General features: G+C 39.8%; 3 protein-coding genes and 2 pseudogenes across 3 annotated transcripts; 1 reads left to right on the top strand and 4 right to left on the bottom strand.

Moving 5' to 3' along the window:
- Window positions 1-6,153: 6,153 nt before the first annotated feature.
- On the top strand, window positions 6,154-6,610 carry LOC712555 (large ribosomal subunit protein eL32 pseudogene; annotated as a pseudogene).
- Window positions 6,611-28,789: 22,179 nt separating this feature from the next.
- LOC100426591 (olfactory receptor 56A5-like) lies at window positions 28,790-29,730 on the bottom strand. Its single transcript, XM_015115005.2, is given in 2 exon segments — window positions 28,790-29,067; window positions 29,070-29,730. Coding segments are annotated over 2 exon segments (939 nt in total).
- A 12,155-nt stretch (window positions 29,731-41,885) lies between these two features.
- LOC100426495 (olfactory receptor 52L1-like) lies at window positions 41,886-42,867 on the bottom strand. Its single transcript, XM_015115004.1, is given in 2 exon segments — window positions 41,886-41,979; window positions 41,981-42,867. Coding segments are annotated over 2 exon segments (981 nt in total).
- A 7,091-nt stretch (window positions 42,868-49,958) lies between these two features.
- Window positions 49,959-56,956, bottom strand: LOC713392 (keratin, type I cytoskeletal 18 pseudogene; annotated as a pseudogene).
- Window positions 56,957-57,127: 171 nt separating this feature from the next.
- Window positions 57,128-58,159, bottom strand: LOC100426386 (olfactory receptor 56A4). Its single transcript, XM_015115003.3, is given in 2 exon segments — window positions 57,128-57,273; window positions 57,275-58,159. Coding segments are annotated over 2 exon segments (942 nt in total). The 5' UTR covers window positions 58,145-58,159; the 3' UTR covers window positions 57,128-57,201.
- Between the last annotated feature and the right edge of the window lie 13,930 nt (window positions 58,160-72,089).

The raw sequence follows: 72,089 nt of genomic DNA, 5'->3' as shown, positions 1-72,089 counted from the left end.
CCAAGGTAATTTATAGATTCAATGCCATCCCCATTAAGCTACCAATGACTTTCTTCACAGAATTGGAAAAAACTACTTTGAAGTTCATATGGAACCAAAAAAGAGCCTGCATTGCCAAGAAAGCCCTAAGCCAAAAGAACAAAGCTGGAGGCATCATGCTACCTGACTTCAAACTATACTACAAGGCTACAGTAACCAAAACAGCATGGTACTGATACCAAAACAGAGATATAGACCAATGGAACAGAACAGAGTCTTCAGAAATAATACCACACATCTACAGTCATCTGATCTTTGACAAACCTGACAAAAACAAGAAATGGGGAAAGGATTCCCTATTTAATAAATGGTGCTGGGAAAATTGGCTAGCCATAAGTAGAAAGCTGAAACTGGATCCTTTCCTTACTCTTTATGTGAAAATTAATTCAAGATGGATTAAATGTTAGACCTAATACCATAAAACTCCTAGAAGAAAACCTAGGTAATACCATTCAGGACCTAGGCATGGGCAAGGACTTCATGTCTAAAACACCAAAAGCAATGGCAACAAAAGCCAAAATTGACAAACGGTATCTAATTAAACTAAAGAGCTTCTGCACAGCAAAAGAAACTACCATCAGATTGGGAGAAAATTTTTGCAATCTACTCATCTGACAAAGGGCTAATATCCGGAACCTACAAAAAACTCAATCAAATTTACAAGTAAAAAACAAACAACCGCATCAAAAAGTGGGCAAAGAATATGAAGACACACTTCTCAAAAGAAGACATCATACAGCCAACAGACACATGAAAAAATGCTCATCATCCCTCGTCATCAGAGAAATGCATATCAAAACCACAATGAGATACCATCTCACACCAGTTAGAATGGCAATCATTAAAAAGTCAGGAAACAACAGGTGCTGGAGAGGATATGGAGAAATAGGAACACTTTTACACTGTTGGTGGGACTGTAAACTACTTCAACCATTTTGGAAGACAGTGTGGGGATTCCTCAAGGATCTAGAACTAGAAATACCATTTGACCCAGCCATCCCATTACTGGGGATAGACCCAAAGGATTATAAATCATTCTGCTATAAAGACACATGCACACATATGTTTATTGCGGCACTATTCACAATAGCAAAGACTTGGAATCAACCCAAATGTCCATCAGTGACAGATTGGATTAAGAAAATGTGGCACATATACACCATGGAATACTATGCAGCCAGAAAAAAGGATGAATTTGTGTACTTTGTAGGGACATGGATGTAGCTGGAAACCATCATTCTCAGCAAACTATCACAAGAACAGAAAACCAAACACTGTATGTTCTCACTCATAGGTGGGAATTGAACAATGAGATCACCTGGACACAGGAAGGGGAACATCACACACTAGGGCCTATTGTGGGGAGGGGACAGGGCGTAGGGATAGCATTAGGAGATATACCTAATGTAAATGACGAGTTAATGGGTACAGCACACCAACATGGCACATGTATACATATGTAACAAATCCGCACGTTGTGCACATGTACCCTATATCTTAAAGTATAATAATGAAAAATAAAATAAAATAAAATAAAAATACTGGCAAACTGAATCCAGCAGCAATCAAAAACCTTCTCCACCACGATCAATTCAGCTTCATTTCTGGGATGCAAGGCTGGTTCAACATACGCAAATTAATAAACACAATCCATCACATAAACAGAACCAATGACAAAAACCACATGAGTATGTCAATAGATGCAGAAAAGGCCTTCAATAAAATTCAACAACCCTTCATGCTAAAAACAGTCAATAAACTAGGTGTTGATGGAATGCATCTCAAAATAATAAGAACTATTTCTGACAAACCCACAGCCAATATCATACTGAATGGGCAAAATCTGGAAGCATTCCCTTTTAAAACTTTCAAAAGATAAGGATGCTCTCTCTCACCACTTTTATTCAACATAGTATTGGATGTTCCGGCCAGGGCAATCAGGCAAGAGAAAGAAATAAAGGGAATTCATATACGAAGAGAGGAAGTCAAATTTTCTCTGTTTGCAGGTGACATGATTGTGTATTTACAAAACCCCATCATCTCAGCCCAAAATCTCCTTAAGCTGATAAGCAACTTCAGCAAATCTCAGGATACAAAATTAATGTGCAAAAATCACAAGCATTCCTATATACCAAGAATAGACAAACAGAGAGCCAAATCATGAGTGAAGTCTCAATCACAACTGCAACAAAGAGAATAAAATGCCTAAGAATACAACTTATAAGGGATGTAAAGGACCTCTTCAAGGACAACTACAAACCACTGCTCAAGGAAATAAGAGAGGACACAAACAAATGGAAAAATATTCCATACTCATGGATAGGAAGAATCAACATTGTGAAAATGGCCATACTGCCCTAAGTAATTTATAGATTCAATGCTATCCCCATCAAGCTACCATTGACTTTCTTCACAGAATTAGAAAAATCTACTTTAAATTTCATATGGAGCCAAGAAAAGAGCCTGTATAGACAAGACAGTTCTAAGCAAAAAGAGTGAAGCTGGAGGAATCATGCTAACTGACTTTAAACTATACTACAAGGCTACAGTAATTAAAACAGCATGATACTGATACCAAAACAGATATATAGACCAATAGAACAGTACAGAGGCCTCAGAAATAACACTACACATCTACAACCATCTGATCTTTGACAAACCTGACAAAAACAAGCAATGGGGAAAGGATGCCATATTGAATAAATGGTATTGGGAAAACTGGCTAGCCATAACCAGAAAACTGAAACTGAACTCCTCCCTATGCCTTATGCAAAAATTAACTCAAGGTGAATTAAAGACTTAAACGTAAGACCTAAAACCATAAAAACCCTGGAAGAAAACCTAGGCAACACCACTCAGCACATAGGCATGAGTAAAGACTTCATGACTAAAACACCAAAAGCAATGGCAACAAAAGCAAAAATTGACAAATGGGATCTAATTAAACTAAAGAGCTTCTGCACAGCAAAATAAACTAGCATCAGAGTGAACAGGCAATCTACAGAATGGGAGAAAATTTTTGCATCTGACAAAGGGCTAATATCAAGAATCTACAAAGAACTTAAACAAATTTACAAGAAAAAAAAGCAAACAGTCCCACCAAAAAGTGGGCAAAGAATATGAACAGACACTTCTCAAAAGATGACATGTATGCAGTCAGCAGACACATGAAAAAGTGCTCATCATCACTGATCATCAGAGAAATGCAAATCAAAACCACAATGAGATACCATCTCACACCAGTTACTGTGGTGATCATCAAAAAGTCAAGAAACAACAGATGCTGGAGAGGATGTGGAGAAATAGGAATGCTTTTACACTGTTGGTGGGAGTGTAAATTAGTTTAAGCATTGTGGAAGACAGTGTGGAGATTCCTCAAGGATCTAGAACTAGAAATACCCTTTCACCCAGCGATCCCATTACTGAGTATATACTCAAGGATTAGAAATCATACTACTATAAAGACACACGTACACATATGTTTATTGCAGCACTATTCACAATAGCAAAGACTTGGAACCAACCCAAATGTCCATCAATGATAGACTGGACTAGAAAATGAGACACATATACACCATGGAATACTATGAAGCCATAAAAAGGATGAGTTCATGTCCTTTGTAGGGACATGGATGAAGCTGGAAACCATCATTCTCAGTAAACTATCACAAGGATAGAAATCCAAACACCGCATGTTCTCACTCATAAGTGGGAACTGAACAATGAGAACACTTGGACAAAGGGTGGGGAACATCACACACTGGGGCCAGTTGGAGGGTGGGGGGCTAGGGGAGGGATAGCATTAGGAGAAATACCTAACATAAATGATGAGTTGATGGGTGCAGCAAACCAACATGGCACATGTATACCTATGTAACAAACCTGCACGTTGTGCACATGTACCCTAGAACTTAAGGTATAATAATTAAAAAAAATGAATCCTACAATGTACAGAATAGCACTCTACTCCCAGCTGCAGCAACAAAGAAGTGTCTAGTCCAAATGTTTACAGTGCTCTGGCTGAGAAACCTAAGTCTAAATGAATGGAAGAAATAGATGAATTTTTTTTTCAAAAAAAAGCAAGTCTGTCCTATATGCTGTTCAGAAGAAATTCACTTTAAATATAACACAGAATATATATAAATATAACACAGAATAAAAACTATAAGAATGGAAAAAAGTATACAAAGCAAACTAAATCATAAGAAACCTCGAGTGCTTGTACTAGTATCAGACAGTTTTCCATTTCTGGCATGGTTAAGTAACATCCAGACAGACCTGATACTCCTGAAGATAACATCTATAAATATTAAGGGGGGCGGAAAACTAAAGGCATTAAAGCATGAAAAAAAAATGAGTATATAATGTGGTAAAGTTGAAAATTTGATAAAAGAAATGAGAATCACTTCTATAAACTGTATAAAATTAATCAGGGAAGACGGGAGATAGATAAACAAAAATAAACCAAGCTTGCAGCACTTTCAGCATTGATTATTAAGTCAGATTGCTCTCTGACCTGCTGCCTCATAGTTGTTTGTTGTCTGCAGTTTCCTCATCCAGATGACTTCATTCTCCTTGCCCTGAACGTAAACAACTCTGATTTTCCATCCCGTCACCCTCCATCCCCTTAAAAATTCTTCCCCAGAACCCCTCAGGGAGATGGATTTCAGCGTCTTCTCCCATATCCTTGCTTGACACTCTATGATCAATAAATCCTATCTCTGCTGCATTCCTGCTATCTGAGTGTAATGGTTCTGTTACTAAACAGTGGACATACAAACCTGTTGGTCTTATAACAAAATGGTGTAGGTTAATTTTATCATGGTTATTGATTTTTGGACTTACAGATTTGGCCCTCAAATAAGATATGAATATGGGAATTGATTACGGATTATAAGTGAAGCAATGGAAGTAGAAGGGATGGCCCAGGAAAAGAACAGAGTAAGAAGAGAAGGAAACCTACCAAAAACCCCTGAGGAGCCCCTACATTATCCTTAACTTCTGGTGTAGGGAGAGTAGCATGGAGAGAAAACAACAGAAGTAGTGGTCAGGGGAAGAGAGGCAGAAACAAAAGAGTCACAGAACAAATCAGTTCAAAATGCACTATGATGTATTAAGAGGGCACGTTCAACTGCATTAAAGGCCACTTATGGAGTTTGAAAAATCCTTGTCAATATAAATAATGTTTAAAATGCATTTTAATATTTATAAGCCTATTATAAAATGTATATAGGCTTATCATTAAAAAGTTAGAATAACAGTTAGAGAAAAGTCCTTATATATGTATATATTGTCCAATCAGTTTACATAAAGATTCTTTGCAGTCTCAAGGTGCCATTTCTTCCAGTTCAATACAGGTAGCATTTGTTCATTCTTTTATATTGTCAAATGTGCCATTCCTAGTTAATTCTATATTTTCCACCTCAAGAAAATTGAAGCAATGCTGCTATTACTCACAATACTATGACCCTTTGGAACATGTTTTGAGGAAATTATACAGATCTTGCCTCCACAATTCCTTAGTAGCATTTATTTAATACTAACTTCAGCATTACTCATGACAGCGCATTATATCCATCCATCCATATCCATTATATCCGTTGCCCACAGATGCTGGCTTCTCTTCACCCTCCAAGATTCTTACCCTTCTCAGTTGATGGTGAACTCAAATGCAATTCTTGATCAGAATATGCAGGAAAATGTGAACAATAATTCATTTTCTGGACATGCTAAATTTACTTTTCACTTGACCACATATACTCTTTAGTCCATAATCACTGCATTCCCAAAGTCTTTGAATGTTGATCACAGTCTCTCTAAAGATTCATACAATAGCATGCTCACCGGTATCTTCCATAACAGTCGACAATAAAACAAATGTCTGAAAAGACATTTTCATTTGTTCTTGGATTCAAAATAGAAAACTTGTGAATTTCATGGCAATAGGCCGTGTTGCAATGTACCATGTTAGGATAAACTCATTAATATAAAATACTCGAGTGGTAAGGCTAAAATTTGAATTACAAAACAGAATATTTATTTTATATGTAAGATTACGTATGTCAGGAGGTTCTATTCATAAACAGTGGATCCAACACATAAAATGAGATATAATTTCCTCGGCGCTGCCTACGGAGGTGGCAGCCATCTCCTCCTCGGCATCATGGCCGCCCTCAGACCCCTTGTGAAGCCCAAGATCGTCAAAAAGAGAACCAAGAAGTTCATCCAGCACCAGTCAGACCGATATGTCAAAATTAAGCATAACTGGTGGAAACCCAGAGGTGTTGACAACAGGGTTGGTAGAAGACTCAAGGGCCAGATCTTGATGCCCAACATTGGTTATGGGAGCAACAAAAAAACAAAGCACATGCTGCCCATTGGCTTCCGGGAGTTCCTCGTCCACAACGTCAAGGAGCTGGAAGTGCTGCTGATGTGCAATAAATCTTACTGTGCCAAGATTGCTCACAATGTTTCCTCCAAGAACCGCAAAGCCTTCGTGGAAAGAGCTGCCCAACTGGCCATCAGAGTCGCCAATCCCAATGCCAGGCTGCGCAGTGAAGAAAATGAGTAGACAGCTCGTGTGCACGTTTTCTGTTTAAATAAATGTAAAAACTGCCCAAAAAAGACATATAAAATCATTAATTATGTTTATTCAGAAAAATGTAGTTTTACTACTTTTATTTCCACAAAATCATTGTTACTGAAATCCTGATTTTTACATGCTAAATATTCTGTTGACATTAATGCCAAATTAGATAAGCTCTTCTTGAATCATTTTAGTCTTAAGGTAGAATTTTTTTCTTGACTTAAATTTAGAAAACTTCATTCCGCTGAAGTAGTAGTAACTAGAATTGTCACTAAAATCTTAAACCAATTACTGTAATTTGGAAATAAATGAACTTTACATATCATATCTAAATATTGCAATGATGTTGCATACAACAATGGCAGATTATCTTAATTTTATCAAAGTCCACCAATTAAATTGTAATTATTTTCATTCCTTAATTCATTTCTTAAGTTTTTCTGCATTCAGAATTTTCAAGTTTGTACAGAAAACTGAAAATAGCAGTGTGTTGCTAATTTATTCCAAATTTGGAATGGGAAAGGTTTGCATCCTAAAAGAGCACCTGGAGCGGAAGGGAGAGTCCTATAGGTGAAACAGTTTGCTGAAAGGCTGTGTGCTCAACGGGGTGGAGTCCTGCTTTGAAACGAGCCTGCTGCTCTGCACACATTCTTCCAAGATGGCCCTGGAGGTTCCTTCAAAGCAACACGGACTATGGATTTAGGGGTTCAAGACTCCTCCAGCTCTCCCTCTGCTTTTGCTGCTGCAGAGGGGATTGGAGGCATTGCTCGCAGTGGGCTCTCTCCTCATTTCGCCTTCATGTCTCCCTATTCTCTTTTGCCTTTTGATCCTCTTAATCCTAGTCTCTTTAGTTTCTTCCATTGCATTCCTTTTCCTTGGATTTCCCACTCTTTTACTGGGGTGACCCTTCCGGGACTCTGCCGGTATGTGGCGTCTCACTCATCTGGACCTCACCGTCCTGAAGAGAAGCGTCCACAGCTTCACTGCCATGGAGGGAAAAAGGAGAGGGAGGCAGGGAGGGCCACGGAGTCCTGGTGGCACTTCGTTTTCCTTCGCAAGTCTTTGTCCAGCGGGACAAGGTTTACAGGACCAATCAAGTTCCTCCACAGAAACGTAGAAGCGCGTTTGTGTTCCAGCAGAATGGAGGAGGTTGCTTTGGGTGAGGCGTATTTAAAGGAGCGAGGAACGCTGTCTTCTGATTGGTGTGCATCCGCTCGCCGTGTCCATGGTAACCAGCGAGCGCCCTGTCCTGCCCTGGACCTCAGTTGCAGCGAAGGAGAACAGCCCCGAGCCTACGCCGCTGGGCCCTGGTGACCGGTTTGTTATTCTCGGGCTCTCGAGTCTGCCAGGAGTCTAACAACGCTGTTCTCATCTTCGGCGGTCTTAGGTTTCTTCTTCAATTGCACAGATTTTGTCCATCTTTCCTTCTCTTTCTCCCTACCTTTAGTTCCTGTGATTCAGGTGCCTTCAGCACAGAGACCAGCCACAGTGCACAGGTGATGTCTTGGTACACGGGGCTGGAGTCCAACAGAGTGAAGGCCAGGAATTTCTTTCTCCTGGTGATGAATAATTACTGGCCGCATTGATTGATAGCATATTCCATTCTAGACAAAGGACACACTTATGAGGTATGGTCTCTCTGATCAAATTTTATGAATGCATTGTGGTTAAGGAATGTGTCCAAGGTATAGACTGAGAGCAACATCAAACAGGGACGGGGTCAGACCATGTCTTAATCATGCAGGCAGGTTGTGGGAACGAGCTTCAGAAATACATTTCTGAGTGCCTTAGACCAGATTGCGTGGGAGGTGGATGAAATGAGGGTGATGAGGTCAGGTTGAGATCACCTGGGCTGCTGATCCCACCATTCCAGACCTGATATCTACGTGGCCCCAGGTATCCCTGAGATATCTCACATGACTGGAACTTAGGTACATGGTCCTGCCTCTCTTGGGAGGCAGTCTTGGCCTAGTCCCAAGGACTCATTTGGAGAACAAGACAGATTTACACTTCACTGCACACCACTAAGTGGCATTTGGCCCTTTCAGCATCTAACTTGAAGTGGTCACTGTGAGAAGGCTATATCCTATTCCTTTCCCTGCTCAGGTGTTCTTGGGATTCTCTGGGTCCCCTGGCTCACAGTCTTACACACCTGCTCTTTCCTTCACAGCCTAGGAGACCCGGTCTTCTCTGGGTCAGATGCCCATATCATATAGTAGGAATGAGGGCTGTTCGATTTCAGAACGATTCCATCAAATCCAAGACAACCAATTGGCTTAATTTAGGTATACTCCAACATTGTCAAATCCTATTCAATAGAAATTATGCAACTTCTTCGTGCAAGTCTTTCATAACTATTTTCATTCCATATGTTTCCATTTCAGTCTTAATAATTTCTTGCTTCTCTGATAAGCTAAATCCTCCAACTCTTGGGTCCCATAATGTGTCAGACACCAGGGCCAGGGCCCTACTTTCCCAGGTCTAAGAGGGATTGACTGTTGATTTCTATTCTGGTTATCTATTAGTGTCATCTAAATAAGCATTTATTATGCTAATGAATTTTTGCATTGCGAATTCAGACAGGAAACAGTGGGGTAATCTTTTCCGCACAACAATGACTGGATCATGAACTGGGATGGATTGAGTAATTGGATGTGACCATGACAGCTAGGCTGTACCATGTAGCTGTTAGCTGAATTTCTTGGTTCTTCCTCGTGTGACATGTATTGCAGCTGGGATGTCTAATATGACTTTTTTATTCACATGCCTGTCCCCTGTGTTGAGATGGTTCAAACATCAGAGCATGACTGAGCATAGGCCTCTGTTTATGAGTTTTTTCCATATAGCTAATGTGGGCTTCATCACAGCAAAACTGTCTCAGTGCAGTCAGTTATTCCCATAAACAACTTAACTGTGAGATCCTGGTAGCAGCTACAAGGCCTCTTAATATATTGTCTCAGAATTCAAGCAGTTTCACTTCCAACACATTCTTTCAATCAAAAGTGAATCTAACACTCATATCAGATTGAAAATAAGGGGCTCATACAAAGTATTGATTCTTCACTAGCATGCTGCATTGGGGGTGGGCATCTTTTGAGATCAGCTACAACAAATACTGATGAGAGGTGAATCAAATTACTCTAAAAATTATCATATTATTCAGCTTCTAGCCAAGATGTGATGAAAGGGACTGAATTTGCTTTCTTAACTGACCTAAGATGAAACAAACCAAAATTGGAATAAAATATAGTAAACAACGAGTTTCAAGACACTAGATATCAGGAAAGTAAGGACAGTAATCCCTGAAATATGTGAAACAAATGAGGCAGGCCCTACAACTGCCCCAGTTTTCTGTCTTGAAAGAGTTTTCAGGCTGCAGTGCAGGGAAGAAAGATAGACCAAATGAAACTCAGTGCGGTCCCTAAGTTGAGGAGATGTAATTGGAGTACACAAAGACAAAAGCTGCTAAAGCTCTCAAGAAAGAATACTGGAGAAAAGAAAGCTGCACACAGACAGAAGCCTGAAAATCTACAGACGATCTTCCTCAAGTAATGAAAGAATATATGCAGATGAGGACACTACCCAAGGTGGAGGAAGGGAGGAGGGCACCTAAAAGAATTAGTGAGAGCAGTATCCAATCATCTCACAGGGCCTGAAATAGTATCTGTTTCCACTGTCCAGAAAGGAAAGCATCATAATTCACAGGCATTGGGTAAAATTCTCAAATGATCTTTCCTCAGTAGTGAACAGCAGTCAAAAATAATAAAGTTAACTTATACAGAGCAACATGTATAAATTTTAAGATACAGCATTGATAAAAAAGAATAACATTAGATTTATAACCCAGTGACATTTGTATAAATTCAGTTTTAAATGAATTTTTCCATAAATAAATATAGCCCTGTATAAGCATACCAAAAATTAATTAGAAAGATATATTTTAAATCCACTGGAGTTTTCACTTTTCTAAAGGGAAGAGAAATAGGAAGAATGTTGGAAAATACAGGAAAAAAAAATAAAACAAAAGAACGGCCTTGAAGAAACTTATGATGTTTGTTTCCATTAGTTGATAAGTGTGAATAATTCATATAAGGTTCAAAATGAGAATAAAGCCTAAAGGAAAAACATGGTTCCTAACTAACATCGGATTATTTATAAATTCCATTTTTAAACCTCTCACCACAACAAAAATTATTATAGATCTTTTCTCTCTGAATATCACATTGCATTTTCTCAGTAAGATTTTGTTCAGTTTTCTCTTGCATTTTTATCATAATACCTTGATAAAAGCCATGATAGATTAACACCAATCCATTCAATAGCATGGTTTGGGCAATGCCTATCAAACAAAACAAGCAGGAAGCCCACTAAAATTTCTATTCACTTATTGGATCCACAGAAGGTGTTCAGTGTGCATAGGCAAGTGAATATGAACACAGACGGATGTGGACATCAGATCCCTGTACCCAGGAGATGTACTTACTGCCTACAGGACATGCAGTCAATATAGCACTGGATTACCAGGGGTTCTTTGTCATGGGAAGAAAGAAAATCGTTTTCTTCTCCCATCTAACTGCCTGTTTATCCCAGGAGGACCTTTTGGTCCCAAGGGAAAAGGGATTAAGAAGTTCCCAGAGGTCAGAGTTTCTGAGGCACTACAATTATAACTGCCCCAGATACTTCTGGAACTAACAAGAGCTCCAATATTAATGGAGTCAAACCCCATGCTTCACATTTTCTGTGAGTCTGGCTAGAGGATGTTAAAGGTGGCTATACCAAGATTAGCCAGAAGACTGGAGAGATCTCTGTCTTCAGTCCCTATCTGTGCTCTTTTCCATTCCTGGGTCAATACTGCTGAAGTAGTCTGTAAAGGGAATAGGTAACAACTGCAACCTGTCTCAGGTAAAGAGGCTTATATGCTCTGGGACCTTCTCTCTTTTGCCATCCTCTGGGTGCTTGGTGGTAGCAGAAATGCAGGAAAGTTGCAATTTGTCTGTAGAATATTAGCAGGAAGTATGAGAGCTAAAAAGTGCATATTTTGGGGCCAAGTTAAGAAAATTTGGAGTTTTCAACTCTGAATACAGAAATTTAGTGACTTTAAAACAAAGAATATGCCTACAATGCCTGAATTATAAAGTAAGAATGACATTAGTTTCTGTAACTTCAGAGGTTGAAGACAAAGACCACAGCTCAGGACCAGTGGAAGTCAGGAAGTAGTCTAAAAGATTTCTGATCAAAATTGCTAAAATCTACTTCTGATGAGAACAGAAAACTATGCCCAGAAGAGCAGCTAGCTATCTGTCACTGGATGCACTGAATAATATCTGAAACTACACCTGAGAGAGGTATCTTACAGGCTTGCCTGAATTTTATCAAGATAGAACCCTGGCAACTCTTTTACTTTTTAAAACAGGGCTTCTTTGGTACTATTCTGTGGGCCTATCTTGCAACCTGGGAAAGCCTAGGCTGATGGTCTCTCCTTTAGTATTTGAGCTTCAAGTTCTCTGGCTTTCTCATCTCATTCCTGGCTGGAACTGGAGACCATTAGCTCCAGTTCCTAAGCCCTAGTGTGCCACTGGCAAGTTTTGATTACAAACCAAGATAGAATGATGAAAGGAGAAAAGGAGCAAGTGTGTTCCCAGATGCTTTACTTCTAGGGATGAGTACTTTATCGATGCTTGTTGAATGATTGAAAAACATGCAGAAATATTAGAGAAAATAGAAGGAAAAGGGAAGAGTCAGTGAGTTAGGAAAAAAAATAATCCTCCTATGTGATCCTCAGAAATTTCATCTTAAGGGTAAAAATAATTATCCCAAAGCTCTTAAAGAAACAGAAAATGTACTTTTTCCTCTAGGCTTCTCTACGATACTCATGCCTGAGTCACCAGATCTTCCATTTGGCTCTACCCTGCAAAGGTCATTTCGAGATTTTTTCTGCTTCCAAGCACAAAACATTTAATTCCCTATAGGAGTCCTTTGTGATCCCCGGAGAAGAAAAGCTACTTGGAAAGGTGAGATTTGGGGCTGTGGTTTTTCTTTTAAAAAAAAAAAAAACACCTTATTTGCTTCAGGTTTTTAAAAATAAAATAAGACATTACTGAAGTTTAAGTCCCCTTCATACTCTGCAAAAGGCTCCTAGAACAGATAAAGGACTTCAGTAAAGATCCAGGATATAAAATCAATGTACAAAACGGAGTAGCATTTCTGCACACCAATAAAGTTCAAGCTAAGAGCCAAATCAAGGAGGCAATTCCAGTTACAAGTGCCACAAAAAGAATAAAATACCTGAGAATACAACTAATCAAGAGGCTGTGATTTTTTCCTGAAAAAATTTTGCAGAAGGTAAGATCAGAGGATGCAATAAGCAAAGGAATAAATAACAAGAAAGTAATGCAGAAAATAGTGTTTAAAGGGAATATGTGGAATTTAATAGCCTGTAGTTGTACTTGCTATGGGTGTAAAGTTAATTAGGGTTGGGCCAATTGTGCCAAATTCTAGGCTTAGCAGGTCTTACTAGCTTTTGTTCCACACTTACAAGCTAATGTATTCAAAGGCAAAGAGAGAAGGAAAGGCAGAAGTGAATGAAGATAGTGCCCAGGGCATGAAGAAGGGTCGTTAGTCACCAACTCAAGGCTGGAAGTTTTGTTCTAAGGGTTATTATCTTGAGGACCTCCTGTAATTCCAGTATGTCTTATTCTCACTGAGCCAGTCTATCAAGGAAAATGGCAAAAATATTAGAAAAGCGAAAGTAAGATTGGAGGGTGGCAGGTATGAAGTGCATAGAGAATGAATTTATAATCTTTATTTAACTGTGAAGGGGTTGTTCCTTAGGAGTCAAAACCAGGAATACAATAAAAGACACAATACAGAATGGGAATAAGGAGGGAATTGGAGCCTAAGAGCTCTGGGAAGCAGGAGTCAGAGTTGCAAGAGGAAGGAAGAGGGAGAAGCTCCAGACTGCTGAAAAACAGCCCTTAGGAGAGCATGTGTATGCATGAGAGTGTGGGTGGATAAGAAAAACCTACAAAATATATAAAACAAAATCCCAAATAACATAGACAATTTATGCATCACTATGGTGACACAGGGCACAGGCATATTCCTATTTTCACTGGTTTAGACCTGAATGAATTATTTAGACTTTTAATTTCTCCACAGTTGAACCCTGACAAACTGTAGGAAGACATGTAAAACCACAAAATTTGATTTGCCTATGTGACAGATAAATTGCTAAAATAATCAACTTACCTTACCTACTTCAAAGTATTATGAGTCACAGATAAAACTGTACGTTTAAAATTCATTTTGAAGTTACCAAGGTCATTACTAATATACCCTATTATTTGTAGGAGAAAAGAATTGGAAGAATATCTAAATCTCTTCTGTATATAAAGTGAAGGGCCATGTCTGGCAGACTACATGGGGAATCAGAGGATCAAGAGGAGTGAAGAGAGGATCCCTGGAGGGAATGCCTGTCCTCCCTCCACTGACAGCAGCCGCAGTTACTAACACGGTCTTTCTGATGAGGAGAATCTGACAGGACCCAGTTGAGCAAGGACTGGAACTGCATTTGGGGAATAGGAAGGACAACTGAAAACAAAAATACTATCTGAACCTCTTCCAAAAATATGTTTCCATCAATAGGAAAATATCATACAGTTTAGAGTTCACAGTTTTATTGTAACTTCCTTCTTTGTCACCCTGTCCCCACCCCCAAACCTTTTCTCCTCTGACAGATTCAGTTCTTAAAACTATCAATTGTATTTTGGGTAAAGTTTGTTTACTTTTTATAGGATCGATGGGGCAAATATGTAACATAGAACTATTTATTGGGTTTGGCCGGGCACGGTGGCTCACGCCTGTAATCCCAGCACTTTAGGAGGCTGAGGTAGGCAGGTCACCAGGTCAGGAGATCGAGACCATCCTGGCCAATATGGTGAAATCCTATCTCTACTAAAACCACAAAAACAAACAAAATTAACTAGGTGTGGTGGCGGATGCCTGCAATCCCAGCTACTCTGGAGGCTGAGGCAGGAGAATCACTTGAACCTGGGAGGCGGAGGTTGCAGTGAGCAGAGATTGCACCACTGCACTCCAGCCTGGCAACAGAGCTAGACTCCATCTAAAAGACAAAACAAAACAAAACAAAGAATTATTTATTGTGTCTGAATGAACCCTAGAAATTAAGCCAACCCAACCTCTATATTAGGTAAGATTATGGGTGGTTAAGAACCTGGATTTTGAGATATCACTTCTCTTGTTTGTAAGTGGTGATAATGAAACATATTTTACAGAACGTTGAATAACTAAATGGAAAGAAGTGCTAAAACATTAGAGCACAATTCCCAGTAAGTAGAAAGAATTGCAAAAATAACCATGTAATTTTGTTATATTAGTGAGCCAAAGTGGGAGAAACAGGACATTTCTTAAACATTTGATGAACAGGAATTTCACACACTTGATCTTAGCCAAAAGGCCAAGAAGCGACGAAAAGGAATTTTTAAATTTTTAAACTCACAAAATAACATCTGAACAGAGGGGGGCGGAGCAAGATGGCCGAATAGGAACAGCTCCAGTCTCCAACTCCCAGCGCGAGCAACACAGAAGACCGGTGATTTCTGCATTTTCAACTGAGACTCCACCTCTGAGGACAGGGCACAACTATACAACAACAAAAGCAGCAGAAAACTCTGCAGACGCAAACGACTCTGTCTGACAGGTTTGAAGAGAGCAGTGGATCTCCCAACACGGAGGTTCAGATCTGAGAAGGGACAGACTCCCTGCTCAAGTGGGTCCCTGACCCCTGAGCAGCCTAACTGGGAGATATCCCCCACTAGGGGCAGTCTGATACCCCACACCTCACAGGGTGGAGTACACCCCTGAGAGGAAGCTTCCAAAGCAAGAATCAGACAGGTACACTCGCTGTTCAGAAATATTCTATCTTCTGCAGCCTCTGCTGCTGATACCCAGGCAAACAGGGTCTGGAGTGGACCTCAAGCAATCTCCAACAGACCTACAGCTGAGGGTCCTGACTGTTAGAAGGAAAACTATCAAACAGGAAGGACACCTACACCAAAACCCCATCAGTACATCACCATCATCAAAGACCAGAGGCAGATAAAACCACAAAGATGGGGAAAAAGCAGGGCAGAAAAGCTGGAAATTCAAAAAATAAGAGCGCATCTCCCCCGGCAAAGGAGCGCAGCTCATCGCCAGCAACGGATCAAAGCTGGACGGAGAATGACTTTGACGAGATGAGAGAAGAAGGCTTCAGTCCATCAAATTTCTCAGAGCTAAAGGAGGAATTACGTACCCAGCGCAAAGAAACTAAAAATCTTGAAAAAAAAGTGGAAGAATTGATGGCTAGAGTAATTAATGCAGAGAAGGTCCTAAACGAAATGAAAGAGATGAAAACCATGACACGAGAAATACGTGACAAATGCACAAGCTTCAGTAACCGACTCGATCAACTGGAAGAAAGAGTATCAGCGATTGAGGATCAAATGAATGAAATGAAGCGAGAAGAGAAACCAAAAGAAAAAAGAAGAAAAAGAAATGAACAAAGCCTGCAAGAAGTATGGGATTATGTAAAAAGACCAAATCTACGTCTGATTGGGGTGCCTGAAAGTGAGGGGGAAAATGGAACCAAGTTGGAAAACACTCTTCAGGATATCATCCAGGAGAACTTCCCCAACCTAGTAGGGCAGGCCAACATTCAAATCCAGGAAATACAGAGAACGCCACAAAGATACTCCTCGAGAAGAGCAACTCCAAGACACATAATTGCCAGATTCACCAAAGTTGAAATGAAGGAAAAAATCTTAAGGGCAGCCAGAGAGAAAGGTCGGGTTACCCACAAAGGGAAGCCCATCAGACTAACAGCAGATCTCTCGGCAGAAACTCTACAAGCCAGAAGAGAGTGGGGGCCAATATTCAACATTCTTAAAGAAAAGAATTTTAAACCCAGAATTTCATATCCAGCCAAACTAAGTTTCATAAGTGAAGGAGAAATAAAATCCTTTACAGATAAGCAAATGCTTAGAGATTTTGTCACCACTAGGCCTGCCTTACAAGAGATCCTGAAGGAAGCACTAAACATGGAAAGGAACAACCGGTACCAGCCATTGCAAAAACATGCCAAAATGTAAAGACCATCGAGGCTAGGAAGAAACTGCATCAACTAACGAGCAAAATAACCAGTTAATATCATAATGGCAGGATCAAGTTCACACATAACAATCTTAACCTTAAATGTAAATGGACTAAATGCTCCAATTAAAAGACACAGACTGGCAAACTGGATAAAGAGTCAAGACCCATCAGTCTGCTGTATTCAGGAGACCCATCTCACACGCAGAGACATACATAGGCTCAAAATAAAGGGATGGAGGAAGATTTACCAAGCAAATGGAGAACAAAAAAAAGCGGGGGTTGCAATACTAGTCTCTGATAAAACAGACTTTAAACCATCAAAGATCCAAAGAGACAAAGAAGGCCATTACATAATGGTAAAGGGATCAATTCAACAGGAAGAGCTAACTATCCTAAATATATATGCACCCAATACAGGAGCACCCAGATTCATAAAGCAAGTCCTTAGAGACTTACAAAGAGACTTAGACTCCCATACAATAATAATGGGAGACTTCAACACTCCACTGTCAACATTAGACAGATCAACGAGACAGAAAGTTAACAAGGATATCCAGGAATTGAACTCATCTCTGCAGCAAGCAGACCTAATAGACATCTACAGAACTCTCCACCCCAAATCAACAGAATATACATTCTTCTCAGCACCACATCGTACTTACTCCAAAATTGACCACGTAATTGGAAGTAAAGCACTCCTCAGCAAATGTACAAGAACAGAAATTATAACAAACTGTCTCTCAGACCACAGTGCAATCAAACTAGAACTCAGGACTAAGAGACTCAATCAAAACTGCTCAACTACATGGAAACTGAACAACCTGCTCCTGAATGACTACTGGGTACATAACGAAATGAAGGCAGAAATAAAGATGTTCTTTGAAACCAATGAGAACAAAGATACAACATACCAGAATCTCTGGGACACATTTAAAGCAGTGTGTAGAAGGAAATTTATAGCACTAAATGCCCACAAGAGAAAGCAGGAAAGATCTAAAATTGACACTCTAACATCACAATTAAAAGAGTTAGAGAAGCAAGAGCAAACACATTCGAAAGCTAGCAGAAGGCAAGAAATAACTAAGATCAGAGCAGAACTGAAGGAGATAGAGACACAAAAAACTCTCCAAAAAATCAATGAATCTAGGAGTTGGTTTTTTGAAAAGATCAACAAAATTGACAGACCACTAGCCAGACTAATAAAGAAGAAAAGAGAGAAGAATCAAATCTACGCAATTAAAAATGATAAAGGGGATATCACCACCGACCCCACAGAAATACAAACTACCATCAGAGAATACTATAAACACCTCTATGCAAATAAACTGGAAAATCTAGAAGAAATGGATAATTTCCTGGACACTTACACTCTTCCAAGACTAAACCAGGAAGAAGTTGAATCCCTGAATAGACCAATAGTAGGCTCTGAAATTGAGGCAATAATTAATAGCCTACCAACCAAAAAAAGTCCAGGACCAGATGGATTCACAGCTGAATTCTACCAGAGGTACAAGGAGGACTTGGTACCATTCCTTCTGAAACTATTCCAATCAATAGAAAAAGAGGGAATCCTCCCTAACTCATTTTATGAGGCCAACATCATTCTGATACCAAAGCCTGGCAGAGACACAACAAAAAAAGAGAATTTTAGACCAATATCCCTGATGAACATCGATGCAAAAATCCTCAATAAAATACTGGCAAACCGGGTTCAGCAACACATCAAAAAGCTTATCCACCATGATCAAGTGGGCTTCATCCCTGGGATGCAAGGCTGGTTCAACATTCGCAAATCAATAAACATAATCCAGCATATAAACAGAACCAAAGACAAGAACCACATGATTATCTCAATAGATGCAGAAAAGGCTTTTGACAAAATTCAACAGCCCTTCATGCTAAAAACGCTCAATAAATTCGGTATTGATGGAACGTACCTCAAAATCATAAGAGCTATCTATGACAAACCCACAGCCAATATCATACTGAATGGGCAAAAACTGGAAAAATTCCCTTTGAAAACTGGCACAAGACAGGGATGCCCTCTCTCACCACTCCTATTCAACATAGTGTTGGAAGTTCTGGCTAGGGCAATTAGGCAAGAGAAAGAAATCAAGGGTATTCAGTTAGGAAAAGAAGAAGTCAAATTGTCCCTGTTTGCAGATGACATGATTGTATATTTAGAAAACCCCATTGTCTCAGCCCAAAATCTCCTTAAGCTGATAAGCAATTTCAGCAAAGTCTCAGGATACAAAATTAATGTGCAAAAATCACAAGCATTCTTATACACCAGTAACAGACAAACAGAGAGCCAAATCAGGAATGAACTTCCATTCACAATTGCTTCAAAGAGAATAAAATACCTAGGAATCCAACTGACAAGGGATGTAAAGGACCTCTTCAAGGAGAACTACAAACCACTGCTCAGTGAAATCAAAGAGGACACAAACAAATGGAAGAACATACCATGCTCATGGATAGGAAGAATCAATATCGTGAAAATGGCCATACTGCCCAAGGTTATTTATAGATTCAATGCCATCCCCATCAAGCTACCAACGAGTTTCTTCACAGAATTGGAAAAAACTGCTTTAAAGTTCATATGGAACCAAAAAAGAGCCCGCATCTCCAAGACAATCCTAAGTCAAAAGAACAAAGCTGGAGGCATCACGCTACCTGACTTCAAACTATACTACAAAGCTACAGTAACCAAAACAGCATGGTACTGGTACCAAAACAGAGATATAGACCAATGGAACAGAACAGAGTCCTCAGAAATAATACCACACATCTACAGCCATCTGATCTTTGACAAACCTGAGAGAAACAAGAAATGGGGAAAGGATTCCCTATTTAATAAATGGTGCTGGGAAAATTGGCTAGCCGTAAGTAGAAAGCTGAAACTGGATCCTTTCCTTACTCCTTATACGAAAATTAATTCAAGATGGATTAGAGACTTAAATGTTAGACCTAATACCATAAAAATCCTAGAGGAAAACCTAGGTAGTACCATTCAGGACATAGGCATGGGCAAAGACTTCATGTCTAAAACACCAAAAGCAACGGCAGCAAAAGCCAAAATTGACAAATGGGATCTCATTAAACTAAAGAGCTTCTGCACAGCAAAAGAAACTACCATCAGAGTGAACAGGCAACCTACAGAATGGGAGAAAATTTTTGCAATCTACTCATCTGACAAAGGGCTAATATCCAGAACCTACAAAGAACTCAAACAAATTTACAAGAAAAAAACAAACAACCCCATCCAAAAGTGGGCAAAGGATATGAACAGACATTTCTCAAAAGAAGACATTCATACAGCCAACAGACACATGAAAAAATGCTCATCATCACTGGCCATCAGAGAAATGCAAATCAAAACCACAATGAGATACCATCTCACACCAGTTAGAATGGCAATCATTAAAAAGTCAGGAAACAACAGGTGCTGGAGAGGATGTGGAGAAATAGGAACACTTTTACACTGTTGGTGGGATTGTAAACTAGTTCAACCATTATGGAAAACAGTATGGCGATTCCTCAAGGATCTAGAACTAGATGTACCATATGACCCAGCCATCCCATTACTGGGTATATACCCAAAGGATTATAAATTATGCTGCTATAAAGACACATGCACACGTATGTTTATTGCGGCACTATTCACAATAGCAAAGACTTGGAATCAACCCAAATGTCCATCAGTGACAGATTGGATTAAGAAAATGTGGCACATATACACCATGGAATACTATGCAGCCATCAAAAAGGATGAGTTTGTGTCCTTTGTAGAGACATGGATGCAGCTGGAAACCATCATTCTTAGCAAAATATCACAAGAACAGAAAACCAAACACCGCATGTTCTCACTCATAGGTGGGAACTGAACAATGAGATCACTCGGACTCAGGAAGGGGAACATCACACACCGGGGCCTATCATGGGGAGGGGGGAGGGGGGAGGGGGGAGGGGGGAGGGATTGCATTGGGAGTTATACCTGATGTAAATGACGAGTTGATGGGTGCAGCACACCAACAAGGCACAAGTATACATATGTAACAAACCTGCACGTTATGCACATGTACCCTACAACTTAAAGTATAATAATAATAAATAAATTTAAAAGAAAAAAAAAAAAAAAAAAGATGGGGGCAGTTGTAAATGACAGCTATCTACTACACAGTGCTATAGGTTCCCCCACTGGGATCCTACTCAATGAAGCATATATTTATATATATATATATATATATATATATATATATATATATATATTTTTTTTTTTTTTTTTTTTTGAGATGGAGTCTCGCTCTGTCACCCAGGCTGGAGTGCAGTGGCCGGATCTCGGCTCACTGCAAGCTCCGCCTCCCAGGTTCACACCATTCTCCTGCCTCAGCCTCCAGAGTAGCTGGGACTACAGGCGCCTGCCACCTCGCCCGGCTAGTTTTTTGTATTTTTTTTTTTTTTTAGTAGAGATGGGGTTTCACCATGTTAGCCAGGATGGTCCCGATCTCCTGACCTCATGATCCACCTGTCTGGGCCTCCCAAAGTGCTGGGGTTGCAGGCTTGAGCCACCGCGCCTGGCCCAATGAAGCATATTTTATCAAGGAATAAACTTATTCTAAAGTTGGAAAAAAAAAAAAAAAAAAAAACATCTGAACAGAAACCTCTGTCCCAGTAAACAGAAATATGCACAATAAAACTGCATGATTTGAAGAGCCCCCAAAAGACCTGACCTTCACCTTTGCCAAGCTACATATGTTCTATCTATGGGCTGTCTTTCACAATGCAGGGGAGGGGAATCTTAGAATCCTTTACCTTTAATGTAAATGTGGGTACCACATCACTCTATTTATAATAGTTTTTTTCCAGCCTATCTCCTGTGTCACAGTCAACTCTCCTCTGCAGCCTCCTAATAATTTGTGTATATCTCTGACATTGCTAATATCTTTCATTCTTACTACACCCAACATCTCCCAGAGTGGTTATAGGTTTATTTTTGTAAAAGTAAGGACAGTTTCTTATTAAATTTTGTGATACTGGTACCTAACAAAATGCCAGGGAAAAGGGTTAAATGATAATGGATATTAGCCCTTTGTCAGATGAGTAGATTGCAAAAATTTTCTCCCATTCTGTAGGTTGCCTGTTCACTCTGATGGGAGTTTCTTTTGCTGTGCAGAAGCTCTTTAGTTTAAAGAGATCCCATTTGTCAATTTTGGCTTTTGCTGCTGTTGCTTTTGGTGTTTTAGACATGAAGTCTTTGCCCATGCCTATGTCCTGAATGGTACTACCTAGGTTTTCCTCTAGGGTTTTTATGGTATTGGGTCTAACATTTCAGTCTCTAATCCATCTTGAATTAATTTTCATACAAGGTGTAAGGAAAGGATCCAGTTTCAGCTTTCTACTTATGGCTAACCAATTTTCCCAGCACCATTTATTAAATAGGGAATCCTTTCCCCATTTCTTGTTTCTCTCAGGTTTGTCAAAGATCAGATGGCTGTAGATGTGTGGTATTATTTCTGAGGACTCTGTTCTGTTCCATTGGTCTATATCTCTGTTTTGGTACCAGTACCATGCTGTTTTGGTTACTGTAGCCTTGTAGTATAGTTTGAAGTCAGGTAGCATGATGCCTCCAGCTTTGTTCTTTTGACTTAGGATTGTCTTGGCGATGCGGGCTCTTTTTTGGTTCCATATGAACTTTAAAGCAGTTTTTTCCAATTCTGTGAAGAAACTCATTGGTAGCCTGATGGGGATGGCATTGAATCTATAAATTACCTTGGGCAGTATGGCCATTTTCATGATATTGATTTTTCCTATCCATGAGCATGGTATGTTCTTCCATTTGTTTGTGTCCTCTTTGATTTCACTGAGCAGTGGTTTGTAGTTCTCCTTGAAGAGGTCCTTTACATCCCTTGTAAGTTGGATTCCTAGTTATTTTATTCTCTTTGAAGTGATTGTGAATGGAAGTTAATTCATGATTTGGCTCTCTGTTTGTCTGTTACTGGTGTATAAGAATGCTTGTGATTTTTGCACATTAATTTTGTATCCTGAGACTTTGCTGAAGTTGCTTATCAGCTTAAGGAGATTTTGGGCTGAGACAATGGGGTTTTCTAAATATACAATCATGTCATCTGCAAAGAGGGACAATTTGACTTCTTCTTTTCCTAACTGAGTACCCTTGATTTCTTTCTCTTGCCTGATTGCCCTAGCCAGAACTTCCGACACTATGTTGAATAGGAGTGCTGAGAGAGGGCATCCCTGTCTTGTGCCAGTTTTCAAAGGGAATTTTTCCAGTTTTTGCCCATTCAGTATGATATTGTCTGTGGGTTTGTCATAAATAGCTCTTATTATTTTGAGGTATGTTCCATCAATACCAAATTTATTGAGCGTTTTTAGCATGAAGGCTGTTGAATTTTGTCAAAAGTCTTTTCTGCATCTATTGAGATAATCACGTGGTTTTTGTCTTTGGTTCTGTTTATATGCTGGATTATGTTTATTGATTTGCGAATGTTGAACCAGCCTTGCATCCCAGGGATGAAGCCCACTTGATCATGGTGGATAAGCTTTTTGATGTGCTGCTGAATCTGGTTTGCTAGTATTTTATTGAGGATTTTTGCATCGATGTTCATCAGGGATATTGGTCTAAAATTCTCTTTTTTTGTTGTGTCTCTGCCAGGCTTTGGTATCAGGATGATGTTGGCCTCATAAAATGAGTTAGGGAGGATTCCCTCTTTTCCTATTGATTGGAATAGTTTCAGAAGGAATGGTACCAGCTCCTCCTTGTACCTCTGGTAGAATTCAGCTGTGAATTCGTCTGGTCATGGACTTTTTTTGGTTGGTAGACTTATTAATTATTGCCTTAATTTCGGGGGAGATGCACTCTGATTTTTTGAATTTCCAGCTTTTCTGCACTGCTTTTTCCCCCATCTTCGTGGTTTTATCTGCCTTTGGTCTTTGATGATGATGATGTATTGATGGGGTTTTGGTGTGGGTGTCCTTTCTGTTTGTTAGTTTTCCTTCTAACAGTCAGGACCCTCAGCTGTAGGTCTGTTAGGGTTTGCTTGAGGTTCACTCCAGACCCTGTTTGCCTGAGTATCAGCAGCGGAGGCTGCAGAAGATAGAATATTGTTGAACAGAGAGTGTTGCTCTCTCTGATTCTTGCTCTGGAAGCTTCGTCTCAGGGGTGTACCCTGCCGTGTGAGATGTGAGGTGTCAGTCTGCATCTAGTGGAGGGTATCTCCCAGTTAGGCTACTCAGGGGTCAGGGACTCACTTAAGCAGGCAGTCTGTCCATTCTTAGATCTCAACCTTCATGCTGGGAGATCCACTGCTCTCCTCAAAGCTATCAGACAGGGGCATTTACCTCTGCTGAGGTTTCTGCTGCTTTTTGTTTAGCTATGCCCTGTCCCCAGAGGAATAGTCTACAGAGGGAGGCAGGTCTGCCTGAGCTCCGGTGGGCTCCACCCAGTTTGAGCTTCCCCAGTGGCTTTGTTTACCTACATTAGCCTCAGCAATGGTGGGCACCCCTCCCCCCCAGCCTCGCTGCCGCCTTGCAGTTAGATCTCTGACAGCTGTGCTAGCAATGAGGGAGGCTCCATGGGCAGGGCCCTTCGGGCCTGGTGTGGGATATAATCTCCTTGTGTGCTGTTTGCTAAGACCCTTGGTAAAACACAGTATTAGGGTGGGAGTTACGCAGTTTTCCAGGTGTTGTGTGTCTCAGTTTCCCTTGGCTAGGAAAAGGGATTCCCTTCCCCCTTGTGCTTCCCAGGTGAGGTGATGCCTCACCCTGCTTTAGCTCTCCCTGGTCGGGCTGCACCAGCTGACCAGTACCGATTGTCCAGCACTCCCCAGTGAGATGAACCTGGTACCTCAGTTGAAAATGCAGAAATCACCCGTCTTCTGTGTCACTCACACTGGGAGATGGAGGCTGGAGCTGTTCCTATTCGGCCATTTTAGGTGCCACCTCCTGAGTATATTATTCTGCTTTCTCCTGGCCTGTAAGATTTTTGCTGAGAAGTCTTGCTAAACATATTGGAGCTTCTTTATATGTTATTTGTTTATTTATTTTCTCTTGCTGCTTTCAAGATCCCCTTTTTGTCTGAGCTTTGACAGTTTTATTATAATATGTCTTGGAGTAGTCTTAGGTGTATTGAATCTCATTGGTGATCTTGATCTTCTTTAACCTAGATATTTATATCTTTCCCTGGGTTTGGAAAGTATTTTGCTATTATTTCTTTAAATAATATTTCTACTCCCTTATCTTTCTCTACTCACTCTTGAATGCCAATAACTTGTGCATTGTACATTTTATCTTTTGATGCTATCTCCTAAATCCCATAAGCTTTCTCTATTCTTTTTAGTTCTTTTTTTCTCCTCTGTCTATGTATTTTTCAATAACCTGTCTTTCTGTCTACATATTCTTTCTTCTGCTTCAGCAATTCTGCTGTGGATGCTCTATTATATTTTTCATTTTATTCATTGTAATATTCAGCTCAGCATTTCTGTTTGATTTTTATATTATTCTTTCAATTTCTTTGTAATAGTTTTTATTTTGGTTAGTTATTATTTTCCTTATTTACTTGAATTGTTTCTGCGCATTTTATTAAAGTTTGTTAAGCTTCTTTAAAATAGTTGTTTTGTATTTGCTATCACTCAATTTATACATCTCCATCTCTTCAGGGGCAATTGCCAGCACCTTACTTTGTCCACTTGGTGATGTCATGCTTCCCTGATTGTTCTTGACCTTTATGGTTATAAGTTGACGTCTGCCCATTGAAAAGGTAGGTACTTATATCAGTCTTCACAGTATTGCTTTGTCTGGGAATATTTTTCAACAATAATCCTGTCCAGAAATTTTGAACCAGTCATCTGGTGTGTTTCCTAAACCTGTCATTTTTAGGGGTTTCCTAACCCCTGCAGTCATTGAAGACCTGGGGGTACTCTAAGCCTATGACTTCTGTGGCCAGTGCAGCAGTGGGTTGGAATTCTATGGCTTCTGAGACTGGTATAGGGCCAGGCTAGAATTCAGTGATCCCTTCTGAGGCTGGCACAGCAGTGGGGTGCACCCAAAGCTCATGGCCATTGAGATCTGCATGTAGTTATGGGTTATTTGGAGTCCAAAGCTGCTATAGTCAGCCAGTGGTGATGCAGGCCAGAATTCAAGTCCATCTCATACTTGTCTATGAGTTTCCATCTGGCACTGAGGCAGATCTAGAGGTTCAGTTTAGAGATATTGGCATGTAGGTCTGTCTGGTGCTGGGTTTTACTATGGCATGGCCCAGGATTGAGGTCCAAGCAAAGTCCAATGCTTACTTCTCTGTCTTTCCCTAAGATAGTATCTCTCTCTTTGCACTGTTCCCTGATGTTGGGGGATGGATAACATGTTTAAGGTAAAATTGTCCTTCCTACCCCCTTCAATGTCTCTTTTCTTATCATTATGTTATAACCAGAGGCTGTGATCACTCACCTGGTTTTCTTAGCTCTTGTAAAGATATTTAATGCACAGATAATTATTCAAATTATCCATTTCCTATGGGAGGAAAAAATTATCCATTTCCCATGTTCTTATGGGAGAATGGTCACTGGAGAATCCTATTCCAATATTTTGCTCCACTTTCCTCCCAAATAAAAAGAAGACATTTGAGAAATCAATGTACATAAGAAAATAATAAAATGAGTTTCCACTTGTAAGTTAATAGCATGTTTTAGGCTCTGGTTAAAAAATGTTTTATAAATTAAGTCATCCAGTTTATCCAGCAAACAGAAAAATCAAATAGTAAGAGGGTAATTAATTATTACTCATCTTAAATGAGAAAATTAGAACTCATACTGAGATTGGTGAGTCAAAAGTCACACATCTTATCAGTGGCCAAATTAGTGTGCCTGGAACATAAATAAAAATCAGTCTCATCCCAATAAGCAGGCTTAAGTTCTATGGTAGATAAGATTGCATTGAACTGTGAGTTATATAAGGCTTTTTGTAGGTATATTTGGAGAATACATTATATTAATAATTTGATTCTTTCCCTAAGAAGGGAAAATAAGAAAAAAATAAGAATCATAATGTGCACATAATATTCACTTTTATTCACCAAAACAACTAAATATGTAAAGCATTATATTAAAGCTATAGAATATATAAAGTTGAAAAGATGAATAAAACTCTTCACCAGACTCAGAGGAGTTTGTAATCTACTACCAAAGGGAGATATACACATGACTCAAGAAAGTCATATTAATTCCACTGGGGTAAATAAAGGAAGGGTTTGTGGAGTAGGTAGAGTTTAAACTGAGACTCACAAGATGGACATAGTTTTTCAAATGAAAAGAGTGGTGTTGTTTTTTATGTGGAAGAGGATACTGGAACACAGACTTTAAGAAAAACATATAGGAGGGGCATAATGTGAAAAAAATGAGCTAGGAGCTGACTTGCATGATAGGTAAATAGAAGAGTGAAAACAATTGTATTTTGATTGGGATCAGTCTTTGAAGTTCAGAAGGAGGGAAGATAGAAATCAAAACTATTGTTTTGGTGAAATACAATACTATAGAAATAATAAATTGGGCCAGGCATGGTGACTCACACCTGTAATCACAGCATTCTGGGAGGCTGAGGAGGGTGGATGTCTTGAGCCCAGGAGTTCAAGACCAACCTCAGCAACATGGTGAAACCCCGTCTCTAAAAAAAAAAAAAAAAAAAAAACTAACCAGGCATAGTAGTGCACACCTGTAGTCCCAGCTACTTGGGAGGCTGAGGTGGGAGAATCACTTAAACCTGGGAGACAGAGGTTGCAGTGAGCCAATATTGTGGCACTGCACTCCAGCCTGCGCTATAGAGTAAGACCCTATCTCCCTACATCAAAAAAAGAAAAAAGAAAAGAAAAGATAAACTGACTTATAAGTCTTCCAAGAATAATTTGATTATTATAGATTAGGAGACACTCTGAAATGATTCAAAAATAATATCTATGAAGTGCTATATTACTAAACAAAAAGGGGACTAGCTACTAAATGTCAATTAATCCCAGGAAATACTGGTCAGTATATAGGTCCCACCATTTTCAGAGCATGATGAGGATAAAAATTGCAAAGTGTAAAACATACTTATCCTTGTTCTAAAAGCTCACTAATTCAGATGTCTGGATCCTATGGGAAGCTATGCTGGCCCAGGGACAGGACATGAAGATTGAGACAAGAGGACTGAAAGTAGGATGAGAAAGACAGTTTAACTGTATGTCTAAGACAAGTAGGAAAGGGTAGGAATACAGATGGTGTCAGAAATATGATGGAAAATCAGGTAGGATAGTATGAAGTCAGAAGTTGGTAAAACATATCTTAAAAAAAGGTCACACAGATTCACTTAAAACACACACACACACACACACACACACATAAATATGAGTCATCTTAAGATGTAAAAATCACTAGGAAAAAAAAATAAGAAATTCGCACTCCAAATAAGTAGCATTAGATAAAAGTATCGACAAGATCTGTCAAGGATAGAGGAGGCAGTGAATGTCACATGTTATTCACTCTACATAAGAATCAAAGTTCTTGAGTCAACATCTATATGTCCATGAGAGATCCATTCATGGCAAAAAAAAAAATTATTCATGTTGAGCTGAGTCAGGGAAAACCAAGACATCTAACACATATATATGTATTAAACAATATAGGAATTGAGAAACATTTAAAATAATTAGAATTATATTTCTCATTTATTTGAAAACCATACCATTCTATGCTCCAGTGATTATGGCTTGTCAATTTGTACTCACATAGATGAAGTCAGGAAAAACTTCCAAACAATTCTAGAATGCCAAAACACTAAGATTCCAGTCAGTGAAACAGAAAGCAGGAGCCAATGAGTAGATAGCCCTATAATCAATTGAAACACTAAAGAAAGTCAACTCTAAACTTACTCTTACAGTAACAATTTAAATTTTCTATGTATCATAACAATTATTCTCCAATATCAATTTCTGTTTTCAAGATCAGGTCGCATTCATTTTATTTTTTATAACCTCCTCAGTAGGTTCTGGATTCCCTGCTTGATCTCCTTCGTTCTCACACCATAAACAATGGGGTTCAGAGCTGGGGGAATGAGGTGGTGCAGGATGTTGAGCAGGATGGGGACATCCAGAGGAATTGTCTTCCTGGCCAGGTTAGTGATGACCAGAACCAGCAGGACTGTGCTGAAGAAGAGGATTAGGATGAAGTGGGAACCACACGTGCTCAAGGCCTTGGCCATAGCACCCTCGGCCTTGATACTTAGCACAGTTTTCAAGATAAAAAAAATAAGAGAACAATAAGGATGAGGTCAGAGCCCAGGAGGGTCCAACATGTAACAAACTGGTAGCGCTGATTCAAGTTGATGCAATCACAAGAGAGTTTAGAAACAGACACGTTAGTACAGACGCAGTTCTTGATGATGTGTCCTGCACAGTATCTGAATCGAGAAGAAAGTATGGGGATAGGCAAAGTAAGAAGGCCATTCCTGACCACAACAAAGATGGCAGCCCTAGCGACAAATTGATCAGTGATGATGGATGAGTACTGTAGGGGCTTGCAGATGGACACATAGCAGTCATAGGCCATGATTATGAATGTACAGGACTCCATAGTCAGAAAATTGTTCATGATGAACTTCTGAAGGAAGCAGGCAGGGAAGCTGATTGACCTGAGGTCAAACCAGAAGATGGCCAGGACCTTGGGGATGACGGTGAGGCAGAGTACAATGTCCAGCAGGGAGAGGAGGTTGAGCAGGTAGTATAGGGGCTGGTGCAGAGAGGTTTCCATACAGATAGTGGTCAGAAGGGTGGTATTGGCCCCCATGGCCAGGCGGAAGAGGAGGCTGAGGGGCAGAGACAGCCAGTGCTGCCAGATCTGGAAACTGCGGAAACAAATGAGGAAGAATTCAAAGACTGGGGAAGTGGAGTTGTTGCTGGGTAATGTCATGAAATAAATTCTCAGCTGAGAAAATTTCACCTGAAATTGTGTTTGATAAGACACAGGAATTAGAAATAGAAAACAAAGCTGTTAAAATATTTGCTAACACTTTCTAATTTATAAAATGTATGAGATACAGACGACCAATCCCAAATGAAGGCAAACTTTAGTAAATATTAACATAAGTAGTGAAAGGTTTAGTAAATTATTTCTGAAGTTAATTTAGAAAAAGCAAATAAAACAGACTAGATAAAGGTTTAGAAGGAAAATGATTTTTAAAAAGTCATTAAAACATGCTGTAAAATACAAAAAAAAATCAAAATTATACTGGCAAAGCAAACTGAATAGTTTATATATCCCGCGGGCTAGAAACACCCAAAAGTTTACAGAGTAATCTAGATTAATAAATATGTCATAAAATAATTTAATTACAGGGTCCTTTCAGTAAGTAATGCATAATTTGTTAGATAGGGGGAAAATAATTATTCCTCTCTTTTTATTATACACCAAAGTACATTTGAGATGGAAAAGATGTATGATATACTCCCAACCCTATTATAAACTAGAGGAAAATAAAAGTAAATATTGATTAAATATATAGAGGAACTCCCAAGCTCCCTATCACTCTGACATATTGTACTGTGTCACAACCCATCCTAGACATACTTAATCCAAGCCTGCACAGGTGCAATTCAATGTTCCTATAGAAAGTTAGACTCAAAGGTTATGCTGTTTTCATTAACATTTATAACCACTAACCTAAAATGAGAACTTAGTACATGTATTGATGACAATAACTTTCTCTGGTTAATTCATTCCTCTACCCACTTCAAGCAATTTTTCATATTTTCTGTTATTTTCAAATACTAAATCTCCTCTTCTCTCAGATAATCTCTCTAACTGCTTCGTAAAGGCAGTAGAAACATCAGATGCAAGTCCTCTACTTCCCATGATAGACTCATAAACTCATCAACATCTACATCCTTGCTCTCCTTATTGCACCAGCAGAATCAAGGATCTAGCCTTCCTCTGAATGGCAATCCTTGACCTCACAATTTGGTTCTATTCACCTTGACCTTCTTAGGAACCCTGACTTACGAATTATCCAGCCCATTCACTATGTATTCAACTCTTCCTAAATCCTTCCCATGGATATTCAAAATGTTCAAGTCTCTCGTATCTTAATTATTTTCTTCATCTATCTCACATCCTCATTTGGATAAAGACCATGATTTCATTTTTTTGAGAAAAATACCAATCTCTTTCTTCTTCCTATTTCACACCCAAACTTAAAGGACCAAAGGAGGCAAAGGACATGAAAAAGCAGAAAAGCAACTGTTGGCTTCAGTAGTCCAATTGAGAAGTAGTCAGTGGGTGAATAAATGGCTTTGAGGATGAGGAAAATGGGCATGTTTTAGAGGTATAAATATAATGATAGTGATATAAAGACAGTGATTAGACTAGTTGCATAGAAGAAAAGGTAGAATTCTAAGACTGCACTGTCTTTTCTGACTCAAATGACTAAGAAAGTTTCACAAAACAAAAATATAGGCTCTCAAAAGATTTCATATATGTTGTGGAGGCAGATTATGGATCCAATTTTGATTTGTTGAGTTTATTGGATCTGTAAACTATCAAAATATATATGAAATGAAATGTTAGAGAAAGCAGTTTAAATTCACTTGAAGGTTAAAGAATTGGAAATCATCAACACATAACATATAGCTCAAACCATAGGACTTAAATAGATATACTTATGGAGAATATATAAATTAAAGACAAAAAGAGCATAAAATAGAACCCTAAGAAATGCCTACCCTTAATCTTAGGACCAAAAGAGGTAAAGAGATTGCAAGGAGACCTAAAAGGAGTGAACAGAGACATAATTGAAAATCAAATGGAGTGAACAGATATGCTCACATGAAGAATTTCAGTAATGTGAGAAAGAGATTATCCATTGTATTTGGCAATTAGGTAATCATTGGTGGTCCAAGCAAACAGTTTCATTTGAAGAGAGAAATAGAATGCGGGAAAACAGAGAGACAGCAGGGCTGGAGTGAATGGACACAGAGAGGACTGATCACCTCATCGGAGATCTTCACTTCAACAAACAGTTTCACAAGGAGGCAAAACTGAATGCACAGGTAGAACAGCATGTATTAATACATACACTTTTTTTTAACAAAAAACAATGTGAATACATTTAAACTGAGGGGCAAAAGACTAGGAAGAAAAATATTGGTGATAAAAATGGGGAAAAAAAGATAAAGCCACAGCTTTGGGGAGACAACTACTATTTCCATTTAAATACTGCACAAAACACACCACTGCCTAACTTTCTCTCTTCTCCCCAATCCACCGTAAAATCTCTGAAGTACATAGAACGTATTTTCTCTTTTTTTATTTCATGTTGTTTTTACAGCACCCAGAACTTAATAAATTGTTAACAAATGCTTGTGAGGTAAATGTCTTAATTGTGGGAAGGGTGTTGACTTTTAAAGACTGAAATAAGGAGAAAAAAAAAAGGAAAATATTAACCAAAGAAACCAAGGGACCTAGTTTCTTTGTGGAAACTGAGGCAAGCCACAGGGAGAAGCTCAGGATAATAGGAGCTGAGTGAGCTGTGGGCCAGAGGTAGGGACAGTGACAGCACAAATCTCTTGTGGAAGCTTGGGGGATCTTAAACAAGTCATTCAATTTTAGTGCTCTCTGGCCCCGAAAGCCTGACAGTTGGTGGGGGGATACCCCTGATTCACCCCACTGACCTACTAGGTCATTACCTTCATACCTACAGTGCCACCAAACTACCTGGTAGTTCCTCCAAATGAAGAGAATGTCTGAGAGATCTTGCAATCCACCACTGCAGAAAATATCCCATCACCTTAAAATGTTCTCATTTCTCGCCCTCTGCTCATTCTCTCTTCCTTAGTCCACTGTCTCTGAATCCTTTCCTTAACTTGTGCTTTTTCCCGCCTCTTATGTGTAGTCCCCATTTACAATTGTGCTTTACAGTTCCCAGACTCTGATTCATCCTCTTCAAGTCCTCATTCCTCTCTCACATTGTGGAGAATTATTCTAACTGAATTCCTCCTCTGCTACCTGGATTTTACTAAGAAGACTGTACTTAGTATAAAGGATAAGAGAGGAGAGTATGAAAAGGAATGGCAGTAGAGAAAAAGTGGCTAGATACATGAACATACTGTCAGATGGAGTTATAGACATAAATATGAATCAGATTTTTGATATATTCTGTTAATAACTATTATAAAGGAACACTGCACTAACAGAAGTAACAGTGATCAGAGAGAAGTGGATAACTTTTATTCTGCTTTGCTTTTGTTCAACTATGCTTTGAATATTGTGTCCAATTCAATGCACCCTGATTTAGGAACCACTTCTGAAACTGTACCACACAGAAAAAAGTACTCAGGATAAAGAAAATACTAAAAACTCATTTTAAGAAATAGATATTTTAACTAAGTGCAGTCTTCCAAAACATATGACTGACCTTCAAGGGGAAGAAGAGAAAACTAGGGCTATTAGGAAAAAAATCACAATGAAGTCTGTTTCTGCTGGCTATAAATCATGTCTAATAATGAGAGGAACCTTTTTCTCTCATTAACACTGGAACATGTTGGGAGAAGGCAATGAGCATATTTCCTTACCAGCTCTTGCCCTGAGCCTCTTGGACTTGTGTCATATTTAACTCAAAATGCTGTCCCAGAACCATTCTTTTCCTCTTTTAATTCCCTAGATTGCTATTTCTGGGCACACATGCATGAAGTTCTCAGGCACAGAACACATGGGATCCCTTGTATGGAATAATATGAGATTGCTGAGACTATAGAAGAGCCTTCCATGAAGCAACTGGGATTCCTAAATCTTCATGCAATCTGTATCAGAGCCCATGGACTTTTTCTTCTTTTTTCATGGGGATCAATATAAGCATGAGGAGAAAGTCTACTGTTGAGTCCTCTGATGACCCAGGGTCTCCTGGCCCAACACAGCATTGCTCCCCTCCCTTATCCCTGAAACTCACAGAGGATACAATAGAGTAGGTCCTGCTTGAGGAATTGACTGCCTGCATCCAGTAACCAGAGCTGAAACTGCTTCCGAATCTAGAGGGTTTTATGATCTACAGTCACTTCCTCACACTGTCCCATCCCCTTCTCCAAGCCAGCTGGGAGCAGTAGTTTGGGATACTGGGTTCCAGTAGTTAAGTTAAAGGCTCCCATGGGAGCCAGGCTGGGGTGGCACAATCTCAGCTCACTGCCATCTCTGCCTCCCAGGTTCAAGCGATTCTCCTGCCTCAGCCTCCCGAGTAGGTGGGATTACAGGCACCTGCCACCACTCCTGGCTAATTTTTGTATTTTTAGTAGAGACAGGGTTTTATGTCAAGTGACCCACCTGCCCCTGCCTCTGAAAATGCTGGGATTACAGGCGTGAGCCACCATGCTCAGCAGGGAACAGTATTTAAATATGAGTGAGAATTCAATTCTGCATCTGTCTACTTAACTACACAGACCATCCTCCTAAACATTCTCTTATGCTACATTCAACATCATAAGATGTTGTATTGACAGATTTCCTTGTACTGAAACTTTTCAGAATTTCCTAACAAACATACAATTTTTTTCTTTTTATGGTAACTGAAATTCAACTCCACTATTTGATATCTGTATGAATTTTCACAGCTAATTTACTGTACGTAATCTCAATCATTAATAAATATTTATTTATAATTATCAACTATATGTCCAGAATGAGATTAGTCACAGGGATAAGAGATTACGGTCCTTGCTCTCATCAAAATTTTATTATGGTTATTGCATTACATTATAGTATCAGTAGCTTCCCATCGTTCATAAAATAAAACCAACTTTCCTAATATGGACTACTGAGAAATACGTATGAACTGGACTGTAAGCTTCATGAGGACTAAATTCATGTTAATTTTGTTCCTTATTAATATGACGTCTAGTATAGTGTTTACAATGTGGTAGAATCAACATATTTTTGTTTTTTATTTTTTATTTATTATTATAATACTTTAAGTTCTAGGGTACATGTGCATAACGTGCAGGATTGTTACATATGTATACTTGTGCCATGTTGGTGTGCTGCACCCATCAACTCGTCAGCACCCATCAACTCGTCATTTACATCAGGTATAACTCCCAGTGCAATCCCTCTCCCCTCCCCCCTCCCCATGATAGGCCCCGGTGTGTGATGTTCCCCTTCCCGAGTCCAAGTGATCTCATTGTTCAGTTCCCACCTATGAGTGAGAACATGCGGTGTTTGGTTTTCTGTTCTTGTGATAGTTTGCTGAGAATGATGGTTTCCAGCTGCATCCATGTCCCTACAAAGGACACAAACTCATCCTTTTTGATGGCTGCATAGTATTCCATGGTGTATATGTGCCACATTTTCTTCATCCAGTCTGTCACTGATGGACATTTGGGTTGATTCCAAGTCTTTGCTATTGTGAATAGTGCTGCAATAAACATACGTGTGCATGTGTCTTTATAGCAGCATGATTTATAATCCTTTGGGTATATACCCAGTAATGGGATGGCTGGGTCATATGGTACATGTAGTTCTAGATCCTTGAGGAATCGCCATACTGTTTTCCATAATGGTTGAACTAGTTTACAATCCCACCAACAGTGTAAAAGTGTTCCTATTTCTCCACATCCTCTCCAGCACCTGTTGTTTCCTGACTTTTGAATGATTGCCATTCTAACTGGTGTGAGATGGTATCTCATTGTGGTTTTGATTTGCATTTCTCTGATGGCCAGTGATGATGAGCATTTTTTCATGTGTCTGTTGGCTGTATGAATGTCTTCTTTTGAGAAATGTCTGTTCATATCCTTTGCCCACTTTTTGATGGGGTTGTTTGTTTTTTTCTTGTAAATTTGTTTGAGTTATTTGTAGGTTCTGGATATTTAGCCCTTTGTCAGATGAGTAGGTTGCAAAAATTTTCTCCCATACTGTAGTTTGCGTGTTCACTCTGATGGTAGTTTCTTTTGCTGTGCAGAAGCTCTTTAGTTTAATTAGATCCCATTTGTCAATTTTGGCTTTTGCTGCTGTTGCTTTTGGTGTTTTAGACATGAAGTCTTTGCCCATGCCTATGTCCTGAATGGTACTACCTAGGTTTTCTTCTAGGATTTTTATGGTATTAGGTCTAACATTTAAGTCTCTAATCCATCTTGAATTAATTTTCATACAAGGTGTAAGGAAAGGATCCAGTTTCAGCTTTCTACTTATGGCTAACCAATTTTCCCAGCACCATTTATTAAATAGGGAATCCTTTCCCCATTTCTTGTTTCTCTCAGGTTTGTCAAAGATCAGATGGCTCTAGATGTGTGGTATTATTTCTGAGGACTCTGTTCTGTTCCATTGGTCTATATCTCTGTTTTGGTACCAGTACCATGCTGTTTTGGTTACTGTAGCCTTGTAGTATAGTTTGAAGTCAGGTAGCATGATGCCTCCAGCTTTGTTCTTTTGACTTAGGATTGTCTTGGAGATGCAGGCTCTTTTTTGGTTCCATATGAACTTTAAAGCAGTTTTTCCAATTCTGTGAAGAAACTCATTGGTAGCTTGATGGGGATGGCATTGAATCTATAACTAACCTTGGGCAGTATGGCCATTTTCACGATATTGATTCTTCCTATCCATGAGCATGGTATGTTCTTCCATTTGTTTGTGTCCTCTTTTATTTCACTGAGCAGTGGTTTGTAGTTCTCCTTGAAGAGGTCCTTTACATCCCTTGTAAGTTGGATTCCTAGATATTTTATTCTCTTTGAAGCTATTGTGAATGGAAGTTAATTCATGATTTGGCTCTCTGTTTGTCTGTTACTGGTGTATAAGAATGCTTGTGATTTTTGCACATTAATTTTGTATCCTGAGACTTTGCTGAAGTTGCTTATCAGCTTAAGGAGATTTTGGGCTGAGACAATGGGGTTTTCTAAATATACAATCATGTCATCTGCAAAGAGGGACAATTTGACTTCTTCTTTTCCTAACTGAGTACCCTTGATTTCTTTCTCTTGCCTGATTGCCCTAGCCAGAAACACCTCTATGCAAATAAACTACAAAATCTAGAAATAATGGATAATTTCCTGGACACTTACACTCTTCCAAGACTAAACCAGGAAGAAGTTGAATCCCTGAATAGACCAATAGCAGGCTCTGAAATTGAGGCAATAATTAATAGCCTACCAACCAAAAAAAGTCCAGGACCAGATGGATTCACAGCTGAATTCTACCAGAGGTACAAGGAGGAGTTGGTACCATTCCTTCTGAAACTATTCCAATCAATAGAAAAAGAGGGAATCCTCCCTAACTCATTTTATGAGGCCAACATCATCCTGATACCAAAGCCTGGCAAGGACACAACAAAAAAAGAGAATTTTAGACCAATATCCCTGATGAACATCGATGCAAAAATCCTCAATAAAATACTAGCAAACCGGATTCAGCAGCACATCAAAAAGCTTATCCACCATGATCAAGTGGGCTTCATCCCTGGGATGCAAGGCTGGTTCAACATTCGCAAATCAATAAACATAATCCAGCATATAAACAGAACCAAAGACAAGAACCACATGATTATCTCAATAGTATTTCTAATTGTATTACAGAATTCCTGTAGTGAGTTTTTCAGCTCTATCAAAACAGTTTGGTTATTTCTTAAAATGGCTATTTGTCTTTCAGCTCTTCTATCATTTTACTGGATTCCTTAGATTCCTTGGAGTGGGTTTCAACTTCCTCCTGAATCTCTATCATTTTTGTTGCCATCCAGATTCTGAATTCTATGTCTGAGATTTCAGCCATCTCAGCCTGGTTGAGAACCATTGCTGGGAACCAGGTGGTCATTTGGAGGTAAGAAGATACTCTGTCTTTTTGAGTTGACAGAGTTCTTATGCTGGTTTTTCCTCATCTGTGTTGGCGATGTTCCTTTAATATTTGAATTTGTCCTTAGGATGAGGCTTTTTGCTTTTATATTCTTTGGTGCCCCTAAGGGCTTCACTGTGGTGCAAACTGGATTCAATCAACTGTCTTCATGTATAGATATTTTCAGGGGGCCACAGCTCAACTCAGCACTCCTGGGTTGTGTGCTGTAACCCAGAGGGGCTGCAACAAGGCCCATGGCTTTGTTCTCTGGCCCCTCTAAGTTAAGCACCTACTGCACTAGAGGACCCAAAGTGTTCACAGTCCAATGGAGGGTGCTGCCAAAAGTGCTTCATCAGGGAAGAGGCAGGAGAGTTCTCACTTGCATGTTTGCTAAGGCAGTGTCAGGGCAGCACATGTGCTGGCAGTGGCAGAGTGGTGGCATGGTGGCAGTGACAATGTAATGACAGTGGTAGTTTAATGGCATGGTGGGGTCCATGCATACGTGTGCATTGGCAGGGGTAGGGTGACATTGAGGTTTGTGTATATGTGTGTGCATTGGTGATGGTAGGGTGTCAATGTCTTTATGACTCTAGCAAAGCAGTGGGGGCAGGGGGCAGGTGAGTGCATGCCAGCAGGGGTGGGGGGGCTTCTGCCAAAGCTCTCTGACAATTAGGTGGAGTCTGCTAGTGAAGGAGCTATGGCAGTTGCCACTGGGAAGCTCCTTGGTTTGGCAACTGAGGCTGTGATGCAAGCACATGCAGCCATGCTGGGACCCTGAAAGAGGCTGGCAGACAGCACAGCACTCAGACCAGACTTGCCTGGTCCCACAGGCAAGATATCCCTGTTCTGTACAGGTCCAACAGTCAACAAGGTCGAAGCCACCTAGAGGAGCATGGCAAGTCTTGGGGGATGGGTGTCTCTGACTGTGCTCTACTGCAGCCAGTCCCATGCCAAACCCTCTGGTCTCCACATGGACTGGAGTCCTGTTCCTTCCATGTCTCCAAACAGTTCTCCCTGATAGTTCAAATACTCATGGGAGTTGTGGGGTCCCTTGCAGCTAGGATTCCAGAGGTACATGGAGAGTGGTCCACATCATGCCTATTCAATTCACCCCTTCCCCAGGAGCCACTCAAGGCCAGAAATGAGACCTGGTGCAGGATTTCCAGCTTCCTCCTCTTTCAGCCCAGCGTCTGTGTCCTCCCTCAGTCTGCTCTCAATTTCTCCATTCCAAAGATCTGCTCACAGTGTTGTGAGTATTCTTGATGGTTTTGTCTCTTGGTGGGAGAAGCTCTTTCTGGCTGTCTAGTCGGCCATTTTGGCCCTTCTCTATTCTGCCCTCATCACTATGAATACCTTACTCTTGTTTACCTTGGAATTAATTTATTGTTCCTTTTCTAAATTCTTAAGTTGTCAACTTAGGTAGTTGATTTTACAACTTTACTCTTTTCTAATATAGGCATTTAAAGTATAAATTTTTCTCTGTTTTCTCTTTGGTTGCATCTCATAACTTTTGCCATACGTACTTTTCCATCAGTTTGAAATATTTTCTAACTTCCTCTGTGATTTCCTACTTGATCCATGGGTTATTGAGATGTATTTAGTTTAGTTTCCAATTATTTAACTATTTTCATGCTATCTTATTGTTAATGTTTTCCAATTTAATTCTGTATTGATAAGAGACTATGACCCTGCACACACACCAAAAAAAAAAAAAAAAATTTCCTGTCCCTGCTCCCCATGACTTTTTGCCCCCATGTGACATTAGCAATAAGCCTAAAGTTCCCTCACTCAAAAGATAAGAAGCCTCCCTCATACCGCCTGTTAGAACAAAATTCATTCCCTGCACTTTATACTTCCACAGAGGAAGGCTCTTCTTCCTCTCACCACACGGGGGACATACGGGAGTAAATACATCTCTCTTCTCTCCGGTTTCTCCTCTCCTTTGCTTTGCTTTTCCATATGGGAAGAAGGGTCACTAATACAGTTAGGCAGAGATTGTTGGGAGCAATGGATGCAATGGATGGGGTTATTGTGTTTCAAAAGTAGAAAACATGTTCTAATCTGTTTCAGGACCTGCCTCATGGATATGTAAGGATGGTAGTAAATGCTCTCTTTTTTTGTATTTAAATACCATAGCCTAACCTGTATAAGAGACTATGACCTGCTTTTTAGAGAGAAACCTGGAAAACAGTCACTCATTCTTTTTGCATTTTATATTCCACAAACGTTCCATTTATGAGATTTTGTGATGTCTTTCAGATGGCTGGATAATTGTGCTTGGAGTTTAATTTTCAAATTAAATTGCCTCATGTCCAGGTGAAATAAGGTAGTAGGAAGAGTTGCAAAGATTTAGAATTAACAGAAGGTAATTAAGAGTCTCTTCTTTGTCCTCTGGTTCCCCTTATATTTCCTAATTATGACGTACCAGAGAACCCTGCATTAAAGACATTTTAAAACAAAAAAAACCTGCAAACCTTTACAAGAGGAATTCTAAAAGATATACTTCAGGCAAAAGAATACATATCCCACTTGGAAGATCTGAGATGAAAAATGTATACTTTTTAGGCTGTAGGTTGGTCTGTTGCAACAAAGATTCCCATATGGTAGGTTAACCCAGATACAGGTTTATTTCCGTTTCAGGTTCAAGTCATGGTTGGTGGCCCAGACAGTGTCAGGAACAAAGCTCTTCTGTATTGTTATCCTTCCATCTTCAGTTCACATTTCTGTCTTGTGATCCAAGAAAGCTGCCTGAGATCCTATTATCATATCCACTCCGCAAGCATCAGCAAGTGGTCTAAATGGAAAGATAAGCAAATGACTTCCTATTATAGCCTACCAAAATGAAGCTTAGACTCTCTAGGGTTAAGAGAGTTTGTACAATAGATGTCACACATCATAGCCTGAGTTTCTCTAGGACAATTTACCAGAGTTTCAGCCCTACACTGGGAATCAAGCTGATTAGAATGCGTAATTCCTCCTGCAATAAAAACAGCTCATACCAGTCCTCCCTAATTCATCTACTTGCAACGGCCAAGTTAAAGGCCTAATACTAAGCCTCTAAGACAGAGTATTAGTTATGAGTAAAATTTACTATGAAAAGAGAAACTAGAAAAACCAACTATTAACTCTATCCCTCCTACCAATATGAAATCCCAAAATAAATCTTATCACCTGAGCATCTTACCTCAAGGTAGCAATGACTTGACTTCTTCCATGACTAAACAAAATGTGTCACCTTCTAGGAACAGAAATAATTAAGCTAGATCTTAGGGAAACATCAACAAACAGGTTGCAATATATCAATTGTAGCAGTCGTCTTTTAACTTTTCACCCAGTTCCTATTAACAGAAATGGAAGATCTAATTGACACTACTCCACATGCCCTATTTCCAAAAGCGAAACTAATTTTTAAGTGTCCATAACTGCTACTGTACTTATTGCTTTATTTATTATAGCTATGTTTACCTACACTGGAATCCAGCACATTTTATAATTATTAGATGCTAATAATTATATGGTTATTTTTGGGATTTTAAATGAATATTTATAAAACAAACATATATGCAGTACTTGGTCTCATTCCTTCTTTATCCAAAGCACTGATATAAATAAGTTAAAAATACAAAATACAAAGAGACATCTTTTAAAATAAATTTACTAGACAGATTTCTTCCTTGAAAATGGAAATTGTATTTTATTATTCCTAGAACCTATTACCATAACTTCTCCACTTATGTTTATTTTAAATAAATAAGTAATATCCATATTGCAATAAATGCTATTTTCTTACATTGTGACCTTCTCAGCTGCTTTGAAGAGACCCTATTGGTAAACAGGAGCCAATGATCTGGGAGTCCCAGCACTAACTTAGAGGTTTTGAAGAAACTCTAAACCTAAAAACAACCAAAGGGTGGAACTGCACAATTCCAGACAGTGTACCACAGCCTACCACTGGGCAAAGGTGAGAAAGATGACACATTCAGAGCTATCATCTATTTCTCCTATCCCCAAGTCCTACTGACACAAGGAGTAGAGAAATGTTGAAATTGAGAACAAAAGAAAACACAGCAAAAATATTCACAAATCCAGGTGTCCAGGTACATCCCAATAAGCCAAGTATCTGTAGGTGTTCTTTAGCATGGCACTAGTAAGACTAGAAGGACTACTCACTGCAAATGGTCTGTATTCATGTAATCTACACAAGTCGTAGGCTCCCGGCTATGTCCTCAGAAGGAGCCTCTGAAGGACACAATGAGAATATGTTCAGATCAATCCTTTTGTGTAAACACCCTGAGCACTCACTGGTGGATCTGCTGAGTCTTCACCCCATAGACAAGAGGACTGAGTGCAGGTGGCATGAGGTGTGGCCAGAAGAACATGGACATGATGGGGTACATGGTGACCAAAGTGGTGAGTGAGGAAGGAGAAAATTCCAGGGACATAGAAGACCAGGATGACACAAACATGAGATCCACATGTGCTAAAGGCCTTAAGGCGGGCCTCACTCCCTGGTACCTTCAGCACTGCCTGGAGGATGTGGGCATAGGAAACACCAATGGCCAGGACATCCAGCCCAATCACAAGCAAGGCCACAGTCAGCCCATAAGCTCGGTTGACTGTGGTTTCTGAGCAGGCAAGTTTTACAATAGCCATATGTTCACAATAAGCATGGCCTATGACGGTGGTTTGGCAGAAGATAAGTTTTTGCAACAGAATGGGGAAGGGGATGAGGACTAGTAATCCCCGCACCAGCACCGCCATTCCGATGCACCCTATGACTCCTGGATGCAGGATCGTGGAATGGTGCAAGGGGTGACAAATGGCTACATAGTGATCCAGAGCCATGGCCACAAGTACCCCTGACTCCATGGAGGAGAATGCATGGATGAAGAACATCTGGATCAGGCAGACAGTGTACACAATCTCATGGGCATGAACTAGGAGCACTGCAAGGGCTTTGGGTGCAGTGGAGGAGGCCAGAACCAGGTCAATGGCAGCTAGCATAGACAGGAAGAGGTACATAGGTTGCTGTAAGGATGGGTCCATCAAGATGATGAAGAGAATGGTAACATTGCCCACTAGAGCAAGGAGGTAAAAGATGCCCAGGGGCAGTGTGATCCAGTGCTGGCTTTCCTCTAAACCCGGAATCCCTACCAGGAAAAAAGAAGGCTGGGGTAGCCTCCAGCTTGAATTGATAAGGAGTATTTTCAACGGCTTGGAGAGGAAAGAGAAAAAAGAAACCAAAGTCATGATTTCTGCATTCCTGCTACATTATCACATTGTCCAAATTGGGCAGCCACCATCATGAGAAGAATAAAGTGACTTTACCTGCAACCGAAGGGAATAAAGTTAGCTACAGGGAAGAAAATCTCCTTTGGTGGAGATGATTGTTTTACAGGTGAGATATCCACATGTCTGAATTAATACAAGCTTAGTTTTGTTTAGAGATAAGAGTAAACATAAGTTGCTTTTGGAGAGATACTTAAACTCTACTAATCAGTTGCTTATATTTTGGAACTGTCAACTTCAAAGAGTTATTTTTATTAGCCTCTTGGCATTAACGACCACTGTAAATCAATCTGTTGTTTTTGAAATAGTCTTCCTCTGTTTCCATGACATGGCACTCTAGAGTTATTCCCCCCGTAGCCTCAGTCCCACCATTTTCTCTATGTTATTATGTCATTGATTCCAGGGATCCATCCTCTCCTTTCTTCCCTATTCTGTAATTATCTCTTAATTGACTTCATTTATTCCCATGGTTTTAACTGTTTATATACTTTTATTTCTTCCAAATTTATGTTTCTTTACCCAAATATCCTTCTGAAATATAAATTCATTTTTCCATTTGCTTTATGAATATCTGTACACCACATCCTCAATGTATTCAACATTGGATTAATTCACCTATTTTTCCCAAATTTGTTTTACTTACTTTTTGGCAATAATTTTGAATTACATCCCTAGCTACCTACACAACCCTAGCCAAAAACTTGAAACCTGTCTTTGCTCATAATCCTCATCCCCTTTCATTCATTCACCAATTCGCATTGACTTTATTTTAACCCCTCTTATATCCACTCCTTCTTCTCAACCCTCAATATCACTGCCTTAGTTCACACCCAACTTCTCTCACCTGGACTATTTCATAACATCTCTCTGCCTTTGCCATAAATACCTTCCCAATTCACTCTCAACTCTGAAGTCATGGATTTTTTCTAAAATGCAGATCTCACATATTACTCCTAAGATTAAAATCCTTTGGTGAATTTAATGCATGGAATAAAATCATACTTTGAGACTGGCATAAAAGGTTATCAAAAGTTATCTTTTGTGCATTACTTTTGTCTTACAGTTAATATATTTCTACATATATATTTTACTAATCATCCCTGCATTCTTGGAGTTATATGTATACACTAGGCTTACTTATGCCTTTTGTGGAATTTGTCTTCAAATTCCTTTATCTGAATTGGTCCTTCAAAATTCAAAGTGCACTGTCGCCCCTTAAAAGGACTCATTGCCTGTGTCAGATGAATACTGATTATGTTCAGAGCACTTTGTAATCTTCCTTTATTATCCATAACTTTCTGACATATCTCTAGAAATTCTATCATTGTCTTAACAGTTTGTTTTCTTAAAGAAACATATCTTATTATACTTTATTATTATAAGACAGCATGGTGAACATTTCACAATGTAGTGAGATAAATAAAGGCACTGGAGGAAAACAGACTTAGTTTAAATTTTGTCCATTTCATATTCTAGGAATAAAACCTTGGCAGGATACTAAAACTCTCTCAGTCTTGATTTCCTTATGTTATAAATAACATCAATCTTACAGGTTTATTGTAAATATTAATTAAGTAATGTATGTAAAGTCTTGATATGTAAATTAGTCTACAAATTATAGTTATAATTATTTTAATGATAGCAATAGAAGATGACTGAGAATTAGATCACAGGCTTCTTTCTTTTCTTCTTTGTCTCCATGACTCTCCTTCTCTTTTTCAAACTTTTGATATGTTTACCTCTCATCATGATAACAATTCAGTGTCTTTGACAACCCCATGTTAACATGAAGTAGCAAGATGTTGTGTTTAACCTTGTCCATGGGATTCACCCTTGAAATACTAAAAGAAAAAAACTTGAAACTGGATACGTGTGTGTCTGTATGTTTGTCCTTAAAGGACAGTAGTCGTCTGAAATAACTGTATTTTTCTCTATTGGGATGGTGGTGCACATGTGCGTGTAAAGATTAAAAAGTCAAGAATGACTTAGTTCTTGTGGATAATGCATCTATAGATTACTCAGAGTGCTTTTTGTACAAATTAATGATGACAATCATATTGCCCCAAAACTCTGAATATGATAGCTATAAAGTCTGAAATGCCACGTGGGCATATATCTCCCAGGCTTTTCTGTTTTTCTTCTAGAGTCAACTTGAAATAACAACGACATTTTTATTGAGACATCCAGGGGAATCTCATTATCTTACAAAAATTCACCTTTCAGTGCTTAACATTCCACGTAGAAAGTCCATTGTCTTTTTTGCCTACCTCCTTCTGTTGCACACTTCAGCCCATTTCTCATTTTTTAGCTAAGAAGTCAGAGAACAGTTGTGCATTTCTGGAAGACACTCAAGACATGAATAGTAGTAGTGTGAGCAGAGCAGTGAGGCTAAAACCAAACTACAGAGGGTGAAGCAGAGAAGCAGAGACACATGGAACTGAGTATAACCTGCTTCTACTTTGTGTTGTATGACTCGTAAGCCTAGCGTAAAAGTCTACAACTGCTTAGTAAATGTTAATTTTTTTTACTTATTTTAACTTGATTTCTGACTCAGAGTAGGGGGGGATGGGAGGTGGATAAGGCATAAAAAAAATCACCTATTGAGCACAATGTACACTATTCAGGTGATGGGTACACTAAAAGCCCAGACTTCATCACTATACAATTCATCCATGTAACCAAAACCACTTGTACTCTTAAAGCTCTTGAATTTTTTTAAAATAAATTGTAATTAATTATTATTAAACAGGAGGTCCCTCTATGATTCTTAGAGGAAAAGCGGAAAGGACTTTATTCCCAGGAACCTAAAGGCAAAGCTGTATTTAGTTCTTCAACCACAAAGCAGAGGACAATTACCAAAGAGTAGATGTTGTTCAATTGGTACTTATTCATCTAATTCAATCCAAGCAAACTTTCTTTTGTGAAGTTGTGCTCAGATTCTGTAAGGTAGTATGACATATCTCCTTTTCTTTCCTATCATAACGCCTTTACCACTTTGTCCCTGCATTAAGACCTCACACTCTAAGCCAGGCATCATGTCAGTCTTTAAAGAGCAGGGACTCTGCATTACTTATTTCAGCAACCCCAGGGTGAGCTCCAGAAGCACCCTGAATCTAGTCGGTAATCAGTAATGTTGGCTGAATAAGTAAACACTCATATGATTAGATTAAAAAATAAATAAGTGTATTAGTGTCTTAAAAGACTGAGAAATACAGGAAGGTGATAAGGCAGAGGCTAAATGTAAGCATAGGAATCATGTAGCAAACAGTGGCGTGTCTTTTGAGGGGGTCACTGATTGAGCCTCAATATTCCTCACCTTAAGTGATGCTCTGGGTGCTTCATGGCAGAAAGAGATCTGCTGAATCTCTGCCATAAGAGAAGGTGGTGAAATCCTGGATGTGTTCAGTAATAAGAGGGTTCCTTTGGTCCCTAGTAATCACTCTGCACTGCTTCTAGCAGGAAGAGAATCTCCATCTATGGGATATGATCAGGCCCTCTCTCCTCAATCTCCTTCTTAACAGTGTCCTGAACTCTATGATAGTGGGAGAAAAACGAGGCAAGAACTTACAGAAACTGTAGGGGAGGGAGGGCACAGAAAGAGTGGGTCCATGATAATGACCTAATAAAAGAGGAAGATACAGAAATCAAACACTAAGAGGCAGAGCTCCACTCACAACATGGATAATAAAGTAAGCCTGGCACAGGGCAGTGTCCTCCTGGTCTCTGGGCTCTCTTTGATGATGTGCCCTTTAAAGTCTTGGATCAGCCTGGAGGGAGACTCCACAACACAGAAAGAACTAGGAAAGGGAGAAAATTTTCAGACTCTGGAAGGTCTGGGAATTTTCATGAAGAGTTTTCTGGAAAATTCAAGAAGGTCCCACTACAGCCCTCCCTGCTCAGCCCCAGGAACTCCCTAAGTCTCCAGTTCAATCACCATGACGACCTCCTGCCCTAGTTTGTGGGTAACAATGATGAAGAGGATTTTCTATTCAGAATGGCTGTACAGCGGTCTCTGAATGTCAAAGGGACATCAAATGCATCCCTTGAGGTCTGTGCAGCTAAAATTTTCCAAAGTTATGAAACGTGAGTACTGGCTGGGGCAAGACTTGGGTAGAGGTAGCAAATCAGCTGTATCTACATGCACAATACATATGGTGAGGATGCCACCTAGGACCATTCCAAATGGCCCTGTGAATGCCTCAGGCTGACCATGAAGGCTTAAAGACATTGGTAGGTGTCTGTAGGCTCACAGATTAACTCTCAACCCTCCCCTAATCCTTTTCCATCTATATTCTTTTCTCTCCCTTTCCCCCACTCTCATAGAGTCCAGACCACTGTTAAGAAGGAGATTAAAGAGAGAGGGACAGGTCACATTTCACAGAAAAGCCTCCATATCCACTAGCATCTAAATGGTAGAAGCCAAGAGGAGAAAGTTTATTTGAGGAGTCAGGCTGGGAGAGAACAACTATTCTAAGTCAGAGGGAAATAAGCTTAAGACTACTAAGACGTGTCAGACCAGAGGTATTGGGAGAGCCACACTAGACAAGCCGAGAAATAACCCCTGTCACAAGGGCTCTGAGAAGGGCAGAATTCAGCTGGCAATAGTCTTCCCCCAACTATAGACCCAGAAACTGACCTCATTTTCCACTGCTGAATTCCTGTGAACCAACTTGTCACTGTTTCTGTCATCTTCATCTGAAAAGAAAGTTTATTCTTGATATTTTCCCAGGGCTGTGATGGTGACTGTGAGCACCACTGGGCAAGCAGGATGTTATTACCAATTGGCAGGTCCCAGAGGACTCATAGACAACCTGGACAAAGCCCAAGTTAGTCCCCAGATTGGCTGGAAAGGCACAGAGCTAAGGATACATACAGCTCACAGGGATGGGTGTTTGGGCAGAGAGGCCAAGTAGGGAGTGGCTCCTGCACGTAACCACATGGATCATGTCTGTGCAGTGTTGGTCATTACCCGTAAGCCTGTACATCCTGACAGTGTGCTAGGAAACCTCATGCAGTGAGCTGGGAAATTTCACATTGCTCTGTGAGCTCAGACTTCTCATTCTCACAGAACAATCTTGGATCCCAGTAAATTATTTAGAGGATGCTGTTGTTCAAAGTGCTCATTCTTTCAGATGCTGGGGGTGTCAGCTACCGGAAGTTCATAACTAAGTCACTCCCCTTTGGCCAAAGAGAGACCCTTCGCCAAAGGTTACTTTTCCTTCTCCAGCTCAGTTCACACCCAGTGACGGCTGATATAAGAATACAAAATCTTGACTCTCTTTCTTTAATCTTAAACAACACTGAAGAGTCATCCTAGCTTGAGAGGTCCCATTGGGTTGACTGAGTCATTTGAGACAACTAAATCATAGTTTAATTTCTTCTTCTGCCCCATTTTGCTCCTCTCACTCCCTGACAATCATTGTTCTCCTGTATGTTTCTCGATAAACTTCCTGCATGCAAATCTCTGCTTCAGAGTCTGCTTCTGAAAAAAGACAAATGCTGCCTGCCTCAGGTGAGTTGAGAATTTTGCCTCTCTTCTGTAGGATTGTGACAAACCCAGGGGCCTCAACCCCATTGCCATGGTGCCTGTGGGACAAATAGGGCTTCTCCAACAGTCCATCCCAGGAAGTTCCCAATGAGATGGGCTGAGGCCTTCTCGATCTTATTTTTCCATCACCAAGCAGATCTTTTCCTTGGTCCCATCTCTGTTAACCAGTAACAGCTTCCCACTGAAGTAACAGAGCTTCTCCACTACGTGGAGCGATGCTTCCCACTCCACCTAGTAGCCACATTCTCCTTGGGAATAAATAAGTAGATGGCAGATTGGTAGATTAGGTATCTACCAATTCCAGATAGTCTATTAGATGTTTATAAATATCTATATGATAAAATGGTTTTCACTAGTCATGGGATGACATATATTAAGTACATAGGACCTCCCCAGTCTGGGGAGTTCAGAAAAGCCCACCCTATTCAAGTTAGTGCCCATAAGAATTGGTTAAAAGTGAAGGGAGGTGTGGGGATAGGCTGAGGATACAAACCTGTGAAGCAGGAGGAAAGGCACCCTGGTATTTTTGAAGACCTGAAAGGATTATTAAAATTTGCAATTTTAGTACTCAGGAACTGAGCCTAGAGTTTAAGCAGGAACCGGAGCATGCTGGGTCTTTTAGGCCGTGTTAAAAGGCCATGGAACATCATAAAGAATTTTAAGCAGAGGATTGACACATGATCAAAATCTCATTAACAAAATATCATCCTATGAGAATGGATGAGAAGAGGTCAAGAGTAGACGGTGGGAGACCTGTTAAAAAGCAAATGCAGCCATCTCTGGAAAGATGATACTCTTTTTTACACTCTGAGGAAGTCCACCCTCACCCATTTTTTTCATCAACAATGGTAGTTGTCCTAAAGAGTGTTGGACCTTCCTAGACTCAGCTTTCCTCTGTTTTCTGAGAAAGTAAAAACCTGTTTCCCAAAGGTGAGAATTAAGTGTAAATATATGAAGGTACATTTATAAGTTGGAAGACACAAACTGGCCCTTCCATTTTGCCTAATATGTTATAACTTGCCCTATACTCTATAGCAGCCCTATAATGACTATAAGAGAAATATTAATATAATGCAAACCACATGTCATTTTAAATTTTTAGTAGCCATCTTTAAAAAGTGAAAGAAAACATGTAAAATTGAATTTAATATGTTATTTTACTTAGCATATCTGAAATAGTATCACTTTAACATGTAACCAATATTTTTTTTAAACTCTGAACTTTTTATTGGCCTCCTGCTCCCTAAATGGTACTCTGCCTCTGCTGGCTTAATGTCTCAGAACTTTGGTGTCATTGGTCTCAGACACCACTTTGCCGTCCACTATCTGGCGGGTGGTAGTCTTTTGAATGGTTTGCATGGAGTTGGGGCTGTCCAAGGCAACAACCAAGATTGAAGTCTTCATTGTCTTCCAGCAGGTGGCGGTAGGTGGCCATCTCAGCCTCCAGCTTGACCTTGATGTTCAGCAGGGCTTACTACTCCTGGGCCTAGCGCTGCCTCTCTGCTCAGGTCTGTGCCAGCTCTGACTCCAGGTGCAGCAGGATCCCGTTGAGCTGCTCCATCTGCAGGGCATACCGGGCCTCCAACTCCCTCAGGCTGTTCTCTAAGCTGGCTTTCAGATTTCTCATCCAGTCCAGGTCTATCTCCAAAGACTGGACTGTATGTCTCAGTTCCATGAGCATCATCTCAGCAGCTCCGACCTTAGCGGACTGCGTGTGACCACTGTGGTGCTCCCCTCAACCTGCGAAACCAGTACTTGTCCAGCTTCTCTCAGTTCTTCCCAGCCAGCTCGTCGTATTGCACCTAATGTCTGCCATGATCTTGGCGCGGTCCTGAGATTTGGGGGCATCTATCTCCATGGTCAACCCAGATCTGGCAATCTGGGCTTGTAGGCCTTTTACTTCCTCTTCATGGTTCTTCATGAAGAGCAGCTCCTCCTTGACAGCCTCGATCTCTGTCTCCAACTGCAGCTGAGTGACATTGGTGTTATCAACGACCTTGTGGAGCCCATGGAAGTCACTCTCCGCAGACTGGCACATGACCAGCTCTGTCTCATACTTGATTCTAAAGTCAGCAGCCGCAAGATGGGCATTTTTGATCTGCAGAATGATGCGGGCATAGTCCACAGTATTTGCGAAGATCTGAGCCTTTAGGTACTCAAAGGTCTTGAAGTAACACCCCCAGTCTCTGACCCAGGGTCCCTTCCTCTCCAGATGCTCCTGGATTTTGCTCTCCAGCTTCCAATTCTCAGTCTCCAGGCTCCTCACTCTGTCCACCTAGGAGGCCCGGCAGTCATTCAGGCCTTGCATGGTCTCCTTCTCATCTTGGATGCCTCCCATTCCTGCCAGACCCCTGGCCATCCCTGTGGCCAGGCCCCCAGACTTCAAGCCACCTAGAAGCTGATGAACCAGAACGTAGAGATCAGGGAACCCGAGCCCCCCCACCCCCGCCCCCAGCACCTGCATAGATGCTGGCTGCACTGCTGATCTGCCGGGTGCTGTAGCTGGGCAGTTGGACTCACCCCAGGGACCGGTAGTTGGTGGAGAAGGTGGAGTGAGAGGTGAAACTCCTGCTATGCAGGTAGGAGAGTGAGAGAACAGGACTCAGGCTTTGCTGACAACCACTTTAACATGTAGTCAATATTTTAAAGTATGAAAGAGCTATTTTGTATTATTCATTCTTTTTGTACTAAGCCTTCAAAATCAATTGTGCACTTTACAATTATAGTATGTTGCAATTTGAACTGGCCACTTCTCAAGGCCTCAATAGCCACATATGGCTCTTAACTACTGTATTGAACAGCAGAGGTCTAGAGTTATGGGAAACTAAACTCTCCTTTTATTTTCCTTAGGATACAAGTTTAATCTTGGTGTTGGTCACATGGCACCATGTCTCTTGAGTTGGATTGGATGCAGGAATTTTTTTAATTTGTTCAATCTCTGGGTCAGGTCAAAATTACAGTTTTCATTTTCTTTTGCAATACTACCCATCAAAGTTTTGGGGGATTTCTTTTATTATGTTTTTAATTGACAGATTAAATTTCAAGTGTTTATTGTGTACAACATGTTTTAAAGTATATATACAGTGTGGAATAGTTAAATCTAGCTAATTAGCATATGCACTACCTCACATAGCTATCATTTGTGTAGGGAGAACACCACTAAATGTTCACTATCTTTTCATTTTTCAAGAATACAATATGTCATCATTAACTATAGTCACCATGCTGTGCAATAGATTTCTCGAACAGCCTCCTCTAATCTAACTGTAATTATTTATCTTTTGACAAACATCTCTCAATCCCTCCCTCCCACTTAACTATCCAGACTCTGGTAACCACCATTCTACTGTTTAAGACTTTATAGAAAACTTTTTCATATTCTTCATTTGAGTGAGATCATGTGGTATTTGTTTTTTTTTTTTTTTTGTCTTAATATTTCACTTAATATAATGTCCTCCAGACTCATCCATACCATACCACATGACAGGATTTTGTTTCCCTTTATAGCAGAAAATTAAATCAGTATGTCAAAGAGATAACTATACTCCCATGTTTACTGCAGCACTGTTTCCAATAGCAACATATGGAATCAACCTAATGCTATCAATAGATGAATGGGAGAAAGAATATATATATATATTCTATATACATACACACACACACACACACACATATATATATATGTGTGTGTATATATATATTAGACTGGTCTTTCTGATTTCACAATGGGAAGACCTCATTTAGAACAGGGGTGATCAACAAATCCACAGTTAGCTTAGCTTAGCTCCTCACAGAATCTCTACCAGGGATTAGGACTTTTCAGCAACCTATAACCCAGCTTCTTTGTCTTAAAGTAGACATTACTCTTCCCCTACCTCTACCTTAAACCAGTGAAGTTTTTATTTTTATTTTTTTTTTAAGAACCAATGTGGCTATTCAGTAAAGAACTCCAAAATTTCTAGATACTTCCAAATGTGGTAATAGGAGCACCATTCTTTCATATAAGATTTATTTGGAAACTACAACTAGATGTTGTTAACAAAGGATGACGAAAGGTAGAATTGGAATTAGAAACAACTACAGCTTCAGATATACATCCAAATAAAAGCCTATTTATTCTGTTAGTCAGACTATACAGACTTACTTGTGGCCAGATTCCAAAGAAATAAGTCTATTTCTCTAGAGGCATTGGCTTTGTTTCCTGTTAGATATTATATTCTTTTTGCTGGGGCAACGAACAAAAGATTAAAATTGACCCCATGCCCAGTCTGAAGTTTTCTGAGGAGTATTGTGGCTTGAGCAATGGAAAAGGTTTTCTGTCCCAGACAGAGAAGCAGGAAAGAACACTGAGAGCAAGGGCACTGAGATGGGAAGCCCAGCAGGGAGAAATCAAGGCAGTTGGGATTAATGGCCCTATCTTTTCTGGTGCTTCCATGGCAATCTTCTCTAGGAGGGGTGAATTATAGTTGATAACATAAACTCACTGAGTCTCCTAGTCTACAGCTGTCATAGACAATAATGAAGGTATAGATGTAATTCAAGAACCTTCATTCTGGAAATCTCAGTTTTGTTTAAATGGGTAGTGTACAGTTCACATTAACAAAAACTTTTCCCCATGGAAAAGCAGGGATACAGCAGATTTTGGGATATTGGCGATATTGGCAGAATCTGAATCTTCAGCCCCAGATCTGCTGCATTTCTACCAGAAGAATTACTTCTTCATGCTTATATGGAACACCTGGGTCCCTACAAGACTCTCATCCTTATAATTTTCCTGGTTCCAAAGCAGACCTAGCAGCTCAAGGATGCTGTACTGTAAGTACTACTTGTGACTGTTTAATGCACCATCAGACCTCCCCACTCTGAGGTTCCAGAAGCTATTTTCCTGTCCAGAGCTCCACTCTGCCACTTCTCTCCCCACAGCCCACCAGGGCTAAGGCTATTTTAGGCATCTGATCCCAGAGCATAGGCCTATTCTTCAGGGAGGCATGGGCAGAAAACCCAGAAGATAAAATCCAATATTGGGATAGTGGTGAACAGAAAGAAAGTTGAGGGAACATCCAGGAGACTTGAGGCATTATAAATAAAAACCATATATATTTGAAAAACAAATATTTCTAGACTTAGGAGAGAGAGAACTTCATTTCAGACTTTAGGTATACTCTTAGAAAAATTATGTTTAAATGAGAATTACATAGTATCCATAAACGGGGGCCATTTTATTATAGCCAGTATATAAGAATGGGCTATAAAGCATAACATATTGCAGACATATCATTTCCCTAATACCTACATCACAGTGGCTTCAAAATTGGAATGGGCAAGTGGAATATTTGTTATTAATAAGAGCATGAAAATCCAACTCACTCATTGGACAGGTATAAGATTTGTCCAAATATGTGTGACAGTGAAGGAAAAATGCCTTGGAAAGCCTCTTGGTACCAGCAGTAGGAGTGAGGAAGCTGGAGAGGATGCCGAGACATAATCCTTTCTCTTTCTCACCTCACAAGGCTGGGCTCCAAGAATGAGATGGTGGGAAGACAATTGTGTTGCAGACAATGGTGCATAACTGGGTGAGATTTTACCTATGTCACTTTGAACTTCTCTCTCTGTCCTCCAAAGGAAACCTTGGGTTGGGTATCAGCCTCACCTCCTCTGGCCAAGCTAGGACTGACCATAAATAATGCCTGAGGATAGAGATGGTTTCGTTACACACTACCTATTACCTTCCAACCCTACTCCTCTTCCTAGAGAAAAGAAAAGATCCCAGGGAGATTCCTGCTGCGGTCTGATTTGTGTATTGTCTGTGTGCCTGAACCAGAGGCCCTCATTTGGGAAGAGTCTGAATTAGGAAGGATAATAAAGCAAAGAAAGGGGAAATTATGATAGAAAGGAGAGTGGCAGACGAAAGTGATAACACCAAGGAAAGAGACTATCACTCTTTTCTATTAAAAATGCTTCAGAAGCAGCGAGTAATAACCAAACAACTTTTCTCAGATGAAGTGCCAAGTGATACCTGATTTTGAGAGAAGTTGCAGAAGTTGTTCTACCCCAAGAAGAAAAGTTGTACTAAAATAAGAACCCAATAGGACACTCTGGAGAAAATTTGTAATACAGAATTTGTGGACTCTGTTTATTTCATTTGATATTTTATAGGTAAACTGAGAATGAGGATTCTTCACACTGCTTTGAGCAGGGATTGCAAAGCAGTGAAGCCTCTGCACACTGTGTGGTCATGAATCACGAAGATAATTTACCAAGACAGCTGCTTGGACATGGTGAAAAGTTTCCTAGTTTATAATTATTGTGTCGTCTCTCTCAAACATACCAGATGGGATTGTTGCTACAATTTGGAGGGACAAGTGGCATTGGAAGCCTGGTAACCTTAAAGAATGTGATCACTGGAGTGGTATAGCCACGTATCTTCAATGGCCGTCCCTACGTGTTTCAGAAGGAAAGCTTGTGGAGAGCCTCGTGGTGCACCCAGACTGAAATGGATATAAATCGGCTATGTTAAACTAAAAGTCCTATGGGGCACCCAATTGCTTGGAGTTCCTACATGATAACCCTCATGTAAGCAATAGAACTTCTCAAGAAAATAAACTAGTGACAAAAACAACTAGAGAGACAGAGGAGGACTCAAATTCCATGGATACCTTATACACCAAGGTAAATAAGGTATGCAATAATGGCCAGCCTATTATTCAGAGCGCAGCAGGGGAAGCAGCATGCTTGGGGAAATAATAATAATAAATAATTCAACGCATATAATTTAATGTGTATATACTCATTATACAAAAACTTTTATTAGTTAATTCGCTCTTCGAAAAAACAATAAAAAATAAATTAACACCATTTTCAAGGTAATAAAGCCAGAATCTATGAGTTTAGCCAAAGTTCATGAAATCTGAGTACACAAATTTAGCCAAATTATTTTATCTGAGAATACAATTTCCATTGTCCAGACTGTCTCAATCCTAATGGTCTTCACTGTATAGAGGTTCATTTTGTGCTGGCTCAAAATAAGGCTCTGTGTTGGGTACTATAAGGACACATAATAGTATAAGATTTTATTGCTGTTTCCAATTAGTTATCAAAGAAAATGAGAGATAAGAGATCATTTATAAAATGTTCTACACATTTTGTTCAATATATTTTTATTTTAAATTTATCTGTATAAGGGACAGTAAAAGTAGCCATGCCGAATTTTAAAGATGAATAAAATACTCTCAACCTAAAAGAAGCTTATGACAGTGTCAGAGAAAGAAATACAGCCACACAAGATGCAAGAATAATGATTCCAGTCAGGAGGATCAGGAAAGGAAGACCTACTGTGGGAGGTGGCATTTGAATTAAACCTGGTAGGAAAGACGGGGTTTGGCAAATGGTGATAATGGTAAAAGAAGGCTTATCTGAGAAGCATCAAATGATTGAAAAGAGAGAGAGCAAAATGGGAATAAGTAGTTTTCAAGAAATAATGAGCAGTTCATTTGGGCTACAGTGGCAGAGAAAACAAAGTTTAAGATAAGTCAAAAGTATGTTAGGGCTATTGTATAGGAGGCCTGTAATAAAAGAAGTGCTGTAACATAAAATTTTTTAAACACTGTAGAGATATTAATTTTAATACAAGTCATTCAGCAAAGATAAGCTTCAGTACAAATGAAAGTAGGATAGTCCAGTTGGGACAGTTGTCAAACAATGCTTGGACAAATGACGAACTTGAAATCTTAACTTACATCCCCAAAACAGACAGATTAAAACTGTTTAATATTCCTTGAATATACTGAACTGTGTGGCATCATTAAGAAGGAAATGCCAAAATAGTAGAATACACTATTCTGTGAAAAACAAACCCTAGAACTTTCAGGTCTGGGAAACTGTTGGCAGCTTTGCCAGCCACAGCTCAGGAGGGAGGCTGCAGCAAACAGCAACAGAGGGAATGAACAGGATGGCTCATTCGCGCCTATGATGGGCAGTTCAAGGTGAGATAGGAACTATGATTATAACGACATGAAGATGAAGATGATGAATACAAGAACATAAAGCACTTCAAACAATACAACTCCCCCGCCCCCAACCTAAAAATCCTAAAACTTTGTCAACCTCATTTACAAACCAAAAACTGAAGAGAGAAAATCTAAGTAGAGAGAAAGAATGGAAATGCTGCCCTCAGAGAGGTATGGGAGAATTTTAGGAGCCAGGGAATAGCACATCTGTCTCAGGCGCCATGGAAGAGAGTCGGGGTGTTCAGGGCAAGGCACTCAACCCCAAGTTGTTCCAGGGTCAACATCTGTACTTAACCCAAGCCATGCCTTCATGGCACCCAAGCCAGGCAGCCGTCTGCCAGGCTGAATCAGAGACAGGAAAGGAATCCGTGTCATTTGCAGTTCAGAAGACAGGCTGATCTTTTTAAGGGCATTTTATAAAGTTTGTTTCTTTAGTGGTCAAACACTTCCATTCTAATACAGCTCCATTTGTCAAAGTCTTGGCAAGATTCTTCATTGCGGATTAGTTCAGGAAAAATTCCGAAGTAACCATAGAATCCAGAAAAGGGAGGTTTCCTTTCAAGTAACAGAAAACAAAGATTCACAAATAAATGTGTTCATTGTTGCCTGAGATATTGAGAACAGAAGAATCAGAACTCAGGCCAGGATTTAAAAGTGAAATTTCCTTTCCAACATAAAAATAATTCCTCATTTCCCAATTTTAATTAACAACTCTAAAGGTGGATCTAATCCTTTTTACTCTTATAACCTCTTCAGCAGGTTCTGGATTCCCTGCTTGATCTCCTTGGTTCTCATACCATAAACAATGGGGTTTCAGAGCTGGGGGGATGAGGTGGTGCAGGATATTGAGCAGGATGGGGACATCCGGAGGAATTGTCTTCCTGGCCAGGTTAGTGATGACCAGAACCAGCAGGACTGTGCTGAAGAAGAAGATGAGGATGAAGTGGGAACCACACGTGCTCAAGGCCTTGGCCACAGCACCCTCGGCCTTGATCCTCAGCACAACTTTCAATATAAAAGAATAGGAGATAATAATAAGGATAAGGTCAGAGCCCAACAGAGTCCAGCCTGCCACAAACTGGTAGAGCTGATTGAAAGTGATGTCATCACAAGAGAGTTTGGACACAGACAGGTTAGTGCAGATGCAGTTCTTGATTATGTTTCCCACAGAGTATCTGAGCCTGGCAGAAAGCATGGGAACAGGAAGAGAAACAAAGGCATTCCGGGCTATAACAAAGACCACAGCCCTAGCCACAAACTGGTCAGTGATGATAGATGGGTATCTCAGTGGATGGCAGATGGCCACATAATGGTCATAGGCCATGACCATGAATGTGCAGGACTCCATGGTCAAAAAACTGTTTATGATGAACATCTGGAGGAAGCAGGCTGGAAAGCTGATTGACCTGAGGTCAAACCAGAAGATGGCCAGGACCTTGGGGATGACAGTGAGGCAGAGCACTATGTCCAGCAGGGAGAAGAGGCTGAGCAGGTAGTACAGGGGCTGGTGCAGAGAGGACTCCAGCTGGATGGTGATCAGGAGGGTGGTGTTAGCCCCCATGGCCAGGAGGAAGAGAAGGCTGAGGGGCAGGGACAGCCAGTGCTGCCAACTCTGGAAGTCGGGGAAGCAGATGAGGAGGAATTCAGAGACTGGAGCAGCGGAGTCATTGCTGGGTGATGCCATGTAAAGTTTCCTGATCAATCTGGAGACCCAGGGTACCTTAAAATGTAGGAGAGAAGTACAGAAACATAAAAAGTATGTGTTCTAAACATAGTAGAGTGTGGGTTTCCACTGAGGCCCTGTATCTGTCCCAATAAAGTTTTTAAAATCACTGTCTTCATCTTCCCTTATATTTAACCAAGTATGTATCATATGTTTTATATTCTTAATCTTAATTAATCGTATGTTTTATATTCTTAATTCTTAATCAGCCACAATGTTTTATATTCTTTATCTCATTTCATCCTTTTAAAAAATACTAAGGAGTAATTAATATTGTTATCTTAATGTTACAGGTAACAAAATAGAGATAAAGGAAAATTGTAAGAAGAATCTTCTACCACCACACAGTTTAAAAACCAGCAATCACAAGTATCATCTATTGTCATGCATTTATATGATTTCAGTACACTTTACTAATTTTTACTTTACAATGATTTTCATTCATTCATTCATACATTTCCCAACCCACTTATTCCAGTTCAGGGTTACAGGTGGTCCAAGCTTATCCTGGCAGCTTTGGGTTGGTTCCCAAAAGCTCAGGGAACCAGAACGCCATTGCATTACAGGGAGCACTCACACACACAACCATTCAGTCACACTGGGACAATTTAGACTTCAGCTGTACATCACTGGGATGTAGAAGGAAACTATTTGGGTCCCTGGAAAAAGTCCAGTCTGACATGGAGAGAATATGCAAACACCACACAGACAGCGGCCCCTGCCGGAAACCCATTTTTTTCTTATCAATGTTATAATGACACAACGTTGTGTGAAATGACATTACATGAGGACCTGCTCTCATCAAATGAGCTGAAGTTCACCAAAGATGGAATAGAAGTCAGGGAGTGAGTTTTAGGCAAGTAAATTTATACAGGAATCCACTTACCTGGTAAGTAAAATTACCTGTTCTTCCTTGTGACCAGGATCCAATTATCCTTAGCATATGTAATTTACATTCTGTAAACTCATCTACTTTGATTATAGCTGTTTCTTTTGTGGGGTATCATTTGCTTTCCCTGACTACTAAGCAAAGAGAAAGAGTCCAGGTACTAAGAAGAGTAACAGCAATGACTGTCACAGCCAAAGAGATCGAAAGTAGCCAGGGAGTCATGGCAGGATAAGAGAGGGAGCCTAGCTTTGGAAGGCCAAGGCAGGCAGATCATGAGGTCAGGAGTTCAAGACCAGCCTGGCCAACACCGTGAAACCCTGTCTCTACTAAAAATACAGAAATTAGCTGGGTGTGGTGGTGCATGCCTGTAATCCTAGCTAGTTGGGAGGCTGAGGCAGAATTGCTTGAACCAGACCTGGTGGGTGGAGGTTGCAGTGAGCCCACTGTACTCCAGCCCAGAGACAGAGCGAGGCTCCGTCTCAAAAAAAGAGAAAAAAGAAAAACGAGAGGGAGCCTAGGAAGCATGTAATCAGCATAGCTACAATGACTGATCTTTCACCCCTGTCCCATTTGATAGGTCTTCTCTAAGAGGATTGAGGTATCCATGAGAAGATATTAGAAGACTCTAGCTGCCAGAGAAGATAATGGAAGTATTCATTTAATCCAAGAACTTTCACCTTGAATATTCCAGATTTTCTAAACATAAATTATACAATATATATTTTTAAAAATCTACCCATTGTAGGGCTTTGAAACAAACCAAGAATTCAGGAGTTAAAACTGGAGTAGGCAAAATTATGTATCAGATCTGCCCTGCATTTCAATATCTGATTAGGAAAATGACTCAGTGTGAATTTGAGAAATAAGATTGAACTAATTCACCTTATCTGTAAAGCCTTCTCCTTTCCAATAATCTCAAGTATAGTTACTCTGAATGGCTTGATCTATTTGAACAAGTGAGAAAATAGTGTTTTCTTAGTTCCTGGTCAGAATGCTAAAGACAGCAGTACATCACATAGATTAAGCAAAAATCATTATCTTTTGAGAACTTACCTAATTAATAGAGAAAATTGACTTGCAAACATTTATAATGCAGTACAGTTGTGGCTCTAATAATGACAATCATAAAATAAGGAGGCAATATTTCAGATAATGAAGCAGGGTAATATGGTCTGAAAGTTAGCCTCAAGCAGAAACAAATGACAATTCTGGCTCTTATACTGATTGTGTAAACCTAAAAGCTATTTCAATTCCATATTGTTTTCTCACAAATGAAATAGAATAAATGATATGTAACTTTAGGTGCTATTGTGGGAAGGAAAAGGGGCTGTCATATTCTGAAGTTCTGTTAGGTCTAAAGATGCAACAAGCTAAGAGCATCAAAGGACAAAAAAATAAAATGAGGTAACATTTCCTGGGTGAGAATAAGGACTGTCCTTTTAGGCAAAGGTAAAAACAAGAAAATCCTGCCTCCATAGATGTTAAGTAATGACTAGTAATGAGGCACTAGGGGCTGCTGGATCCCAAGTTCTTTGGGGAAAAGGAGGCAGGAGAGTAGAGTATCAAAAGATGTTTAAAGGGAAGCAGTGGCAGCCTTGAGAGGATCCTTAGAAGTCTGTCTGATAGTAGGCATTGTCACGTACACTGTAGGGAATCAGAATATTTGAAAAGGAACGTGATATGCAATAGATGGTGTCTTAGACCACTTTAACTGCTAAAACAAAATACCATAAACTGGGTGGCTTATAAACAACTAGCATTCAAACCTCATAGTTCTGGAAGCTAAGAAGCATAAGATCAAAGTGCCAGCAGATTCAGTGTCTGGCTAGAGCTCATTTCTTAGTTCAGAGGTGGCACCTTCTCATTGTGTCCCAACATGGTGGAAGGGGCTAGTTAGCTCTTTACCATCTCTTTTATAGAGGTACCATTCTCAACCATGAGCCCTCATAACCTAATTACCTCACAAAGGTTCCAATTTCTAATACCATCACCTTGGAGGTGGGAGGGAGGTTAGGATTTCAACACAAGAATTTTCTGAGGACACAAACATTGAGACCATAGCAGATAGGTCAAAGGGGAATCACAGAAGGTAGGGAGGCTTTTTGGAGAGTCCCAAATAGTTCAAAGGACAAGTGATTAAGATCTGAACAAAAGTAATAACCATGTAAATGGAGAAGAAAGGATAATTTTGAGGGGTGAGGAGTGCTACAAGAAAATTTAATGTGGGGGGGCGGAGCAAGATGGCCGAATAGGAGCAGCTCCAGTCTCCAACTCCCAGCGCCAGCGACACAGAAGACCGGTGATTTCTGCATTTTCAACTGAGGTGCTGGGTTCATCTCACTGGGGAGTGCCGGACGATCGGAGCTGGTCAGCTGCTGCAGCCCGACCAGCGAGAGCTGAAGCAGGGCGAGGCATTGCCTCACCTGGGAAGCGCAAGGGGGAAGGGAGTCCCTTTTCCTAGCCAGGGGAACTGAGACACACAACACCTGGAAAATCGGGTAACTCCCACCCCAATACTGCGCTTTAGGAAACAGGCACACCAGGAGATCATATCCCACACCTGGCCGGGAGGGTCCCACACCCACGGAGCCTCCCTTGTTGCTAGCACAGCAGTCTGTGATCTACCGGCAAGGCAGCAGCGAGGCTGGGGGAGGGGCGCCCGCCATTGCTGAGGCTTAAGTAGGTAAACAAAGCTGCTGGGAAGCTCGAACTGGGTGGAGCTCACAGCAGCTCAAGGAAACCTGCCTGTCTCTGTAGACTCCACCTCTGGGGACAGGGCACAGTAAACTAAGACACACAGACACCTCTGCACAGACGCAAACGACTCTGTCTGACAGCTTTGAAGAGAGCAGTGGATCTCCCAACACGGAGGTTGAGATCTGAGAAGGGACAGACTCCCTGCTCAAGCGGGTCCCTGACCCCTGAGTAGCCTAACTGGGAGACATCCCCCACTAGGGGCAGTATGACACCCCACACCTCACAGGGAGGAGTACACCCCTGAGAGGAAGCTTCCAAAGCAAGAATCAGACAGGTACACTCGCTGTTCAGAAATATTCTATCTTCTGCAGCCTCTGCTGCTGATACCCAGGCAAACAGGGTCTGGAGTGGACCTCAAGCAATCTCCAACAGACCTACAGCTGAGGGTCCTGACTGTTAGAAGGAAAACTATCAAACAGGAAGGACACCTACACCAAAACCCCATCAGTACATCACCATCATCAAAGACCAGAGGCAGATAAAACCACAAAGATGGGGAAAAAGCAGGGCAGAAAAGCTGGAAATTCAAAAAATAAGAGCGCATCTCCCCCGGCAAAGGAGCGCAGCTCATCGCCAGCAATGGATCAAAGCTGGACGGAGAATGACTTTGACGAGATGAGAGAAGAAGGCTTCAGTCCATCAAATTTCTCAGAGCTAAAGGAGGAGTTACGTACCCAGCGCAAAGAAACTAAAAATCTTGAAAAAAAAGTGGAAGAATTGATGGCTAGAGTAATTAATGCAGAGAAGGTCCTAAACGAAATGAAAGAGATGAAAACCATGACACGAGAAATACGTGACAAATGCACAAGCTTCAGTAACCGACTCGATCAACTGGAAGAAAGAGTATCAGCGATTGAGGATCAAATGAATGAAATGAAGCGAGAAGAGAAACCAAAAGAAAAAAGAAGAAAAAGAAACGAACAAAGCCTGCAAGAAGTATGGGATTATGTAAAAAGACCAAATCTACGTCTGATTGGGGTGCCTGAAAGTGAGGGGGAAAATGGAACCAAGTTGGAAAACACTCTTCAGGATATCATCCAGGAGAACTTCCCCAACCTAGTAGGGCAGGCCAACATTCAAATCCAGGAAATACAGAGAATGCCACAAAGATACTCCTCGAGAAGAGCAACTCCAAGACACATAATTGCCAGATTCACCAAAGTTGAAATGAAGGAAAAAATCTTAAGGGCAGCCAGAGAGAAAGGTCGGGTTACCCACAAAGGGAAGCCCATCAGACTAACAGCAGATCTCTCAGCAGAAACTCTACAAGCCAGAAGAGAGTGGGGGCCAATATTCAACATTCTTAAAGAAAAGAATTTTAAACCCAGAATTTCATATCCAGCCAAACTAAGTTTCATAAGTGAAGGAGAAATAAAATCCTTTACAGATAAGCAAATGCTTAGAGATTTTGTCACCACTAGGCCTGCCTTACAAGAGATCCTGAAGGAAGCACTAAACATGGAAAGGAACAACCGGTACCAGCCATTGCAAAAACATGCCAAAATGTAAAGACCATTGAGGCTAGGAAGAAACTGCATCAACTAATGAGCAAAATAACCAGTTAATATCATAATGGCACGATCAAGTTCACACATAACAATATTAACCTTAAATGTAAATGGACTAAATGCTCCAATTAAAAGACACAGACTGGCAAACTGGATAAAGAGTCAAGACCCATCAGTCTGCTGTATTCAGGAGACCCATCTCACACGCAGAGACATACATAGGCTCAAAATAAAGGGATGGAGGAAGATTTACCAAGCAAATGGAGAACAAAAAAAAGCAGGGGTTGCAATACTAGTCTCTGATAAAACAGACTTTAAACCATCAAAGATCAAAAGAGACAAAGAAGGCCATTACATAATGGTAAAGGGATCAATTCAACAGGAAGAGCTAACTATCCTAAATATATATGCACCCAATACAGGAGCACCCAGATTCATCAAGCAAGTCCTTAGAGACTTACAAAGAGACTTAGACTCCCATACAATAATAATGGGAGACTTCAACACTCCACTGTCAACATTAGACAGATCAACGAGACAGAAAGTTAACAAGGCTATCCAGGAATTGAACTCATCTCTGCAGCAAGCAGACCTAATAGACATCTATAGAACTCTCCACCCCAAATCAACAGAATATACATTCTTCTCAGCACCACATCATACTTACTCCAAAATTGACCATGTAATTGGAAGTAAAGCAGTCCTCAGCAAATGTACAAGAACAGAAATTATAACAAACTGTCTCTCAGACCACAGTGCAATCAAACTAGAACTCAGGACTAAGAAACTCAATCAAAACCGCTCAACTACATGGAAACTGAACAACCTGCTCCTGAATGACTACTGGGTACATAACGAAATGAAGGCAGAAATAAAGATGTTCTTTGAAACCAATGAGAACAAAGATACAACATACCAGAATCTCTGGGACACATTTAAAGCAGTGTGTAGAGGGAAATTTATAGCACTAAATGCCCACAAGAGAAAGCAGGAAAGATGTAAAATTGACACTCTAACATCGCAATTAAAAGAACTAGAGAAGCAAGAGCAAACACATTCGAAAGCTAGCAGAAGGCAAGAAATAACTAAGATCAGAGCAGAACTGAAGGAGATAGAAACACAAAAAACCCTCCAAAAAATCAATGAATCCAGGAGTTGGTTTTTTGAAAAGATCAACAAAATTGACAGACCACTAGCCAGACTAATAAAGAAGAAAAGAGAGAAGAATCAAATCGACGCAATTAAAAATGATCAAGGGGATATCACCACCGACCCCACAGAAATACAAACTACCATCAGAGAATACTATAAACACCTCTACGCAAATAAACTGGAAAATCTAGAAGAAATGGATAATTTCCTGGACACTTACACTCTTCCAAGACTAAACCAGGAAGAAGTTGAATCCCTGAATAGACCAATAGCAGGCTCTGAAATTGAGGCAACAATTAATAGCCTACCAACCAAAAAAAGTCCAGGACCAGATGGATTCACAGCTGAATTCTACCAGAGGTACAAAGAGGAGTTGGTACCATTCCTTCTGAAACTATTCCAATCAATAGAAAAAGAGGGAATCCTCCCTAACTCATTTTATGAGGCCAACATCATCCTGATACCAAAGCCTGGCAGAGACACAACAAAAAAAGAGAATTTTAGACCAATATCCCTGATGAACATCGATGCAAAAATCCTCAATAAAATACTGGCAAACCGGATTCAGCAACACATCAAAAAGCTTATCCACCATGATCAAGTGGGCTTCATCCCTGGGATGCAAGGCTGGTTCAACATTCGCAAATCAATAAACATAATCCAGCATATAAACAGAACCAAAGACAAGAACCACATGATTATCTCAATTGATGCAGAAAAGGCTTTTGACAAAATTCAACAGCCCTTCATGCTAAAAACGCTCAATAAATTCGGTATTGATGGAACGTACCTCAAAATAATAAGAGCTATTTATGACAAACCCACAGCCAATATCATACTGAACGGGCAAAAACTGGAAAAATTCCCTTTGAAAACTGGCACAAGACAGGGATGCCCTCTCTCACCACTCCTATTCAACATAGTGTTGGAAGTTCTGGCTAGGGCAATCAGGCAAGAGAAAGAAATCAAGGGTATTCAGTTAGGAAAAGAAGAAGTCAAATTGTCCCTGTTTGCAGATGACATGATTGTATATTTAGAAAACCCCATTGTCTCAGCCCAAAATCTCCTTAAGCTGATAAGCAACTTCAGCAAAGTCTCAGGATACAAAATTAATGTGCAAAAATCACAAGCATTCTTATACACCAGTAACAGACAAACAGAGAGCCAAATCAGGAATGAACTTCCATTCACAATTGCTTCAAAGAGAATCAAATACCTAGGAATCCAACTTACAAGGGATGTAAAGGACCTCTTCAAGGAGAACTACAAACCACTGCTCAGTGAAATCAAAGAGGACACAAACAAATGGAAGAACATACCATGCTCATGGATAGGAAGAATCAATATTGTGAAAATGGCCATACTGCCCAAGGTAATTTATAGATTCAATGCCATCCCCATCAAGCTACCAATGAGTTTCTTCACAGAATTGGAAAAAACTGCTTTAAAGTTCATATGGAACCAAAAAAGAGCCCGCATCTCCAAGACAATCCTAAGCCAAAAGAACAAAGCTGGAGGCATCACGCTACCTGACTTCAAACTATACTACAAGGCTACAGTAACCAAAACAGCATGGTACTGGTACCAAAACAGAGATATAGACCAATGGAACAGAACAGAGTCCTCAGAAATAATACCACACATCTACAGCCATTTGATCTTTGACAAACCTGAGAGAAACAAGAAATGGGGAAAGGATTCCCTATTTAATAAATGGTGCTGGGAAAATTGGCTAGCCATAAGTAGAAAGCTGAAACTGGATCCTTTCCTTACTCCTTATACGAAAATTAATTCAAGATGGATTAGAGACTTAAATGTTAGACCTAATACCATAAAAATCCTAGAGGAAAACCTAGGTAGTACCATTCAGGACATAGGCATGGGCAAAGATTTCATGTCTAAAACACCAAAAGCAACGGCAGCAAAAGCCAAAATTGACAAATGGGATCTCATTAAACTAAAGAGCTTCTGCACAGCAAAAGACACTACCATCAGAGTGAACAGGCAACCTACAGAATGGGAGAAAATTTTTGCAATCTACTCATCTGACAAAGGGCTAATATCCAGAACCTACAAAGAACTCAAACAAATTTACAAGAAAAAAACAAACAACCCCATCAAAAATTGGGCAAAGGACATGAACAGACATTTCTCAAAAGAAGACATTCATACAGCCAACAGACACATGAAAAAATGCTCATCATCACTGGCCATCAGAGAAATGCAAATCAAAACCACCATGAGATACCATCTCACACCAGTTAGAATGGCAATCATTAAAAAGTCAGGAAACAACAGGTGCTGGAGAGGATGTGGAGAAATAGGAACACTTTTACACTGTTGGTGGGATTGTAAACTAGTTCAACCATTATGGAAAACAGTATGGCGATTCCTCAAGGGTCTAGAACTAGATGTACCATATGACCCAGCCATCCCATTACTGGGTATATACCCAAAGGATTACAAATTATGCTGCTATAAAGACACATGCACACGTATGTTTATTGCAGCACTATTCACAATAGCAAAGACTTGGAATCAACCCAAATGTCCATCAGTGACAGATTGGATTAAGAAAATGTGGCACATATACACCATGGAATACTATGCAGCCATAAAAAAGGATGAGTTTGAGTCCTTTGTAGGGACTTGGATGCAGCTGGAATCCATCATTCTTAGCAAATTATCACAAGAACAGAAAACCAAACACCGCATGTTCTCACTCATAGGTGGGAACTGAACAATGAGATCACTCGGACTCAGGAAGGGGAACATCACACACCGGGGCCTATCATGGGGAGGGGGTAGGGGGGAGGGATTGCATTGGGAGTTATACCTGATGTAAATGACGAGTTGATGGGTGCAGCACAGCAACATGGCACAAGTATACATATGTAACAAACCTGCACGTTATGCACATGTACCCTACAACTTAAAGTATAATAATAATAAATAAATTAAAAAAAAAAAAAGAAAGAAAATTTAATGTAAGAAAGGTTAAGGGGACAGAGAAAGGCTGGAGTCAGGTATGCCTCCCAGATTTTTAAACAAATACAGGAAGACATATGTTCTTTTTGAGCTTCTTGTAGCACTGATAGATTCTTCCAGGTAATAATGTACTTTTAGCTTTCATAGTTACTTTGTAATTCCTTAATAGCTGGAATGATTTTTCCTCCCTCTGAATTTTCCTCAGTGAAACTGAGAACTCCTAATCTGAGAAATGAAGAATTGTTGGCCATCTGGGGCATTGTTTTGGCTCTTCAGTATGCCAACTCAATCAGTCCAAACTCATAGACTGATTATTCACAAAGGAGTGGTCATTGTGGTTATTCATTCTAGGTGTCAATGAGCAAAACATGGTCTCTGACCATGAGTCATTAACAGTTTGGAAAAGTCAGACAGATTCTGAACTAACCAAAATGGTAATGGAAGATTTGAGCCCAGCTATGATTGCCTAGAAGGAGCAGTCACCTAGGTTCATAGATGAATTCAGACTAGGGAAGAAAAAAAATATTATGACCTAGCTAGGCAAGAGGCTTGGCCTCATAGCTATGATGTAGTTAGGGGTCTTTGAGCCTACAGAAGTTTTGATTCTACAAGCCATAAAATGACTTAGCCTCAGTTCTGAGGGAAATCACAGCCATTGGTCTGTAACGCTTGTGCCAGAACTTAAGTACTGTGGCAAGGTTGTCATCTACTACACTAGGCCTTATTGAAAGAGTTCTATCTCATTTTCATACCAGGCTTCTGGATTCCCCCTCCACTCATCAGCTTCCTCTTCCTCATAATTTCCTTGGCCTCACCTTGAGACTCACCAGTTTCAGAAGGCTGTACTGCTGCTATTTCTTGCTGTTTTCTACAAGAGCTGCAGAGGCTGATTTTATGGACCCTGACTCCACTAGTCCCTTCCCTCCACACTGCTCACAAGAGTTAGTGCCATTATTAGGCGCCTGGGTCCTAGGGCCCTATGGTCCATGTCCCAGGAGAGTATGTTGTGAAAGGTGTTCAGCATTGGGAGTAGAGTGAGGATGAAAGAGTTCAAAGGCACTTGGGAAGTCTAATTAACGAAAATGGCATTATCTAGGTAAAATAAGCCAGACACAGAAAGAAAAATATTGCATAATCTCACATTATGTGTGAAATCTTAAAAAGTCAAATTCATAGAAGCAAAGAGTAGATTGGTGGTTTCCAAGGGGCAGGGAGAGAGGGAAATGGAGAGATGTCTGTCAAAGGGTATAAAATTTCTGTTAAAAGTATGAATAAGTTCTAGAGATCTAATGTGAAGTGTGGGGATGGGAATAATATTTTATCATATGCTTAAAATTTGCTAAGACAATAGATCTTAAGAGTTCCCACCACAAAAAAGGTAACCATGTGAAGCAATGGATGTGTTAATTAGTGTAACTGTAGTATTCAGTGTGATACACTCTATGTGTATCAAAACATCACTTTGTACACTTTATATATAATTTTATTTTAAAAATAAGACAGGAAAGATAGGAAGAAAGGAGGGAAGAGAAAGAAAAAGAAAAAGAAATCCTAGGAAAAGAAAAACGTAAGGTAACTGAGTGATGGGAATTCTTCTCTGAATACACCAGTAACAAAGAAACTGAATCAGGCTATTGTCAGCACTATAACTCTAGAGGGAAGTACTAGAGGAACATTCCCACCAATGAAAGGAGCATGAACCATGGCCAATTGAGGGGAACAGAGAGTGCTTTTCCTGTGAACCTTTCTCATGCAGTGGGAGCATCAGTGGTCTGGACCCCACAAATCCCTGGGAGTGGCCCTCTTCATGCTCATGGTGTCATGTCCAAGATTTTATCTTCATGGCTTTTCTGTGTCTAAATTTTTTGTTTCCTAAGTGTGGTTTCAGACAATGCAATTGTTAACAATACTCACTTTCCATAGAGCAATGCCTAGCATTGCTTCCTTGAAGAAACAAATGGAATGGTCACAAGAACAGTCACCACTCATGCACAATAGGACCTAGAATATAGGCTCTCCTGAAGAATATTTAGGGTCATGTGGGCTTTGGGCACAAGAATCTTGGAGAGAGAAGAATAAGTAAAGTCTTTTTCTAGGACTCACGGTTTCCTCCCCACAACTGCTGAAAAGGAGACATTCAGGCAGAAATGTAGATGGAATATAATCCCACTCCTTACATACAGTAACTGGCCCCATTTCTATCTTGCTATGTAGATGTCTGAGGTAAAGCTACAAGGACAATGGAAGCATCAAATAAAGTTAGTAGACATGCGAAATGAAGAAAACTATTTCATGAGTGAATAACCACTCAAGGAAATATATATTGCTAAGAGCATGCAGTTTAAACTGTGCAAAATATTCTTATCCTCAGAATTTCTTATAAATAAATAATTCCCCTCTTCTCTCAGATCATGGGAATGTTGGGAAGAGAAAATGTGACGGTTTTGTTTGAATGTTTGTTTTACACTTGTTTTACCACTTTCTGGCCGCTTCTGCTCGGGCAATGTTAGAGACTCTAAGAACCACAATTTCCTCATCTGAAATATGGGGATAATGAATCTTCCAATACGTGGTAGTTGCAAGGATAAAATTAAATTTACTTTTTCATTTAACAAACATTAATCTTGACTCTATAATCCACTAAGCCCTATACTACATGTTATAAATGCAGTACAACAAAGAATCATTCCTGCCATCTTAGAGAGGGAGACCAAAAGGTAACATATAATTACACCAAGGATTGCATTATCCTGTATTTATATCCTGTATATATCCTGTATGTATTTATGATCATAAATCTTCATTGAGATATTGATGGGTCATGTTATTCTGATTATTACCTGTTATTTCATCTAATCCTAATATTAACCAAATGAGAGATATATTATTATAATCCACAATTTACTGACGTAGAATCTAAGTAAGGCATGCTGTGAGTTGAATTGTACTCCTAATAAAGATATGTTGAAGTCCTAACCCTTAGTATCTGTTAATGTAACCTTATTTGGAAACAGGGTCTTTGCAGATGTAATAAAGTTGAAAGTCACCAGTTAACACAAAGACTGATACATTTCCAGTTCAACCACATCTTGAGAGTACATACCAAGATCCTATCAGACTCTACCTTTGATTTTTCTTTCCTCATGCCAGGAAATTGCCAAATTTTTGCTCCATTTCAGACTAATTTCTTCTAGATTGGCAAAAGTCTTCAGAACAAATGAAGCTATAAATCCAGGGTTTCTCTCTCTCGGTTTTTACCTGCTTCTAAATTTTGATTTTTTGCTTCTTAACTCTTCAGTGCTTTTACAAATATGTTTATGCTTGATTAATTCAAGCACATTTTTAGTGACAATTTAGCTGGATAAAAATCTGATTATTGACACGTAGTTTATACACACACACACACACACACACACACACACACACAAAATACATTATATATTTCCACAGACTTCTGATGTCTTCTGCTGTTAAGAAGTATATTGTCTGTCAAATTGCCGCTTCTCTGTAGTTAATGTATTATTTATCCGGCTCTATTCAGAACTTTTTGTCTTTGGGGTTTTGAATGCTAGTAAATGAGTCTAGATTTATTTTAAAAGTTATTCTCTTTATGATTGATTAAGCTCTCTGAATCTGAAGATAATTCAGCCATTATCCCTTTGAATGTTTCTCCTCCTCCCTATTTTCTACATTATTCTATGCAAATCCAGTTCCATCTATATTGAATCTTCTTTTTAAATTCTCTTTATCTTTTAATCTCCATTTCACATTTCATTCTCTTCCAAGCTGTATTGGTTTCAGATTAAGTTCTTCAACTTTAGCTCTATTTTATCGGTTCTAAACTAAACTATACCAATCTTTTGTAATTTGTCTTAATGTCAGTGCCTACATTTTTTTAGGTATTCTAGAAGGCATAGTTGCTTTTTTTTTTTTTTCAAAAATACCTGGTTTTCGAATAAATTAGGACTTCTTTCTCATGCTTTTTTACTCCATCTTAAATTTATTTAACCATTTTAAACATAGCTATGTTATAACTTGTGACTGATAATCCTGTCTTCCAAAATTCTGATATCTAATTCTACTGACTCTTGCTCATGCTGACTGTAATTTTGAAATGCTAGTTCATGATCAACAAAGCTATTTCTGTTAGGTCTCTTAGGATCACCCTAAATACACTGCTATGGTTTGAACATTTGGGTCCTCTTCAAATGTACATTGAAACTTAATCCTTACCTAATACAATAGTATAAGAGGTATAGCCTTTGGGAGGTGATTAGGGCATGAGAGATATTCCCTCATTAGGATTTGTGTTTTTACAAAAGAGCTAGAGGAGACTAGCTAGGTCCTTTTTGCCTCCTTTTGCAGTTTCACCATGTTATAACAGTGATAAAATTATTGTCTTAAAAGCAGAGACCAGGCTCTCATTAGACATTGAATTTGCCAGTATCTGGATCTTGGACTTCCCACCCTTCAGAAGTGAGAGAAAGAAATTTTTATTCTTTGTAGATTACCCAGCCTCAGGTAGTTTGTTATAGCAGCATGAACAATCTAAGACAGGCATTTCATATTAATTTCTCCCCTTGGGATTCCCCAGACCATATATTATAAATAC

Source organism: Macaca mulatta, chromosome 14, assembly GCF_049350105.2.
Source record: "Macaca mulatta isolate MMU2019108-1 chromosome 14, T2T-MMU8v2.0, whole genome shotgun sequence".
Classification (NCBI taxonomy): Eukaryota; Metazoa; Chordata; class Mammalia; order Primates; family Cercopithecidae; genus Macaca; species Macaca mulatta.
Note: the sequence above shows the minus strand (reverse complement) of the source record. Positions and strands in the feature narration are given on the sequence as shown.